Genomic DNA, 72,089 nt, shown 5'->3' with positions numbered 1-72,089 from the left:
AATGGTCATTTGATTATCCTAATATTTAAGACCTAAAATTCATTGTAATTTGTCGCAAATACTAATTGAAGTAAATAAATTTCTTCTAAAAAAAATACTCATTTTCCAATTGCCATATAGAAATTACTTCAAAAGAACGGCTACAAAATTTGTACGCATGTAGTCAAATAATTGACTTCTTAATTATTTATTTAAGGTAAAATTTTAATTGCTTTTAAAGTCTTACATTTTAGGTACCTAGTTTAAATAAGTAAAGATTTAATAACTAAATTTTAATGAATTTTTAGGTCCTAAATATTAGGATAATCAAATGACTATTTTGTCTAATGTGAATTATATTTTAAAGGAGTAAAAAATGCGAACGATATTTAGTTAAAGGCCTTCGTGCTTTTAATATAGTTTAGATAGATATAGATAGATATATAATTTGAATATGACATGTTGTAATTAGTGACAACGATCAATTGTGCGTTTCATAAAATGATAACTATCCAAAGATTTTCTCAAAATAATACTTTATAAATTTTGTATATTTAGCCAAAAAATTTCTCAAAGTATTACAAATCGATTCACACAATTTAAAAGTGCTACATAAAATACAAAAAAGAAAATTAGCAAAATTATATTTTGAATCCATCATGGAAAGTTCTGAAAATCAAATTACTATATAGCTAAAGTTCTGAAAAAGTTCATGATGACACTTTGACTTTGAAGTAAAACATATTATAATAAAATGTTTTACTAAAACGTTGTATTATAATGCGTTTTATATTAAAAAATAATTTATTCATTAAAACATAATATTATACTACGTTTTTCTTTAACGATTAACTTTCCGTTAAACTAAAATGCAGTATAATATTACGTTTTAGTTAGAAATATAATTTTTTTTAATTGTATAAAGGTATTTTGAGTCCAAAATACTAATATTATTTAGGTTTCGGACTCAAAGTCAAAGCTAGTGGTTTGTGTTAGGTTAAATTAGTGGAAAGGGAAAGGGGGGGTGTTGTTTTGTCACTTAAATTGGTGAGTGACAACTATAGCTGCAAAAATACAACATAGGGACATGATCCCATGATTCGGTCAAACTTGCATTCACATTAATGATTTTGTTCTAGGAAAACAAGATCTAAGATTTGTGCTAGGAAAACGTGATACTAGGTGCGTCCTAGGTTTCAGCTAGTCTCATTTCTTTTCTTTTATGTTTACTTAGGGACGAATCTAGAATTTGAGCTTTATGAGTTCGTATTTTTAGGAGATTTTTTCATATAAATTTATGTGATGCGTTGAAAATACCGAGTTCAGTTGAATTCGGCACTTCATCCGCCCCATGTACGCAGCTTGAAAGACAAAATATAATACGTTATGCCACCTACAGCTTTGCAAATGTAGCAGAGAAAGCACAACTATAGTTTATTAAATACCATAAAATTCATACATCATCCATCCATCAGCAGATTACAAACACGAATAAAAACAAATAAATAAATATATTAATTTAACTTTATTAGAATGATCGTCCATGTGGTCATTCCAAAATAGTCACAGTTTTAAAAGTAATCGAAATTTAACTCTTTTTCATGTAAAAATAAATTTGAACGAAAATACTATTCAAAATCCGGAAAAATACTCCAGTATATTATGCCAGAATTCCAGCATAAGTATACTGGAACTCCAGTATATTATACTAGAGTTCCAGTATAATATACCGGTCCAACATAATATACTGAAACTTTGCGCATGTTGGAGTTCCAGCATAATATACTGGAAGTTCATACATAGTGCACCGATCTCCAGAATATTATGCTGGAACTTTCCGTGTTACAGAAAAATAGTGGTTATTTTTCAATGACTTTGCAAATGCTGGCTATTTTTAAATGACTAATCCGAAAACTAGCTAACTCGTGCTATTTTTACGCAAATAAGACATAGTGACAATCCAGGAAAAACAAAATTAATTTTTCTAGCTTCAAGATTGTAAGTTCCCATCTCTTCCGTCACCGTCACCGTCACCGCCACCGCCACTTTCACATTCCTTATATTCATCAACCATATCATCCGTAAAATATATATGGTTAGACTTGACCCCTTTAAACCTAGACGAGTTAATAGAACTTGCTCTATTGCGGCCCAAGAAAATTGCTGAATTTCCCAAAGTGTGCATGTATCTCGTTCGCTTTAGCTTTGATTACATCTAATTCATAAATTTTAAATTTAACAGTGTGATAACATCCAACACCATCAGGATCCTCCATGGTGAAAATTCGAGTAACAATAAATAGTGCTCGGATATCTCAACTAGGTAGAAGTGAACTGGTTGGCAAAAGATATACGTAAAACATTTTTCTTGGAAAGAGAGTAAAATTCGCGATAATCGTCAACATCAGCATATATATATATATATCAGTAGAGGCAGATCTAGGATTTTAATTTTATGGGTTCAATATTTAAAAAATTTAGGATTGAATTCATTATATTTTTAAAGTTATGGTTCATTCTACTATTTATTACAATTTTAATATTTTTTACGTATAAATTTATGCTCCGCACTAAAAGTATTAGGTTTAGTTGAACCCGATAACTCTATATTGCACCCGCCCCTCTTTAAGAATAGAGGATGGTAGAGAAGGCTTATAAGAAATAAGCAATTCGAGGGCATTTAATTATAGTATGTACCAAATCCTATATTACAAGGATTTAGAGGGAGAAATTAAAAAATAGCCATATTTATAATTGGTTGTTCAAAAATAGCGCAGTTTCAAAAGTAATTGAAATTTAGCCACTTTTCATGTAAAGATAAATCTGAGCGAAAATACTGTTCAAAACCCGAAAAATACGCCAATATATATACTGGAGTTCCAGCATAAGTACACTAGAACTCCAACATAATATACTGGAGTTCCAATAAGTATAATTGTCCAGTATAATATACTGGAGTTTGGAGCACTGGTGCTTCAGTCTCCAATATATTATACTGGAGTCAGCAAAGTATACCGGTCCAGCATAATATGCTGGAGTTCATACACAGGTGCACAGAACTCCAGTATATTATGCTGGACCGGTCTCTGTTGCAGCAAAATAGCGGCTATTTTTCACTGACTTCATAAATGCTGGCTATTTTTGATTGACCAGTCCGAAAACTGACTATACCGTGCTATTTTTACGGATTTAGAATAGGAATTTTTACATTGCTATACCACGTAGGAAACCTTTTTACCCTCAATATTTAAGGTTTGACTTAATTACACTTAGTATACCAAATTACCAATTCTATACCATAATTAATTAAGGGTATAATTAATGAGATGCTTTTTACTCCTTAATTAAAGGATTTCCGTTTAATTCCAGTATCTCCACTCATCCCACGTTTCTCTCTCCTAACCACTCAGCCCCACCCACGTTTTACCCATACCCACGTTCTTTTTACATGCTTCCACAATTGACAGCCATTAAAAAGTTTGAAAGCTTTGAATTCATATTTAGGTTTTCAAAAATCATTATTTGTTTTGATTGGGTGTTGTTGTAAATAATTAAAAATATGTTTTGGAGTTTATATCTCAATTTTGAGGGGGTTTTGGTGAAGATTTAGACTTGGTTTGGCTGAATTTCAGATTGAAACTCGAAGAAGAAGAAGAAGAAGACATATTGCAGAAATTGTAGATAAATTGTAGATTGTTTTTGCAGAAGATTTGTAGAAGTTTTAGTCGTTTTTGATTTGTGAAATCAGAAAATAAAGCATCTACAACCAGAATACAAATAATCTACGATTCATCTACAAAATATCTACAAACTGAGTATATTGAATTTTAATATCCCAATTCCCATTTGATTGTAGTTTAATTGGGATTTTTGATATAATTGCATTTTTTGCAGAAGATTTGTAGAAATTTTAGTCGCTTTTGATTTGTGAAAACAGAAAATATAGCATCTACAATTAGAATACAAATAATCTATAATTTATCTACAAAATATCTACAAACTGGGTACATTGAATTTTTATATCCCAATTCCCATTCAATTGTAGCATAATTGTGATTTTTGACATAATTGCGGTTTTTCAGAAGATTTGTAGAAGTTTTAGCCGTTTTTTATTTGTGAAAACAGAAAATAAAGCATCTACAATCAAAATACAAATAATCTACAACTTATCTACAATTAATTTCTGCAATATGTCTTCTTCTTCTTCTTCTTCTTCTTCTTCTTCTTCTTCTTCTTCTTCTTCTTCTTCTTCTTCTTCTTCTTCGAGTTTCAATCTGAAATTCAGTCAAAACCAAGTCTAATCTTCACCAAAATCCCTCAAAACTGAGATATAAACTCCAAACCATATTCCCGATTATTTTCAACAACACCCAATCCAAACAAATAATGATTTTTGAAAACCCAAATTTGAATTCAAAGCTTTCAAGCTTTTTAATAGCTGTCAATGGTGGAATTGCTGCTCTCTTTTCATTTGCTTTGTATTACTGAAATTTGCGATTGAGAAATAGATAGAGATATAGAGAGAATGTTGACGAACAGAGCTTTTGCAGAACTAATTTCTATAATTTGAAATTGAGCTTCTGATTTCGACGAACTGAGCTTTTGATTTGTGGCTTAAGCGAAAATATCTCAGAACAGAACTAAGCTTTTGAACAAATTTGATTTCGACGAATTGAGCTTTTGAACAGATTTGATTTGTGGCTAAATCAATTAGAAGATTCTGTTCCTGAATTTTAGCACGCCTAATTAGGAAGATTCAACTACTAATAATTAATATTTAATGAATGGTATAATAATTGTAAAAAAAGTATGGACAGGACGGGTAAATTAAAAACTATGCACTTATTTGATAATAAATTTTCATAGGAAAGAAAAAATTTCTTTAGAATATCAGTGACAAGCCCAATATTTTTTGCTCTTCAGTGGGAGTTAAATCGTAAAAATAGAAATCAATAACAAAACAAATTAGAACGTGAAACTAATTAGCAGAACAAATAAAAGAAAGAGAAATTCAGAGAATAAATATCTAAATGTGTATGTTTGAGGTTCAGATTTGCTTGCACAAGTAATAGAGTACTAAATTTCAGATAAAAATTGTAACTTCAAATAACTTATTTTTGCAATATTAGTGGCATATATCTGAAATTGATTTTGAAATAGTTAAACTTATTATATAAAAAAATTAAACTTCCATTAAGCCGTATTTAACGAGCCCAAAATTGACTATTTGTGCACTTGGCCCTTCCTTTAACATTTAAACCACATATTTTCGTACCTAGACAATCGTCGAATTTACCTCGAAACCCACAGGCCGTCTTAGTTATTGAGTTCGCAATTAAATATTTATACTTATTTAATAAATTTTTTAATATAAATAGTATTTAACCAAAAGTGAACCTAATAGGCTAGCTCCACCTCTACTTCGTGTTGTTAATAGGATTACTTAGCAAAAAGTTTCACTTTGGTTCTTAAATGAAGGATCAAAGCGACCAATAGTCAATCAAAATAAATTCAATAATGCAACAAAAAGTTACACTGAATAAATAGCATAAAATTCATACATCATCAATCAGCAGGCATAGTACAACATGAACCAAAACAAATAAATCAACTTAAATAATTTGCAAAAATAATAAATAACCAAACTTGAGAAGAAACAATATAACTCCTCATGAATTATCAGATTGATGGTTTGACCCAATTTGATGTAACAATCTAAGATTTAAAAATTCAATCCTTCCATCTTCAAGAATGTAAACCCTCATATTTATTACAAAACCATCTTCCTCGTCATTAAACTCAAGAGAAACTTTCAGAAACCACTATGTTTTAGCGGTTATTAGTTAGTTGTAGCTACCATTTACTATATTACTTTCTATAGCTATGTTTTCAGGTTTTTTAAAGTGTATTCGATGTATTTAAGCTACTGTATTCATAAATACAGTAGCATTTCTAGGCGTGAAATAGGGGACTACAACTAGATAGATTTTTGTATTTGACTGTATTCACAGCGTGAAACAAGAGATTACAGCTAGACAGATTATTGTATTTGACTGTATTCGACTGTATTCACGATATGTATTTGTGAATACAGTAATGTAAATAACGAAATTCATGGTCTATTCAGCTGTTTTTAAACGGAAAGTGAATCAATTAACATAATATGCTCCTAATATAACTCAACAAACTCAATTATAACACACAAAATTTGTATTTTCAGTTATAAAAAAGATTCTCAACCGAAAAACACCCCAAAAACATAGCAATCTTCAGAAACAATATGCTGAATATTTTTCCCAGCTGATAAATACAACAAAAAAACAGAGCAATTTAAATACATATATACATCTGAATACATAAATTATATTAATTTAAAAAATATATGAATACAGTCATGGAATATAACGAGACAGTGGATAAATGGAATACAACGAGATACATTGAAATACAATGAAAAAAAAGACAATGAATACAATGAAATAGATGGAAATACAGCGAGGTACATTAAAATATATTAATATAAAATTCAAGTTGCTCAGCTCCAAACTCCGTCGTCTTCGTTCAAGAACAACTCTAATGTCGTCTCGTCGAGAAGGCCGCGATTCTAACTTGAAACGCCATTGTTCCTGTTGCCATAATACCCCCACGTGCGTTTCAAAAAACCTACTCTTTACAATTGAAGCCGCCAGAGCCACCGTTAGCAGTCCACAGTCTCGACGGCGGCGGTGAGGTTGAAGCAACATCAGTATCAACGGTGACTTCGACTCTGTTTCTCCATCTTTGAAATCTCACTTGTGTCGATGCTCTCTTTTCTTTCGTTCCTCTTTTTTTGCAGCTGCTGTTCGTTGCCTTTTCTTGGGGTGGCGACTGAAGGTTGTTAATGGAGTGAGTTTCTATCAGCTTTGTTTTCGGAATTCAAGGATGATGATCCTCTCTTAGGAAGGTGGGCGGATGATCAGGTTTATGAGAGGTGGAGTGCTGGGCATTCTTGGAGAAGGGGAATGGGAAGGACGACTGCTGCTCTCTCAAGAAGGAGGAGATCTATCCTCCATTGAAGAGAATGAGAACGAGATGAGGCTGCTGGTGGGTGAGAGATTGGGGGTGGGCAGCTTTTTTAGGGGTCCTCGGCTGAAGCTTTTGGTTAGGGATAGGAGAAATTTGAGTGGAGAGAGAAAAATAATACAAAGCTTATTTTATGGCTTAAGGATAAGAGGTAACCATAAACAGATATTTGGCTATAAAAAAATCAAAAGGTAGTTATGAAATATAATTTTTTAAAAGGGTATTTATTTAAAATAAATAAGGTATCAACCTTTGCTATAGGAGGTAACTAATTCTAAGCTGAATCAACTCATTGATAAAATATATATGTGATTAGGCTTGACTCATGTAAACTTAGAGGAGTCAATAGAACTCGCTCCACCGCGGCCCAAAAAAATGGTTGAATCTCCCAAGTTGTTAATTTCCTTCAATTGATCACCTTTGATTACATCTAGTTCGTAAACTTTTAATTCTAGAGGTCTGACCCCTATGTGCATGCCTATATCGGGCAACAAATAATAGTGCACCGAATACCTCGACTAGATCGAAGTAATCGAAATATTGATGAAACATATCATCCATAGCACATAGAAAGAAAGAGAATATAAGGTTAGCTTTTTGGGCAAGAATAGCAAAATGGAGGATTGATTATAAGGCGGACCTATGTTAGGGAAGAGGGGCCCCAGGAGCCATTAACCTCGGTAATTTTTTTTTAAAGTAGCTATATATTTTGCCTGGAACCCTTAAGATCTGCTTAGCTCCTCGTAGCGTTTAGAAAGAAAGAGAATGTAAGGCTGGCTTCTAAGGCAAGAATAGCAAAAGCGAGGATAAATTGTAAGGCTTCTAGGTTAAAGAATAGCAAGAGGAGGATTTTAGAGAAGAAAAAACAATTTAAACTTTATTATTTGTCAACTTAAAAAATTAGTAGTATCTTATAACCGACAACAATTCTACCAATTTCCAAAATTCTATTGTGACTTAGCCCTATCAGAAATTCAAGTCCAAAAGTCATCAAAGATTCTACTGTGAACCAACCCAAACCCAAAGTTATGTCGTAACCCAACCACCCTCTTCTCATCACGTCTCCCTCCCCCTATATCTCTCATCGAGTTAAGAGTATAAAGGCATACACCATCAATGAGAAAAGCTTAACAATCCCATTATTTAAGTTTGAAAGATGAGATTTTGAAGTTTGTAATTCAAAAAGTGTTGTAAAATCGAATGGGTATTGTTGCAATAGCTTAGAAAAATCTTTGAGAATCTAAATTTGAGGCAGATTTGAGTTGACTTTCAGATTGAAAACTCGAGTTTCAAGAAGGCTCCAGATGTGTAGTATCCCCATTTGTATTTCATGTATATATGCATGTATATCAATGTTATCTCATGTATATCACGAGTATCTATGTATATCTATGAAAATTTGTTTATGATATACACGATATACAATATGATATACACAGACATCAATAAAAATCTCCGTGATATACATTGTTGTACGTACGTCTAATTGTTTACTTGAAACAAGTCTAACTCACTTCTAATCTTGCTCAAATTTTGTACATTGCATCGTCTAGGTGATTTCAACCATTTCCAACCACACTCACTCGTGTGAGCACATGATTTTTGCCTCACATGAATTACTCCTACAGAATTCCAAAAATTAGATTTTTTCTTTAAATTGTTTGTTATTTTAGGGATTATTGTAGAATTTTTGCTGATTGTTTGCCTTTTTGTGTGCATGTTTAATTTTATTTAATTCATGAAAAATACAAAAATATATTGCATTTTAATTTAGGACTTAATTTTACATTTTTAGATTAATTAGTAAATTAGTTTGTTTTACAAAAATGGAAAAAATCACAAAAAATCATTTTTTGCCTTTTTATTTTTTTTTAGATTGGAATTTTGTAGTTTTCTTTTAATTTGGTAATTAATTAGTTGGTGAAAATTTTATTTTTAGTAATTAATCTAATTTGGTAGGATAATTTAGTTTTAAGATTTAATTTAGGTTTTATTTTAATTTGGAAAAAGAAAAGGAAAGTTTGAAATTGAAAAAGAAAAGAAAAAGGAATACAAAATCTGATTTTTTGGGCCACTCTAATCAAATTCCTCAGGCCCAAATGGTTGTTGCCATTGCCCGGTCAAAATTGGCCCAAAACCCACGTTATATCCGGTCCAAACCGCATCAGTGACCAAAACGACCCCGTTTCGATTCCTCAATCAGGACCGTCGATCTCATTTGATCGAACGGTCCGAAACTGGGGCCCTAAATAATATATAACTGTCCGATAACCCCTACCCCCTATTCCATCTCTCTACATTCACTTCATCTCCCTCAGAAAACCATCTAACCCTAATCCGCCGCCCCAAAATCCCTGCCACCACCGGTGGTGGCGCCACCCCTAATCGACTCCAAATTAACACTATAAAACCCTCATGGATTCCTCTTTCCCAATCCTTAACTGATTTCTCTCGAATCACCCTAGGATTCTTCGAATCTTGAATCAAAGTTTCGAACCCTAAAATCCCAAAACCCCCCAAATCGAGATTTCAGTGATCGATTATGGTCAAAATTGATGTTAGTCATGTGTTTTTGACAAGAACACACGATTAATGTCAATCTCGGCCAAAATTTGAAAGTGTGAGGATTGTTCAATTTCTACTATCCAGACCGTCCCTTTAGGTACTTTTTCTTTTTATTCTTCATTTTTTCATTTTTTATTTCTCGTCTCCATCTCCTTCTATTTTATCCTTTATTTTCCTTATTATTTTTCATTTTTTCTGTTTGTTTTGTTCGAACCAATTTCTGTTTGCATGCTTGAAGTTAAAAGAAAAGAAAACTTGTTAAGTGCATATTGCCTTTAATTTTCGTGTTAGTCCTTGCTTTTGTTTATTTCATTTTTTTTCAAAGAAAAAGAATGTTGATTTTGGCAATTCTGTTTAGTCTATTATTCTGCAGGTTTTTTAGTTTGATTTGAGTTTTGGGCTTTAAAAATCAGAAGCCAAGAAAGGGATTAGCCTGGGTTTTTGAAGGCCCATGTCTGGTTTGCCTTGGGTCAATTTGACCCGTTTGGTTTTAGGGGTAAAAACAGGGGTCTTAAGGGTTAGTTTTAGAATTTTAGGCTAGGGAATCTTTAATAACTGATTGGGAAAACTTCTAGGAAGGTGGGTTTGGAGCTGTTTTAGAAAGCTGATTTTTAAACTAAGGGTATAAGAGCAAAAACGAAAATTGCAAAAGGACTAATGGGCAAAATTTGAATTATTTTATGCTGCCCTAAAACTTCCTTATAAAAGGGTAGTTTCTTCACTAACAAGTCAGATTGGAGGGATTTTAGAAAGCTAAAAACACTGAAAATTTGAGAGACGGCTGAAGTCCCTAAAAAAACTCAACAACACTGAAAAATTGCGGAAAATTGGCCTTGTTTTGGTTTTTTGGTTTCCTCTGTTTAATCAGAGTTTCTCAAAATCTGAAATCGTGCATCTGGTTTGAATAGTTTGGAGCTGGTTTTGAAGTTTAGGTTTGTTTTGCTGTGTTAACACTATTACATTGTTGCTGATACACTTTTGTTGCTGCTGATCCCTCATTCTTCTTACTTTCTTTGATTTCCAGGTATTTTTGGAACCATAGACAACATGTGAAATGTAAATATGCAATTTGAATGCGAAACATGTTGAATACAAGCTGCTATTGAGTTTATTTCCCGTTTCCTCTATTTCTTTAGCACTGTATAATAGTTTAATTTTAAGCATGTAACCTTTTCTCTTGATTGTAAAAACATTATAAGCTGAATTACTGTTGTCCCTTTGTTTTAGCTTGCTGAGGGTTTGATGTAGTTTCTTATAGTCAAGTTACTTATATGTTAATCCTATAGGTGAGTTCAATATTTGGTTAGTAATTCTGATTTTTTTAAATATATATGGTTTGGTTGTTTCCTTGAGCTTGAGAGATTTTGTTATAGTCTAAGCTAGAATTTTATGGTAAATTTTTATTTGGCTTTGATTGATATTAAGAGTCAAATATGCTATGGGCAGCAGAATGTATGTATTTGGAAGTTAACTAGTTGTTTAAGGTCATCTGAAATGGGATTTAATGTGGGGAATGGGACAGAGGTGAACACATACTAATATATGTATTCTGCATCTGGGATCATGCTAGTGTTTAGAATATTTGCTAAAATAACTATGTATGGGATTTATAATAGTAGTTCTAAGGTTCAAATGAATGGTGTTCAAACTTTCTGCATTTTGTACTTCGGTTAACTAATGGGCTTCTTGCTTACAATACTGAAACCGTGTAAATTTATTTTGAGTTTGGATCCTAGAAGGGCCATTCGGAGCCCAGGGCTTTAGGTGCCCAAGTTGATTTGGCCCCGCAGAGACTCGATCTTGAGTCCATGTCTCTAGGTGTTCATTTTTTCACTAAATTTGGACTCATTTTGGGCCCAAGCCTGAAGGCATTTGTGAATAGGAGGATTGTATGCTTTTATCATGTGTGGGCCTGTTCTTCTTTTCGAACCAGTCACCTAAATTGAGGACTATTGCTAGCCCAAACTATCTTCGAGGTAATTGGAGCAGTTTTACTAATGCAAATTCGTTGATTATTAATTTATCTTAAACATTTGCTTTAAATAAAGTAAAAATTTTCTTAGTCTTTTAATCATTGACTAGGCCCTTTAATTAGCTTGCGGTGTGCCATATTAGCCAAACATATAATTTATGGCCCTCAAAAGTAAATTTAGAAACCTTTTTGTTAGAATAATTTGAGGCGTTCCATGCCAAATAAAATCTCAAAACACATGGCCCTCACTCAATTGATTTTAATCCTTTAGAAATCGAGGTATGCCATTTAGTTGAATTTTTCATGGCTCTCGCCAACTTGAAAGTGCGTAGTTGCTTTAGGCACATAATTTAAATTAATTTCCTTAAATTCGGGTGTGCATTTCATGTGACCCAAATCCAAATCTCTACAACGTTAAATAAAATGTATCGTGGACCGCAGGTGAATTTCATGTGGCGTGCTTCAAGACGTGTTTTAGATAACGTTGAATCTTCCTAAAATTAATTAAAAGCGACTAATAAGTTAAAAATTTACCATAGGCTAAAACATGTATTAAAATCAGATAATAGGCCAATTATATTAGATTAAGTGACCATGCTAGAACCACGGAATCCGGAAATGCCTAACACCTTCTCCCGGGTTAACAGAATTCCTTAATTAGAATTTCTGGTTTGCAGACTTCAAAAGGAAAGTCGATCTTCCTCGATTTGGGATTTTAAAATAAACCAGTGACTTGGAACACCAATTAAAATATTCCAAGTGGTGACTCTGAAGAATAATAAAATAATCCCATTTCGAATAATGTCACTTAAATTGGAAAAACTCCCTCATATCCCCCTCGGGTGTGTAAAAAGGAGGTGTGACAGCTCTGGCGACTTTGTTGGGGACCGAACCCAGAATCTCTGGTTCAGGGTTCAAGAATTCGAGCTTAGTATAATTGTTATAGTTGGATTGTTTTATCTGATTTTTACATATTAAGCCTAATGTGCTAAATGTCGCTTTTACCGCTTTGATATTGTTTGGATTGCATATAAATTGTTACGAAACCCTCTTCTCTCTGAGTCTTCTAAATCATCTGGGAAGTGTGCACTTCGTGTGACTTCTTTTCTATTAGAGTCTTATCCCAAATTTAGAACGAGGTTCGGACAAGTTGCAAAGTCGGTGAAGCTTCTGTATTTCCGGTACGCTGCCCCCTCGGCTCCCCCGCTCGAGCTGTCCGCTTGGGTAAGCCAGGTCTAGAAAAACACACCCAGGTTTAAAACCTAGTATAACAAAGCTTCATGCCGGATCCCTAGTAGGAACGCTTGTTTGCATCACATGCATTTGACTTTGGAGACTCAACAAAGGGGTTGGGTCTGTCTAGTACAGGTGTACCTGAAATGAAAAGACCATCCTAATGCATCCTACTTGCTACTTGTGCATTATTTGCTTCGGATTTGCATGTTGACCGGTTTATGAATAATAGGAGAAAAATGGGGAAAAAGAAAAATCAATGTGAGGTCCAAGAGAGATAATTACCTGTTTTTGAAAAAACCTATGTCCAAAAATACCGAAACTCTGCCGAAATTTTGAAAAAAAATCTTGTTTTGAAAATCTGTCCGAACTACGCCAGTTTGATTCTCACCGGATGTGGGATACATAGGCAACCCCCATCGTGTCCAACTATATTTTTGCAAAAATAGCCCAAAAGAACAAAAGATTTTATTGTTTTATTGTAAATAAGTAGGGTGATGCTATTCTTGTCTAAAATAGCCGAATGTCCCCAAAAGGGCGCCGGAAGGCTGTTTTTGCAAAAACAGCCACCCATGGTCTCTTTTTCAATGTTTTGACCGGTTAGCAAATATAGCCTTAAAATCTTCTTCCCCGTAGTGCTGAAAGGCCGTATTTGCAAAGCCGGGTTTTTATTTTTTGAAATAAAATTTTGAAAAAATGGTGATAACTTTTTCTTGAGTCAAAATGAGTCATGATCTTTTTAACTAAATCACCCTAATATGTGCAGGATGAGCACAAACAAAAGTGAACCTTTCGCAACTCTTGAGGAAATCCCTTTACAGCTCCATATATGGTGGAACGACTTAGGAAAAGTCAGCCGAGAGACTGTGCTAAAAGTTTTGGGTGGTCTTGTATGACTTCTAAAAATCAAGCCAAGTTTAGATGTGATTGAAGCCTTGATACCTTAGTGTAAATCTTAGAAATCGGTACCCGGTGTCACTAAGAACAATGTCTCCTCACAAGTTCCTAAATATGTTGAGTATAAGCCGGGAGGTTCAGGAAGGGAATTTATCTGAATGGTTTTGCACTTTCCAGTTCTTGTACCATTGTTATGGCAATCCCCAAGGTTTTGAAACATCGAATACTGGCCTGACCCATGCAGGAAACAAAGATAAATGGGAGGCACGGCAGGGCTTAGCCTTTATAGTAACATTCTTGGGTGTCCTAATTTGTCTGAGAAAAGGCGGCAACATAGAATTGGGTCTTGTGGGAATGGTTGATGTCATGATCAAGAAAGCTAATGGCACCATGATTCCAATGATCTTATCTGAAATTTACCGAGCTTTGACAATATGCTAAGAGGGGGGAAGATTCTTCCAAGGTTGTAACCTACTCCTACAACTGTGGATACAAGAACATCTCTGTCACCGTATCGGGTATATGAACTACGATATGACTGGTTTGAATTGCATCGAAGAGTTCGAAAACCGAGTGGTGGGTGTTGAATTTCTAGAGGGTACGGAGGCTTGGTTTGCACACTTAAGTTCGTTAACCTCGGACAAAATTGAGTGGACTTTCGGATGGCTCCCCGTCACTAAAGTCATATACATGTCAGCCAAAGTGTGCTATCTTCTCCTAATGGGTCTACAGAGCATTCAACCATATGCTCCTCAACGGGTTTTGTGCCAACTGGGCAGGTTTCAAACTATTCCCCATGACAAAGATCTGAGTCCATAAGTCGTCGAATTGGGCCCAAAGGCTGTATTCCCAAAAGGAAGAGTTCATCAAGTTTGGAATGAATGTAGATTTTTAGAACTAAGACTCTGGTGCGGGATTTAGCTAAGGGAGAAGTAGACCCCAATTACATGAATTGGTTCGGTAAAAGGTTTCAGATCCCTCGAGAGCCCGAAAGGCCTGCCAAAAGACTCCATGTCCAACAATTCACTAACAACTCGCAGGAGCAGTGGGACTGGTTGACAAAAGAAGCAAGCTATAGGGCCAAGATAAGTAAATTATAGGGACAAATTAGGGACCTCAAATTTGACAATAATGTCCAAGTTGCCGCATATGAAGGGGAAAAGAAGAAGCCAGCTCAGGAAAACGAAGCCCTCAAGGCTCAGATCCAGAAAATGAGAATGGCTGTTAGAATCCAGGAAAAAAGCCGAGCAGATGAAAGGCTTATAAATGGTATGAGAAAGAATGTACTCGAGTGTCAAGATGACTTAGAGAAATCTGAGGCTAGTCTAGCAAGAGTCCGAGCACAATTGGCAAAGAATACAGAAGGGCGGACAGAGTTTGTGCGACAAATGAAAAGAAATATGAGGGGACAATCACCAATTTGAAGAGAAAGCTAACTACCTTTGAAAATGAGGCGGCCAAATAGGCTAAGAACTTTAAAGCTGATAGGGAACATTGTTATGCTTTGATGGCCCAAATGGAGGAAGATATGCAACAATTGCAGAATGAAAGCCATCATGACACCCAAGTGTTAGAAGCTCGGAATCAGCAAATCGGGCGTTTGCTTCAGGAAAAGGGTATTATGCGGGAGAAGGTTAGAGCCAGTGCCGACTACATCGTCATGAAATGGCACGCATGTGAGGACATGACTCAGATCACTTTCTTTGCTGCAGTAATGACATTTGTCCGCCAAATAATGAGTGATATGGAGCGGCTTCAAGGGGATCTTGCACATAGGCCCGTGGCAAGACCGAATGATGTCCCACGAGCTTCAGGAGTCGAAGCACTTATGTATTCATGATTTTCATTTATCGAGTCTGTATTTCAGTTTTAGCTTAAAATTTGTTTTGAGTCTGTTTGCAGTTTTTAAAAGTCCAAGAAATGAGTATGTTGGAGTCTTTTGTAGTAGAAAAGTTTAGCAGTTTTGTTAACGAAAATTGAAAATTCCCTAAAAATTGTTTCTTTATTTTCACATTTATTTTCTTGAACTACGCAATGATCTGTTTCGCGCGGCGTCGTGATATGTAGGCAATCCTCATCGGATCCGGTCATAATTTTACATATAACTCAAATAAGAGAGGAATGTGAAAGGAAAGAACCGAAAGAAAAACCAAAAAGAAAGAAAAAGAGAGCCGAAGAAAACCAAAAGAAAAAAAAGCAAGGAAAGAGATGAAAGAAAATAGTGGAAAATGGAATGAGAGGGGAATCATCAAAGGGCCAAAGTGGAAAGAAAAGAAAATTGGGGAAATAATCAAAGCCGGGATGGAACACGCAACTGTTGCGAAACATGTAGAAACACATTCAACTGTATAGGTGCATCACACCCCCAACGTGCGATTACCTATGTGTTAACTACTCGAAACTGACCAGTTTGTTGTCTACTATTAAGTTCAGGTTCTATAGTAAGGTGATTGGTTTTGTGGTAGTCTGGCTTCACATCCATACTTCACGAGGTCAAAAGGAAGTGTTGAAATGTCTTCGAAAGAAAATAGGATTCCGCGTCTCCGCATGATGAAAATGTGGGACGCCTGGGCCAACGGAAAAGAACCACCAAGTGCGATACCCGGATTCCCTGAACGTTTTCCCATGGCAAGTGGGACCTCCAACATCCCCATAATTTATCCAAATACCCCACTGGGATATCCTACCATTTCAGCCCACTTTGCTGGAACACCTTCTGACGCTCGCCCCCATGCGTTAACTTCAGGTGCGGCTTTAAACATACTCACTGCACCACCTTATTCAGATACGGTACAACCTATTCTACCCAGGCCTAGCTTCAAACCATCTTCCTTCACCTTTCAAGCGCCATCTTTCTTACTAGAACCTACCCAATTTACTACCAATCCTTACCCTCAGCCGCCTCGATACGAGTTTACCACAGGGCAGGAGAAAACCGCGAAAACCCCTGAATAAGAGGAGATTACCAGAAAGATGAAAAACATGGAGCAAAGTCTCAAAAATATACAGGGTCTGAGTGGGCAAAAAAACGAATCTTAGCTGACCAGTGCATGTTCCCGCACGTACATCTACCTTTAGGTTTCATAACCCCGAAGTTTGAAAAATATGATGAGCATGAGGATCCCATAACCCACCTCAAAAGGTACTGCAACAAGCAGCTAGAGCCAAACCTCCAATGGACGAAACAGAGATGGTTAGTGTATTTCTTCAAGCCCAAGAGGCTAATTATTATCAAAACATGATGTCAGCAATGGGGAAATCGTTTGCTGAAGCCATCAAAATTGGTAAAATGGTTGAGAATGGGTTAAAAACAGGGCGAATCTTTAGTCAATCAGCTACAAGGGCTACCTCCCAAGCAATTCAAGGAGGGTCTGGAGGTGTAGCAAACTGTAAGAAGAAGGAAGGAGCGGCAATGGAAACTTTAAGTGTAAGAAAACCTCGTCCACCTAGACCTTATTTCCCTGAAATAACCCCACAATATTACTATCCCCATCAGGATGTGGCCTACGCTATGGTTCCTAAGCCATACGCAGTGATGAATGCCCAACCTTACGTTAGGCACAACAACAATTTATACAAAACCGAGCTCCATTTCCCATAAATCAACCTCCTCACCAAGCTTAGTATAATCCTCGATCTCCACAGAACAACTTTCGTGCCCGGGAACCACCCAAGATGCCAAATTTCAGACCCATTGGTGAGCCTTTTCCCCAAACTTATCCAGATGGGTTTGTTGCACCCTGTACCCCAAACCAAGCAGAACCCAGCATCACCCGCTTACAAAGCCGGTACTTGATGTGCTTACCATTCAGGGGCAGAAGGGCGTGATACAAATGATTGTTGGACCTTGAAGAGGGCTGTGGAAAATTTGACAGAACAAAAGAGAATAGTGCTAAAGGACGAAGACATTCCTAATGTAACCAACAATCCATTATCGGCTCATAACAACGAGCCAGTTATTGGAATGATCTGCGAATATAGAGAGTTTAACCCAACCCTAAAAGCCATCATTTCCATAGCTGATGTGGAAAAGATGCCAAAAGTTGTCGCAAAACAAGACGAGGGGGAGAAGAAAAGTAAAACCACCCCTCAGAAGATAGAAAAGAAAATGGAAGCCAAAACTGGGGCAGCACCCTCAAAGGATGCCATTCTCTATATTCCCTGAGGTCACAAGAAAGAACTGATGTCACTAAGCCTTCCTAGAAGGTTTGAGCTAAACAAGGGAGCTAAAATGTATGTGACCAAAGGTACCTACGTGGTGCGGGGGCCAGTAATTTCACCAAGGCTGAATGAGCCCGTGGTTATTGGCCGCACACCGCAAAGGCCCATGACAGATCCCACTACCGTTCCATAGAACTAAAACAAAGCGTTAGTAACTTACATAGGTAAAGAGATCTTGGGAGAAGTTAAGGAAAATAACCCGACTGAGAAATACCTCAATCTGGAGGAAGTGAATCATGCCACAAAGAAGCGTTTCCCACCTAAAAAGCCAGTGAGTGCTGAAGAAGCAGAAGAGTTCTTCCAAAAAATGAAAACGGTGGACTACGAGATAATTGACCAACTCCGGAAGTCTCCCGCTCAAGGGGCCACCCACAACAAAGCCTTTCACCTGACAGTTAAATGCGAGAGGTATTATGTGAAAAGGGTTATGCTAGATGGTGGTTCTGGGGTAGATATTTGCCCTCTCTCAACTCTGCAACGAATGGAAATCGGTACTGAGAGAATCAGGCCCAACAACATCTATGTGCGTGCTTTTGATGGCATTAAGAGAGATACAATAGGCGAGATTGATTTGATTCTGACTATCGGCCCGGTAGATTTCAAGGTGACCTTTCAAGTCTTGGACATGGATACTTCCTATAATTTCCTCTTGGGAAGACCTTGGATTCATGCAGCAGGGGTTGTACCTTCTACTCTCCACCAGATGGTAAAATTCAAACATGAATATCACGAGATTGTAGTTCACATAGAGGATGAGCAATCGATTTACCAGGACCTGTCAGTCCCTTGTCTTGAAGCTAGAGAAGGAAGTGAACATATAGTCTATCAAGCTTTTGAGGTTGTGGTCGCGGACCAAGGTGAAGAAGGAAACTCGTTCCCTCAATCCTTTCTCTCAAATGCATCAATTATGGTTTCCAAAGAGATGATCAGGCATGGTTACAAACCCGGGAAGGGGCTCGGGACTTCATTGCAAGGAATTACTGAACCTATCACCCTGGCTGCTAGTGAAAAGCTCTTTGGGGTAGGTTTCCAACCCACGCCAGCTGATGGAAAATGGGCAGATGAAAGAAAGAACAATGGTTGGATCTTGCCTCAGCCGATTCCGTATCTTTATAGGATATTTGTCAAGTCTAAATACAATGAGGAAGAGGAAGATGAGGCCTTCACGGCCGAGGAAATTGAAGAAATCTGTGGGGCTATGAGGCAGATGCTATATGAAACCCACGTGGTTCAGCAGGGAGAAGGCTCAAGCACCACTGAGGTGCTATACATGGGACCCAGTGCCAAACTGCAAAATTGGAAGGCTACTCTATTCCCAATCAGGCGAGAATCCCGGTAGTCCAGTGCTGCCACTTTTTCTGCATCACGAGTTATTTCAGGGTGTAACTCAGATGTTTTCTTTAGTTTCCTTTCATTAATTTCTAATGTAAACCCTGTTATCTTCAAATTCAATGAAATGAACTCAATATTTCATCGTTCATCTCTCTTTATTCTTTCTGATTTTTGTTACCTTTTCTTATTTCTTCTTTCAGTTCTAATAATGTGGCTTTAAATAACATGACATGCTTGTGGACTTCATGTCCAGATCCAGACACGCTGTCTAATTGTGAAATAATGAGCCAAGAATCAGAATATGATGAAGAAGAGGCTTTAAGGGAAATAAATCGAGAATTGGAACAATTTGAGAATAAACCTAAGACGAACTTAAATGATACCGAGCCATTTAATTTGGGTAGTTCTAAAGAGGTCAAGGAAACCAAGATAAGCATTGACGCAGATAAAAAACCCAGGATGCATTGATCCAGCTCTTGTTTGAATTCAAAGATGTGTTTGCTTGATCATACGATGACATGCCAGGACTAAGTGTCGATTTAGTGGTTCCCAAGTTACCAACTTACCCCGATTATCCCCCTGTCCAGCAAAATAAAAGCAAGTTTAAAACTGATATCAGTGACAAGATTAAAGAAGAGGTCACAAAACAGTTGAAAGCGGGGGTGATCCGAGTGGTTCGATCCCTAGTTGAGATTTTTAGAAATAGGGCTCCAATCCCTAATTGGGATATTTTTAGACATAGGGCCTCCATTCCTTAGTCGCTTTTTTTTCCAACATAGGGTCTCCAACTCCTAGTTGAGATTTTAGACATAGGGCCTCCATTCCCTAGTCGCCTTTTGCCAACATAGGGCTCCAATCCCTAGTTGAGATTTTTAGACATAAGGCCTCCAATCCCTAGTCGCCTTTGCCAACATAGGGCTCCAATCCCTAATTGAGATTTTTAGACATATTGCCTACATTCCCTAGTCGCCTTTTGCCAACATAGGGCCTCCAATCCCTAGTTGAGATTTTCAGACATAGGGCCTTCATTCCCTAGTCGCCTTTTTGCCAACATAGGGCTCTAATCCCTAGTTGAGATTTTAGACATATGGCCTCCATTACCTACTCGCCTTTTGCCAACATAGGGTTCCAATCCCTAGTTGAGATTTTATAAATAGGGCCTCCATTCCCTAGTCGCCTTTTGCCAATATAGGGTCTCCAATCCCTAGTTGAGATTATTTTTAAACATAATGCCTTCATTCCCTAATCACCTTTTGCCAACATTGGGCTCCAATCCCTAGTTGAGATTTTTAGACATAGGGCCTCCATTCCCTAGTCGCCTTTTGCCAACATAGGGCTCCAATCCCTAGTTGAGATTATTTTTAGACATAGGGCTTCCATTCTCTAGTCGCATTTTTTGCCAACATAGGGCTCGAATCCCTAGTTGAGATTTTTAGACATAGGGCCTCCATTCCTTAGTTGTCTTTGCCAACATAGGACTCCAATCCCTAGTTGAGATTTTTAGACATAGGGTCTTCATTCCCTAGTCGCCTTTTGCCAACATAGGGCTCAAATCCCTAGTTTAGATTTTTAGACATAGGGCCTTCATTCCCTAGTCGCCTTTTTGCCAACATAGGGCTCCAACCCCTAGTTGAGATTTTAGACATAGGGTCTTCATCCCCTAGTCACCTTTTGCCAACATAGGGTATCCACTCCCTAGTTGAAGTTTTTATAGATATAGGGCTCCACTCCCTAATCTCTTTATTCTAAAGACACACAATCCTTATGTTATCGCTTTCAATAGAGAAATAATGTAGGTTTTAGTTACAAATCACTCACGAAATTTTCCTAGTGAAAACTGGGGCAGGAAAATTTCGTTTGTTGATTTGTTTTGGTGTTTGAGCATGTTTTACCTCGAGGCACATGGTTCGAGGCGACCAAAAGAATGAGTCTCAATCCAAAATAAAGAAAAAGAAAAAGAGCCAAAGAAATGAACTCAAAGTGCTGAAGTGGAGAAGGATGTGGACTGCTCAAGATATGATTGAAGTCACAGGCTTCGCGTGTCCCACCTTGATCCAAAGCTGGAGAGTGAACCAATGGTCACAGCCGACGAGCATCAAGATTCAGATCAGAGTCTGCAGTAAGAACCAGCCAAGACTCTAGATTAAGCTTCAAGAGATTAGTAGATAGGAATCTTGTAACTTGTAGCTAATAGGCTTAACTACTTTAGCTTTTTATTTTTCATTTTGGTGTAATAAGGAGTTCAGCAAGCAGTAGCAGCAGCAGCAATAGTGAAATCACAGCTTCCCGGTAGTCCCAACTACCGAAACTTTCAGAACTACATTGACCTGATTCTTTTATAGCCAAGGATATATAGGCAACCTTTGAAGCAGGGTTCGGCCAGGCTCTTTTCAAAAATGCTTCTCATGGAGTTTCAAATGGGCAAAAATCCCTCATAATTGCTCATTTTATCTTTGCCCGAAAACCCTTCGGTGTTTCTAAGCAAAGTGGGGAAGCTGTGAGCACGCGATTTTTGCCTCAACTGAATTACTCCTACAGAATTCCAAAAATTAGATTTTTTCTTTTAATTGTTTGTTATTTTAGGGATTATTGTAGAATTTTTGCTGATTGTTTGCCTTTTTGTGTGCATGTTTAATTTTATTTAATTCTTGAAAAATACAAAAATGTATTGCATTTGCATTTAGGACTTAATTTTATATTTTTAGATTAATTAGTAAATTAGTTTGTTTTACAAAAATGGAAAAAATCAAAAAAAAAAAATTCATTTTTGCATTTTTAATTTTTTTTAGTTTCAAATTTTGTAGTTTTCTTTTAATTTGGTAATTAATTAGTTGGTGAAAATTTTATTTTTAGTAATTAGTCTAATTTGGTAGGATAATTTGATTTTAAGATTTAATTTAGTTTTATTTTAATTTGAAAAAAGAAAAAGAAAGTTTGAAATTGAAAAAGAAAAGAAAAAGGAATACAAAATATGATTTTTTGGGCCATTCTAATCAAATTCCCCAGGCCCAAACGGTTGTTGCCGTTGCCCGGTTAAAATTGGCCCAAAACCAACGCTATACCCGGTCCAAACCCCATCACTAACTAAAACGACCCCGTTTTGATTCCTCAATCAGGTCCGTCAAACTCATTTGATCGAACGGTCCGGAACTGGGGCCCCAAATAATATATAACTGTCCGATAACCCCTGCCCCCTTTCCATCTCTCTGCATTCACTTCATCTCCCTCAGAAAAACATCTAACCCTAATCCGCCACCCCAAAATTCCTGCCACCGCCGGTGGTGGTGCCACCCCTAATCGACTCCAAATTAACACCACAAAACCCTCATGGCTTCCTCTTTCTTAATCCTTAATTGATTTCCATCGAATCACCCTAGGATTCTTCGAATCATGAATTAAAGTTTCGAACCCTAAAATCCCAAAACCCCCAAATCGAGATTTCAGTGAAGGATTAGGGTCAAAATTGATGTTATTCGTGTGTTTTTGACAAGAACACACTTTTAATGTCAATCTCAACCAAAATTCGAAAGTGTGAAGATTGTTCAATTTCTACTGTCCAGACTGTCCCCTTAGGTAATTTTTCTTTCTATTCTTCATTTTTTCATTTTTTATTTCTCGTCTCCATCTCCTTCTGTTTCATCCTTTATTTTCCTTATTATTTTTCATTTTTTCTATTTGTTTTGTTCGAACCAATTTCTGTTTGCATGCTTGAAGTTAAAAGAAAAGAAAACTTGTTAAGTGCATATTGTCTTTAATTTTCGTGTTAGTCCTTGCTTTTGTTTATTTCATTTTTTTTAAAAGAAAAAGAATGCTGATTTTGGCAATTCTGTTTACTCTATTATTCTGTAGGTTTTTTTAGTTTGATTTGAGTTTTAGGCTTTGAAAATCAGAAGCCAAAGAAGGGATTAGCTCGGGTTTTTGAAGGCCCATGTCTGGTTTGCCTTGGGTCAATTTGACCCGTTTGGTGTCAGGGGTAAAAACAGGGGCCTTAAGGGTTAGTTTCGGAATTTTAGGCAAGGGAATCTTTAATAGCTGACTGGGAAAACTTCCAGGAAGGTGGGTTTGGGGTTGTTTTAGAAACCTGATTTTTAAACTAAGGGTATAGGAGCAAAAACGAAAATTGCAAAAGGACTAATGGGCAAAGTTTGAATTATTTTATGTTGCCCTAAAACTTCCTTATAAAAGGGTAGTTTCTTCACTAACAAGTTAGATTGGAGGGATTTTAGAAAGCTAAAAATACTGAAAATTTGAGAGACGGCTGAAGTCCCTAAAAAAACTCAACAATACTGAACAATTGCGGAAAATTGGCCTAGTTTTGGTTCTTTGGTTTCCTCTGGTTAATTAGAGTTTCTCAAAATCCCAAATCATGCATCTGGTTTGAATCGTTTGGAGCTGATTTTGAAGTTTGGGTTTGTTTTGCTGTGTTAACACTGTTACATTGTTGCTGATACACTTTTGCTACTGCTGATCCCTCATTCTTCTTACTTTCTTTGATTTCCAGGTATTTTTGGAACCATAGACAACATGTGAAATGCAAATCTGCAATTTGAATGCGAAACATGTTGAATACAAGCTGCTAGTGAGTTTTATTTTCATGTTTCCTCTATTTCTTTAGCACTATATAATAGTTTAATTTTAAGCATGTTATACTAGTCTTTTCTCTTGATTGTAAAAATAGTTTAAGCTGAACTACTGATGTCCCTTTGTTTTAGCTTGCTGAGGGTTTGATGTAGTTTCTTATAGTCAAGTTACTTATATGTTAATCCTACAGGTGAGTTCAATATTTAGTTAGTAATTCTGATTTTTTTAAACATATATGGTTTGGTTGTTTCCTTGAGCTTGAGAGATTCTGTTATAGTCTAAGCTAGAATTTTATATCCCTTAATATTTGGCTTTGATTGATATTAAGGGTCAAATGTGTTATGGGCAGCAGAATGTATGTATTTGGAAGTTAACTAGTTGTTTAAGGTCATCTGAAATGGAATTTAATGTGGGGAATGGGACAGAGGTGAACATATACTAATATATGTATTCTGCATCTGGGAATATGCTAGGGTTTAGAATATCCGCTAAAATAACTGTGTATGGGATTTATAATAACAGTTCTAAGGTTCAAATGAATGGTGTTCAAACTTTCTGCATTTTGTACTTCGGTTAACTAATAGGCTTCTTGCTTACAATACTGAAATCGTGTAAATTTATTTTGAATTTGGACCCTAGAAGGGCCATTCGGAGCCCAGGGCTTTAGGTGCCCAAGTTGATTTGGCCCCGCAGAGACTCGATCTTGAGTCCATGTCTCTAGGTGTTCATTTTTCACTAAATTTTTGCTCATTTTGGGCCCAAGCCTGAAGGCATTTGTGAATAGGAGGATTGTATGCTTTTATCATGTGTGGGCATGTTCTTCTTTTCGAACCAGTCACCTCAATTGAGGACTATTGCTAGCCCAAACTGTCTTCGAGATAATTGGAGCAGTTTTACTAATGCAAATTCGTTGATTATTAATTTAGCTTAAACATTTGCTTTAAATAAAGTAGAAATTCCCTTAGTCTTTTAATCATTGACTAGACCCTTTAATTAGCTTGGGGTGTGTCATATTAGCCGAACATATAATTTATGGCCCTCAAAATTAAATTTAGAAACTCTTTTACTAGAATAATTTGAGGCGTGTCATGCCAAATAAAATCTCAAAATACATGGCCCTCACTCAATTAATTTTAATCCTTTATAAATCGAGGTGTGCCATTTAGTTGAATTTTCCATGGCCCTCGCCAACTTGAAAGTGCGTAGTTGCTTTAGGGGCGTAATTTAAATTAACTTCCTTAAACTCGGGTGTGCATTTCATGTGGCGTGGTTCAAGACGTGTTTTAGATAACGTTGAATCTTCCTAAAATTAATTAAAAGCGGCTAATAAGTTAAAAATGTACCATAGGCTAAAACATGTATTAAAATCAGATAATAGGCCAATTATATTAGATTAAGCGACCGTGCTAGAACCACGGAACCCGGGAATGCCTAACACCTTCTCCCGGGTTAACATAATTCCTTACTTAGAATTTCTGGTTCGCAGACTTCAAAAGGAAAGTCGGTCTTCCTCGATTTGGGATTTTAAAATAAACCGGTGACTTGGAACACCAATTAAAATATTCCAAGTGGCGACTTTGAAGAATAAATGAAATAATCCTATTTCGAATAATGTCACTTAAATTGGAAAAACTCCCCCATATCCTCCTCGAGAATGTAAAAAGGAGGTGTAACAGCTCGCTCAATCCAACCAAAAAAATAAGAAGTGAGAAGAAAAAGAAAGTTGAAACCTATTTTTTCCTAGTTTCTCTCTTAATTTTTTCTTATATTTTTTTCTGATTTGGGATCAATATGGCTACCTTACCTTTTTATTCCGCTGACTTTTGTGCATAATTTAAATTAATCTTCGCTAAACCATGAGAGAGAGTAGAGATAGAAGAAGAAATATGGGAAGAGAGACAAAGAGAGATAGAGAGAATAAATAAGGAAGTAGGTTTTTAGGATTTGGCTATATTGCCAAATCTAATATAAGGCTAAAAATTTGTCAATTCTCTCTTATGTGTTGTTACCTGATGTCTTTTTGAATATATATAAGTTAGTTTAACAGCATAAATCTTCTATTTTTCATAAACGTAAGTATTTATTTCTGTAGTTTTATCGGGAAGCTCAGTACTTCAACTGAGACAATGAGAAATTATTTCATCCTTTTAGTTCTTTTTAGTTGGAGTTATACATGAGTCTAATTCGGATTATAATAGTCAATTTGCTGTAGTGTTGTTTACTTTAATATCTTATTTCCTACCAAAGTTGGTAAGCACAGAAACGAATCACTATGATTAATGCCTGAATTATAGAATTATTGAAACTATTTAAGCGGAACAAAAAAAGTTTAATGGCGTATCAAAATTGTCATCTCCTATTGTTTTAAAATCCCAAAATTTGACCAAAGTACGTACGGACCTCTCTATAACATCCCTATATAACAATACTTCACTATAAAAGCTAAGCTTTTCCGGAACCAATTTTTATGTTATAATATATACTCTGTAACAGCACTTCACTATAACATCCAAAAATATTCGAAACAAGCGAGACTGTTATAGAGAGGTTTGACTGCACACGTATTTTGTTGAAAGGCTTACCTCTATTTATCTCAGAAATGAATTATGCGTCATTTAAAAAGACTAAAATGTTAAAGACGAGACACTATTACTTATTTTAAACGGACATGCAAAGGAAAGCAACCTTCATTTTCACTTCTTTTGAGCCGAAGATTTTTCGGAAACAGACTCTCTACCTTCATTAGGTAGGGATAAGATCTGCGTTCACTGGGCTTGTTGTTGTTGTAGGCAAAGGAAAGCAACCTAGTAGAGAAATTACAAATAATGCAAGAAGATGGTTTACATCCTTGGTTCGGGCATAAATTATGTTGGTATTGGGAAATTTTTACAATGTACAACCTATGCACCACAGAAAAACAGAGGGGAGTGGAGAAGAGAAAAACTAATAAGAAATACAATGAAATAAATTTACTTGAGAAAAAAAAAACATCATTCTACTCTTCATCTTCTTCATCGTCACCATCATCAGCACCAATATCATCCCCTATATCTTCCAGCAATTTATCTACATCTTCACCTAGCTCTCTTAGCCTATTGCCAAGTTTGTCCACTTTGCTCTGTTCTTGTCCGAGGCAGACGAGCAAATCATTCAGTTCAGCTTCACTCTCCTTCAGAGCTTCTTCCCTTGCTTCTTCCTTTAACGCTTCGATGTCTCCATTCTTTAGAGCTTTTACTTCTTTTTCTAGTCGGAAGTTGGCCTGTTCCAGACTGTTGTATGCATCAGACAAGCTTTTAAGATCAGATTCCGTTTTCCCAGCTAAGTTTTTATACGTTGAAGCTTCTGATTCAGCTTTGGCCTTTTCTGCCTTTAGCATCTCTATACGTTGAGAAGCTTCTTGAAGATCTCTACGCATAGTCTCCAGTTGAACTCTATCTGAGCCCCCACTGACTTTACGCTCAAGAGGGGATGAGTTGTTCCCACCAGTTTTCGCCAGATCCTCAGCCAAAGTGGCATTCCGACTCAAAAGGTCCTTTTTTTGCAGAAAGCAGAGCAGTTGAATATTGTCAGAAAACAAAGGTATGAAGCAAAATGGAAGTACTGCATACACGAATCCCAACTATACAAAAAACAAAAAGAAGAAAGCTGCTTGAAGTATGAAATGTTAGTATTTGTACGGTCTCCCAGGTTGCATTGGAGGATAGGTGCACACATGACTAGTATAATCCTATGAATTACCTTACCTTTCTTAAGTTGTCGTCTTTACATGATGCAGTAATTTTTAATCATAAAGAATAAAGATGGCTAAATTAGTGAAAAAGTGCCATGATAGTTTTTCTCAAGTAAATTAAATATCAGCAGTTTTGATTTTCCTAGGAACTTTGTCGTGCAACTGAGACCCCAACTGTGCAGACAAAACCATATGCAGATATACAAATAGTGAGAAGCAAATAAATCAATGTTTGTGTTTCATGGAAAAGTACATTTATTCAGAACATAGGTTACCCCTAAGGTCCTTACCTGTATCTCATGGCATTGCTTCTCAACAAAAGTCTTCAGCCGCTTGATGTAGTCAACATCATTTTCCCCACTCTTTTGTTCAAGTTCTGCTGGTACAACTGTCACCTGGGTCTTTGGGCTGCTGTAAGCTTCTACTATCTTTTCTCTAATATCAGCCTCCAAGCGCTTCATAAAATAGACGAATGGAGAATCAAATACTGATGTAAGCATAGGATGGTTCTCATTCTTCTGATCAGATGATTCATTTCCGACATCTTCAATCTCAGCCATACTAGCAGCAGTAGATCTTGTCAGTGGCTTACGTGGCAAAAATGGCTTAGCAGATGTGAAAAGAGAGCTTTTCTGCATTTCATCAAACTTCAAGAAATACGATGTAAGCCCAACTTTTTGGCTTATGGCATCAACTATGCTAAAGGCATCCCTTCCACTAGCATTGCTTTTGTTGTAGATTACACATTCTCCTAATAGTACTGCAGCCAATCCCCTTACACATACAGTTGTGGTAGGATTTGAGACCAGCTCCAGCAAATACGTCAGGTGAGGGCGTGAATCAAGGAAGCATTGCACCGCATTCGGACAATCAGAAAGCCAAATAATTAGCAGTTTCAGGATAATGGGCTGAACAAACACATTCTCAGATGTGCTTGTGCTTGATTTTCCATCTTTGCTTTTCATAGAAGAGGCAAGAGCCAGATACTTCACCATACGGTGTAACAAAGGCTCCGGGCCTCCGAGAGTGGGCATAGGTGCTTCAAGTTGAATTTGCAGAACCTGCAATTCACTTATATGTTTAAACCAAAGAATAAGGTAGACAAACTTCTATATCTTATAGTATTTCTTATAACAGAAACAGCAGCACAGTCCAGCGTGACTGTTCTCCTAAATACAAGGTGTATCTTGCTATATCTATAAAACATAAATGAATTCTAGCTCCACAATACATAATGGTGCAGAGCACGCTCGACTAGAACTGATAGTAACAATAACAATAATATAGGTGCAGAAAAACACTTTGACAACATCGCTCAACGATGAAAATATCTTTTTCCTTTTTGTTCATGTGTAAAAAACTTATTTTAGTCAGATAAAGGAAAACATCTCTGGATGGTGGGAGGAACTTTGCATACCTTTTCCTTGCATTGGTTATTACCCTTGATGACATGCGAAAGAACACTGGCAGCTCTAGAACAAGTCTGCATATTTGAAAGTTAACATGCTGAATCTATGACAAAATGACAATTAATGCTCCGAGTATACATATCAACTCCTGAACCAATAGATATGTGCTAACAGAAGGAGAAACACCAAGATTCAAAATCTTTTGAGACAATCATTTGACACGCTTTATAAACCAGGATTTTCCTTTCTTTGACATATTTTAGGTATTTCATGATTCACTTGCTGGTGGGAAGTGGGTTTACGGGTTCTGGCGCTCTGCCAAGAAAAGATGATCGGAAGCATGGAGAACAACAAAAATGTGTAATCCTCTTGTGCACAGCAGATACAAAAATCAAGCCCAGAAATAATGATAATTGTTAGTAAAATGATAATATATTCAAGAAAAATAACAGGTCAATTTTCACCCCTAATTACGAAAAACACACACAATCTTCTAATTCTTGGATAACAAAATCAAAACTGAAAGAAGTGGGTGTTTTGAAACAGGACAAGCAATGTATAAACTTTAACTACACATGAGCCTTTTAAATTACTAGCTCCATTTTGATTAGTAAGAAGATTAAGAGCAAATATGTTTGGATAGCGTATTACATTAAGTTAGGTAAATAAGCATCACAAATGATGGTTTAAATTTTGAGAAAATGAATTTGTTTCCTTAGAGCACATTATATCAAGATTGAAACAAAGTATATTGCCTAACAAAATTTATGGACCAAATTATATCCTTTTGTTTTACAATTTGATATAATCTTTTTTTTTCCTCCTAATAAGTAATCTGATATCGTTTTTCTTCCGCATTCAACTCAGTAAAACTGATATCTACAATATTTATTAGTTTACTATTTTAACCTTCTAAAACTTAAGTATTATAGTTGTCGTTCTTATGGTTTTTCTACTTATACAAATGATATATTCTAAAGAAGTATTAAAAAAAAGGGCAGCCCGGTGCACTAAGCTCCCGCTATGCGCGGGTCCTGGGAAGGGCCGGACCACAATAGTATATCGTACGCAACCCTACCCTGCATTTTTGCAAGAGGTTGTTTCCACGGCTCGAACCTGTGACCTGCTGGTCACATGGCAGAAACTTTACCAGTTACGCCAAGGCTTATGCCAGGTATGGATCGTCAATTGTTTCTACTCCATGAACCGAAGGATTATGTATCATGTATCATGGGAACTGGATGAGTCTAGTGACCTAAATCAAACAATAGTCTTGCAGATGTGAAAACAAACCAACAACGATCAAGCACAAAAGTGTCTATTTTGTCTTTTTTTTTATAAAAGTGTCTATTTTGAAAATTATCAGAGAACCATTGAGAAAGTGTATAAACCCATGAAATTACCTCAAGATCACCTTCGTTTTCACCTGTGGTAAGACCATGTAGAAGCATGCTGCCCCCAAAAAAGGAAAAAGAAAAAAAAAAGAAGAGAAAAATAGAGATGAGGGTTTGAGATGTGAAGTCATCTGAAGCATATTAAGTGTTCCTTTCCTTTATCTTTTTGCTTTTTTATTTTGAACTTCGAATTAGTTGTGTATTTATGGGATGAGAGGGGGTGTTTAATGGATACTTTATTCAGTGAGAAGACGTTGCAAATACTCTAAAAAGAAGAACTAGGAAGTAAAAGTTTCAGCAGCATAGATTACCTTCCAAATGACATGTTAATATCCTCCTCAAAAGGGGCATAAATCATTGATTGTGGCTGAAGAATTAGAGTAGATGCCAACATTGTCTGGCCATCTGGATTTTGCTGCACACATCACACAGAACATGTACATTTCAAGAAAGCATAATGCACAACTAAAGTCCAAAAAAAGAGATAGTAAAGGAAGGGTTGTTTATCAATATCTGACATCATTCTAAAATTGTAACAACCAACTCCTTGAAATATCTAACCTAATTAAGCAAGAACTCAGTTAAGATACCAACCTGACAGAAGTTCTTAAAAAGATAGTCAGCTGCCATGAATTCTTGCTTACTAGAAGTACGCAAAAGTATCCGGAGGACAGAATTCAAAGCAGGCTCTAAATCTGGTTCCTCTCCGAGCCTTTTGCTTGCAAGTTCTTCAAGATTCTTAGGGTGATTTGCAATCAGATCACCAATGGAATGAAGTGCCTGACAGTGATGAAAACCGTGCTGAGGATAAAGTTTCAAGAATCCACTAGCTATAGCAGCAATTATACTGAACAATGTTCACTCTGTTATAGTGTAAATGGAATTCGCAGAAGAGAAGTCTTAGTAACCGTCATATCACCTCAACCCCTTACACTCTTTTCTTGATTTTGCCTATCCTACTATTGAAAGTGCAAGAAAGAAACCATGAAAGTTGATTAACTAGAAAGAAGCCATCGATTTGAAGGCATCAAGAACTAGTCAACTCACCGTACAACGCACTGGAACTGGAGCCCATTGGCTTTCAACTCCCAACATGAAGAGATGGTCCAAGACCTTTTTCTACAATATCAATCAAATAGGTCAGGAAGATGATGCGGCAATCCAAACGTAAGCAGTCTCACATTAAAGAACAAACCTGAACCAAGACTGTTTTATTAGTCAGCTTATTTGCATCTCTGCCAAGATCAGTTTCTGGGCCACCCATGATTAGCAAATTCATGGTTTCTAGCACACTGAGTAGATTAATTGTCTACTGGCAATCAAGTGAGGCACAAGAAAATGAGAAGAGACCAGTAAGGCTTACGTACAGGAGTAAATCATATTAGCAGCCCATTTAATATATAAAAAGAATGAAAGAAAAACAAATGGATTTTGGGTTTAACCTTCTGTTGTGTAAATCTGTAGGTGGTCCCTCTGAGCTTCAGAATTGATAACAACTGATCAAAGCCCATCGTCTCCCTAAGTAATACCTGTAATAGAGTCATAGTAAATACTAGGAACATAAAAATTATATGAGTAATGAACACTAGGGACGCACTCAAGCAGAAACCTGATTTGACGCACTATTGCGGAGGAGATTGTTCAGCAGTTCAAGACAGTCCTGAAGAATTCCACAAAGAAAGCAACAAAAGGTTTCCGTTAAATGTTCAACAACAAAGCAGTGATCAGGACCAAGTTAATATTACTGTCACACATTTTCTAAGAAACCAGATGCAAGTGTACTGTAACACATGTAGGCAATTTCTGGAAACCATGAACTACTAAGATTTACAACAAAGAATGAAGGTGTTTGAATACCTGAAATAAGTAAGAACATGACGAAAATTCTACCCAAATAATAAATTGAAAAAGTAAAAAGGCAAGAGAATGACAGACGACACAAGTTCAAAACTTTTGAACAAACTCCAGCATCATTAGCCATTCTTTAGGTGTATTGCTTTAGCTTGAGTGCTTCCATGCCCGGTAATGAATTGAAATCTTTTTGCTTGGTTGAAGGGGAAGGGTAAAAAAACAAAGCCGAACTATTGAAAGAGATTCAAGATAGTTCAACAAAAAGCAGCTGCTTCACCTAAAGATACGGGTCCTAGGACATTAAGGGAAAAAATGGAGAAACCAAATTAGGAAAGATTCAAAGGAGTGCTGTATCATAGATATGGTTCAGACTAAGTATGCCTAATGAAGTGGAAAAAGCCTATTATGTTTCCAGCAGCAAGCTATGGTCTCAAGACCTGGACTAGGCATCTCATAGAAAACATCGGCCCCCTCTCCCCTCTTTCACTTAAAATATATTTATCATGTGAAGCTATTTGGATAAAGAGCAGTGAGCAAGCTCCAAAGCTCAACACAGGCCAATTCTCATTTCTCAGTTTAGAGATAGATTAAAAGCTCTCCCCACTACCCGGGGGGAGGGGGGGGGAGGGGGAGAAGAGGAAGAAATTTTAAAGGATGATAATAACAACGAAAAGAAAGACTAGCAATTTATCAACAAAGCAAAACTGCTTCTCATCACCATTAAGTCAATAGGTAAAAAAAATAAGTCATTGAGTTCCCTTTACCCAAAAAGTAAAGAAAAAAGGAGGTAAATCATGTGAGTCTCAAATAAGAAAACAACAAAAATTTGTATATTTTGATTTTGTCTTGAAATGTTGACTGATAACCAATATCAAGAGTTGCTCAGTTACCAAAAAAAAATTACTCAAATCAGCAAGAATTTTGAGTGAAGAAACCCTAAATATTTCAATGACAGTTTAAGCGAATTGAGCGCATGATCACTGAAAAATCATTTAAGGCCCCCTCCAGAAAGAGGGGGAATGGAACATCAGAGTCATCTCAGTTCTCCTACTTTTATTACTCCACAAAAAAACATTTTAGACTTAAGCGTAAGATCACTTATCCAAACCTGCACAACAACACCTCCTTCTGAACCTCCCTCCTCTTTTATAATGCTGAATATCTTTTCGAAAGCACCTTCAAAGACCACAATTTTTTGAATTTGCTGTAGATTGTAAAGGAATTAGCCATGTTAGGCCACAAACTAAAATCTAAATATTTTTAAAACATGGGGGAGGGCAGCCACCAAGGAAAGGAAGTAGTACTTACTTCAGCTTCACGCGTCAAGTAAGTTAGAAGTAACAGTGCCTCATTTCGAATGACCTTCAAGACATGCCAAAGGTTAGAATCCCACAAAGACAACGAGCATAAACAGTTTTAACATTTCCCAGTTCATACCTCACGATCCATAAGCATATCCATCAGCCGTGTGATACCACGGGGAATGCTCAGAATAGCTTCCTGTAACCTGAACAGTATTTCAGCATGCCGTCCCCTCAAAATGGGTTTAAAAAGGACAAATACTTGTAATAATATGCAGAGAAAGTACTAAAGATACCTTTGTGGAGAATTAGTTAGGAGGGCTGTCAAAAGTTGAAGTGTATAGTATCGTACATAGAAATCCTCCTCTGACTGCAGGGTATTAGTTCAGCCAATCGCAAAGAGATTATTCACTATACAAATTCAAACAAAGCAAGAACAATAGCAAAGAACATCCTTACCAACAAACTTAAGAGAAGAGAGATATTATCTACTTCTCTCGAAAGCAAGTCACTATTCATCAAAGCTGGTTGAACCTCATTCATAGGCCCTTTTGCATGATCAAGTGGAGTTAAGGCACCAACAAGAGTTTCCAGAGCCCCCCTGACCTTCAAGCACCAAATATGAGTAACTTTTAGTACTAAGTGAGATGAGCAAGGTAACAATGTTGCATAAAACGTGCATCAATTGGCAAAAAAAGGAAGATTTTGCCATTCGCCATCAATGGAAATAACGGACCACTTCAGTTAAAATTTGTTGTTGTGTATATATTTTTTCATAAAGTAAGAAAGTAGTAGACTTTTTTATGCAAGGATCAACCAGAAGAATCACGAATTGCACTAAATCTTTCAAAAGTAAATACCTTGTAATCCCTGAATAAAATAAAATAAAAAGTAGTAAATACCTTGTTGTTTCCAACATGAAAAAAAGGTTCCACTAACATTGCTGAGAAAGTAGCACAAAGTTTTAAGTCGGAGATAGTGTCTAACAAGAATAGTTCTTTACAGCAGAAGACCAAACAGTTTGATGCACAAACAACAGAAAAATAGTCCAACGCATGAAATTATTGTGTATAAGAAAATCTGAAAATGTAGTTCTCAAAGTGTTCTTTCCTTCTAGCAAGTCTCCTTAGGATAAAATCTTAATATTAGTAATAATTCTTAAAACAAAAACAAAAACAAAAAATTGAAGGAGAAAAAGGAAAAATCTGAAATAACAGCCAGCATATAATAACTAATAAGACATGTTTTTCTTTTCTTTTTAGAATCAGTAAAGACAACATGAGTCCACAAGAAATCATCACCCGCAGAGTGGGTGATATCAAACTCAGTCACTGACAACATTGACAACATTAGTTTTTAACATATACATCTACAATAAGTAACAGCTATACTTTTCAAGAATTAGCCCTGACTTCATTATGGATGTCAATAAATTCGCTCAAGTCAAGTTTACCTTTTGTAGCACTCGAGGAATAAAGCACCCAATTACCTAGCACTATAGCTTGATTTCAGGCCAATAATACACAGAATGCAGAAACTCCACTAAAATAACATTAACATATCTTTCATATTTAAAACAGGCAACAAAGCAATTGTACCATCTCAACATCATCGCGCTCCTCCTTTAAGACACTCAATATCACTGGGAACCCTGCAAGAAACATAAGATATAAATAAACATCATTACATACTCACTGGTAAAGAAAAATAGGGCAGGAATTCCCTTGTCCAGATAACAAGAGACACTAACCCATTGCTCCAAAGGCCATCTGTCCAGCACGACTTTCAGTGACAACAGACTGAAGATCAAGCATAGCTGCTCTCCTGTCCTCAGCCAGCACACCGTTGCTAATCCGGTCAAGCAAGCGTTCGACATAGCTATTGGTCAAAAGAACAAACTAGATGAATAAACATGCTAAACTAGTTGGACTACTCTGCAAGGTGGAAATAATGTTTTTGATCTGCTTAAAAACAGCAAAAAGTAGCACAACATAATCAGCTGGACAATCTAAGGGACAAATTCAATTTCCAGGGTCATGTCATCATATCCCGAACGTCTCCCTCATTCTAGCAAGAAGTCATTTCTTCTAACCATATTGGAAATATAAGTACTGCAGCAATATCTACCAAGGTTCACATTCCATGGATATAACACCTAATTAACCCATCAAGATATATGATTAAAGAAAGTATTTATCTGAATTCAAAGTGAATAAATACAGACCTGAGTCTATTTTCCTTGCCAGGAAGTGGATCATTTATCTTACTGTCTTTCCTTCATAATGTTATTTATTTTATAAGGCTTTTTATTTTTATTCTTTTGATAACCAAGGAATCCCCGAGAGCAAGTGGTGCAAGTTTCGAAACTCGGTATATAATGGTCCTGCCTCCACCCTTCTCCACTTAAATACTAGGTTCTGCATGCAGCAGGGTTCTAGTGCGACGTGCACCTAGCTCACAAATCACTTGCTATGGTCTTACCACCAGACCAAAGGGCAATCGGTGAAATGGATATTGAGGATTCATATAGTCAACTCCGACTAAATAGAGATTCTGTGCATAGTTGTTTTCGTTTTCAGTTGTATATAAATGTAGCTCGCATAAACCACCACAATTCATAAATGCACGTCGGAATTGAACCCTTTAGAGATATCAATAAAGGAATTGATGAAACAAAAAACATACCTATCTTCACTTGAACCGGAGTTCTCATTACCAAACACCCTTCCAACTACACCCTGAAACACATTTCAATCAATTAAATCACAACTAATGCTACAAATTATCACAATATTTGTTCATCAGAAAGTGCCCATTTTAGGAAACAAAATAAGTACCTGGTACTTTGCAACTAAATCCATCTGGTCAATAAACTGATCACGTCACTTTAAATTCTGGAATACATTACGAGAAAAAAAACCTCAATTAACAATCCAGAACACAACAGGATCAAACCCGAATTGAAAAGCAGAAAAATATCAAAACTTGATCAGAAATTGAGAATAGTTTCGATCAAAGGAAGGTGATTATAGTATTCCATAAGTAAAATTAAAAACAATAAAGAGCTTTTGTGGTGTGTGAGCTTACCTGAGACAACAATCAGATCGCAGGAGAAGGACGGAAGAAGAAGGAAGGAGAGAGGGAGAGGGTCGGGTCAAAACGTCAAATGGATGTTCGATTGGATTCAAAACCAACGTGACGTGTGTTCCGCTAATTTGTACTAGGCCCCATATCTAATTGGATTGGATTTACTTATTTACGCGGGCTGGATTTCTCGACCCAAATTGCTATTTATTACCCCCTTTATTTTTTGCAAAATAAAATTGACCGGTTGACCTAAACTAATTATATTTACTAGCTAAAAGTACATATAATACCAATATTATATGTATATAATACACATATATATAACAAATATTTTTTTCAACTATTATTTTTCACAACGGCTTAAAATATACATTTCTTTTTATTGTTTAGGTTCAAGTGTAAAATTCTTACATTATTGGAATAATAGATCCGATAATTAGTTATATTATAATAACAGCAATAACATACCATGTATTATCCCACACCGTTGGATCTGGGAAGGGTAGTGTGCACGCAGACCTTACCCCTGCCTTGTAAGGATAGAGAGGTTTTTCCAATAGACCCTCGGCTCACGAAAGCAGAAGCACCACATTAATGAAAATATAGACAAGAAGGGAGAGTACCAAAAAGTCATACAAAATCAGAATAAAAATAACAAGATAGTTAGGTGATCAACAATGAAAGAAAATAACAGTTAGTCATATAAACCTATTACCAACAGAAAGCGAGACTGCGTGTCAATACTACTGTTATGAACACTCTAGACTACTTACTCTACTACCCTAATTCTCGACCCCATACCTTCCTATCAAAGGTCATGTCCTCGGTCAGTAGAAGTTGTGCCATGTCTTGTCTAATCACATCTCCTCACATCTTCTTTGATCTACCTCTACCTCTTTGTAGGCCCTCCAATGTCAACCTCTCACACCTCCTCACCGGGGCGTCTGTGCTCCTCCTCCTCACCTGACCAAACCACTTAAATTGCGCTTCTCGCATCTTGTCCTTAATAGGGGCTACAACCACCTTGTCGCGAATAACCTCATTTCTGATCTTATCTAACCCGATATGCCCGCACATCAATCTCAGCATCCTCATCTCTGCTACCTTCATCTTCTGGACATGAGCGACCTTGACTGGCTAACACTCATCCCCATACAACATCGTTGGTCTGACCACCACTATGTTGAAATTACCCTTAAATTTTGGTAGCACCTTCTTGTCATACAAAATACCGAAAACGAGTCTCTATTTCATCTATCATGCCCCAATATGATGTGTGACATCTTCATTAATCTCCTCATCCCCCTGAATAATAGACCCAATTTACTTAAAACCTCCTCTCTTAGGGATGACCTGCAAGTCCATCCTCACCCCCCCTTCCCCTCCTTGAGTCTCGTCACTGAACTTATACTCCAAGTATTCTGTCTTGGTCCTACTCAACTTGAAACCTTTAGATTTCAGGATCTGCCTCTATACCTCTAATTGTGCGTTCACACTATCTCACATCTCGCCAATCAATACAATATCATCTGCAAATAACATGTACCACGACACCTCCCCTTGGATGTGGCGCATCAGTACGCTCATCGCCAGAGCAAACAAAAAAGGGTTGAGTGCGGACCCCTAATGTAACCCCATCATAACCGGAAAATGGTCCGAGTTCCCACCGTCCTCACTCGGGTCTTTACTCTATCATACATGTCCTTAATCAATCTAACATAGGCAACAGTTACACCTTTAGACTCCAAACATCTCCACAAAACCTCCTATAGAACTTTATCGTACGACTTTTCTAAGTCGATGAACACCATATGCAAGTCATTCTTTCTCTCTCTATACTGCTCCATCAATCTCCTAACAAGGTGGATGGCTTCTGTCGTCAAACGTACCAGCATAAACCCAAATTGGTTCTCGAAAATAGATACATTCATCCTCACCCATAGCTCTATCACTCTTTCCCAAACTTCCATAGTATATCTAAGCAGCTTGATACCCCGATAGTTATTGCAATTTTGGATATCACCCTTGTTCTTATATACAGGAACCATCGTGCTCCACCTCCACTCTTCGGGCATCTTTTTCATTCTAATAACATTAAATAATCTAGTGAGCAACTCCAAGCCTTCCTTGCCCACAATCTTCCAAAACTCTACCAGAATTTCATCTGGCCCGGTCACTTTGCCCCTGCTCATCTTAGGCATAGTCCCCTCAGCTTCATCAACTCTAATTCGCCTACAATACTCAAAGTCACAACGACTCTCGGAGAATTCCAAATCACCTAGTACAATGCTCATGTCCCCCTCTTCGTTCAAGAGACTATGGAAGTAGGTCTGCCATCTCCGACGGATAAGCCCATTATCCAACAAAACTCTATCTTCTTCGTCTTTGATGCACTTCACTTGGTCCAAGTCATGCGCCTTCCTTTCTCGCACTTTGGCTAACCTGAACAACCTCTTATCCCCACCTCGACTCTCGAGTTCCTCATACAAACGATTAAAAGTTGCAGTCTTGGCCGCGGTAACTGCTAGCTTTGCCTCTTTCTTAGCCAACTTATAATGCTCCCTATTCGCCCTCTCATCCTCGTCTACATTTTCCACTAGCTTCAGATACACTGCTTTCTTGGTTTCCACTTTTCCTTGCACCTCTCCATTCAACCACCAGTCTCTATTGTGACCATCAGAGTAACCTTTTGAGGCCCATAACTCCTCAAGGCCACCATAGTCAACAACTTAACCCCTAACTCCTGCGTTTTAGCTTCCTGTGATGACCCAAAAGGTCATCTTATATTTTAGAACTCAATTCTTCGCTCTTAAGCCTTAAAAGTCTCCTTTACCCTCCTCGATTTGCGTGCTTAGTTCGAACGTATTTTCAAAAAGCTTTTATGTTGAAAGTTGATAAAAATAAGAATTTTTGCCTTAAAAGTTAATTTTAGTTGACTTCGGTCAACGTTTTGAGTAAACGGATCTGGAACCGTATTTTGACGCTCCTGGTGGGTCCGTAATAAAATATGGGACCTAGATGCATGCCCGAAATCAAATTCCGAGGTCCCTAGCTCGAGTTATGATTTTTTGTTGAAAATTAAAAATATGAAAATCTAATGTTTTTAAAGAATTGATTGATGTTTGGCCTTGTTGATACCAAGTCTGTATTTTGGTTCTGGAGCCTAATACAAGTCTAATATAATATCTATAACTTATCTGTGAAATTTGGTGAGAAACGGAGTTGGTTTGACGTGATTCAGACGTCCGATTAAGAAAATAAAATTTTTAAAGTGTTCTTGAGAATTTCATTTGATTTGGTGCTAAATTCATAGTTCTAGGTATTATTTTGGTGATTTGATCGCGCGAGCAAGTTCATATGATATTTTAAGACTTGTGTGCATGTTTAGTTTGGAGCCTCGAGGGCTCGGGTGAGTTTCGGATAGGCTACGGAGTGAAAATAGGACTTAGAACACTGTTGGTGCATCAGATTTTTGTTGCAGGCCTCAGACCTCGCAAATGCGAGGTCAATCATCGCATTTGCGATCTCTAAAGAGTTCGCATTTGCGAACTTTCCTCCGCATCTGCGATGGGGACAAGAGGAGGCAGTCTTCGCATTTGCGATCATTGGATCGCATTTGCGAGCATTTCTTTGCTTTTGCGAAGGAAGCAGAAGTGTGGGGGACCTTGCAAATGCAGTGGATTTCTTGCATTTGCGGGCTTCGCATTTGCGAAGCCCAGGTCGCATTTGTGACATCTGCAGCTGATGAAAAGAGACTTAGACGAGAGTTTTCTCCCATTCTTCAAATTTTCAAAACCTAAAACACAAGAGGCGATTTTCTAAAGAGCTTTTCTTCCCCAAATCATAGGTAAGTGATTCTAAACTAGTTTCTTTAAATCTTTCACTTTATTTTACAATATTTCAACCTAGAATCTAAGGTTTTCATGGTGGAATTGAGGATTTTTGGGTAGAGACTAGGAATTTCAAAATTTGGGAATTTAGACCTCAAATTTAGGTCGGATTCCAAAACTAATTATATATCCGGGCTCGGGGGTGAATGGGTAATCGGGTTTTGGTCCAAATTTCGGGTTTGGACCAAGCGGGCCCAGGTGTTGACTTTTGTTGACTTTTTCAAACATGGCCTAAATTAAATCCCTTGCAATCGTGGGTAGTAGGCTTAAATTGAATTGTTTGGTTGGTAATTTGCTAGATTCTATTGGTCCGGAGGCTTGTGTGAAGGAAAAAGCGGTGGTTGAGCTTTGAGTTGGCCGTTGGAGCGAAGTAAGTGTCGTGGTTAATTTTGGCTTGAGGGATTAAGTCTTAATTGTCTATTTGCTATGTCTTTGAATATTAGGTACAACGTATAGGTGAAGTGACGAGTATTTATGCGTTGTTGTCAAGTTATAGCACGAGAGTGAGTCCTATTCTTGTGATTATTACTTTCTTTGATCATATTATTCTTGTTTAGACTAGCTACTTATTATGTTGAGCACTCCTATCATGTTTATGGACTTTGGCATTGATTGAGTATTGACTCAAAGATGAGGTTGATATTGTGGAATCAAATATTGAAATAAAATTTGTTATTGTCATTTCTATATCTCTCTTATTATTGTTACTTGTTTTGGTGAGTGAGAGTGTAAAATCACGAAGAGTGATGTCGTGCCATATTTTGTGAGTGATAATGCAAGAATGGTGATGTCGTACCATATTGTGATTGTTAACGCACGAAGGGTGATGTCATGCCATGTTATGAGAGAGTTAATGCACGAAGGGCGATGCTGTGTTGTTTCTATTATTTCATATGGTGAGATTGAGAGTAAAAACACGAAGGGTGATGCCATGCAGTTTCTTTTACTATTTTTACTTGTTCTATCTGTTGAGGCATATTGATTGATCAAGTCTTTATCACTGCTTTGTTTGTTTACCTTGTGATCCCCAGTATGTCCCCCTCCCAACATTGCTTGTTTTGTTCTTCCTTTACTGTTGTTATTGATATATGTATTGTTATATTACACAGGTTGCTTGTGAGTGTTTTGTCTTAGCCTCGTCACTACTTCGCCGAGGTTAGGTTCGACACTTACCAGTACATGGGGTCGATTGTACTGATATTGCATTATGCACTTCCTGTGCAGATTTTGGTGTCGGTCCAAGCTGATATTAAGACGAGCTGCTAACTTCATTCCACAGGAGATCCAAGGTAGACCTGTCGGCGTCCACAGGCCTTGGCGTCCCCTTCTATACCCCATACTTTACTATTTTCTCTATTTTGCAGACAATTGTATTTTCTTTCGGACAAATACTTATAGTAAAAATATTAGAATGTTCGTGAATTGTGACTCCGGATTCTGGGTAGTTGTGTATAATTATTAAGAATGTTATGGATTTCCGCACTACTTTTTAGTTTGTTATGGTTTTATTGTTGTTATTCACTGAAAGGTTTAAAAATGGGCTTAATAAATCTCTAACATTGGCTTGCCTAGCAAGTGTAATGTTAGGTGCCATCACGGTCTCGATGGTGGGGATTCCGGGTCGTGACACTTCTGTCAAGGCTCCCCCTTGATCCTATGTAGGCTATACATCGCCCTCTTCCTCGTGATCTCAAGGTCTATGACCAGGAGCCTATGAAGGGTCGAGAGGTTCTCACTGGGGATGACCTTGCAATCCGTGCAAAGACCTCTATCGGACTTCCTGCAAAATAAATAATCAATCTGAGTCACGGCCACCGAACTCCAGAAGGTGACCAAGTGCTCCTTCTTCTTCTGAAAACTCGAATTTGCTATCCCAAATCAAATGCTCTAGCAAAGTCCAACATAGATATTCGTCCTCCGTTTCTATCTCCAAAAGCAAAGCTACCATGCACATCATCATACCCTCCAGAAGTCGCTCCAATGTGGCTGTTGAAATCTCCTCCTATGAAAAGCTTCTCGGTATGCGGGATACCACGCACCATCTCATCCAAATCCTCCCAGAAACACTTCTTGACTTCCTTATCCAAGCATGCTTGGGATGCATACACACTGATTAATTAATTATATTAATGATATAAAAGTTCTTTATATACTATAAATATATATGATTTAAATCTTTTTCTAATCCAGATAGTTTATGCGATCAACTGTGGAACTGTATTACTTAAATCCACCTAGCCGCAACTCGAAGGTTGACTTGTAACTAAACTAATTTTTCGTTATAGTTTCGACACATTCTCTTTCGTAATTTTAAATTTTAAGCAAATCATTGTTCTATATATAATGTAAATTAAACAAAACTATATTATACTCTCTGTTAATATACTTTTAGTTTCTGAATAAGCTAATAATGGGTTTATTTGTTGAAATTGATCTTAGGAATCACTCCTTGAAAGTTAATAGTTATCCTCTTTTTGTCCAACAATTTGAGTTTTCTTTTTCTTCCCGTTGTTGGGAGTCAATAAAGTAATGTTTCATCAAATTTTGTAAAGGCCTTGTGTCATATTGTTGAAAATGGAAAAGTTTTCATCTTAGAGTGCTTTTCACTTTGTCATGAAATAGCTAGGCTTTACGCTCAAATAAGTAAAAATAGAGTAACTGATTGATTTATGAAGTATTAACGATTAATTAACCTTCACCTTTTGGCATTGCTGTAATTGAAAAGAAAATGACATTACTAGTATATTTTTTCCTTTACATCAATTTTGGAGTTAAATTTTTTTGACGTGGAAGCCTTCAAATTTACTTCCTCAACAATTCTAGTAGCGGAGCCAGAAATTTCGCAATGGGTATTCAAGATATAATATATACATAGTATATATGTACAAAAAGTATTTTTTAATTTATATATGATGTATAATATTTTACGTATAATTTTTTGATAAAGGACGTTCAACCGACCATCCTTCTTTATGCTTTTTTGTTTTCTCAAAGGAAATAACTTAACACTTTACTTTTACTTCGAGTACTCCTCTAACTTTCAAAGATAAATATTGTTGTTTTCATTTTTAAGCAAAGAGACGATATATATATCACGAAAGAGGATTAGTATTTAGTATTTAAAAAAATCGTTGAAACAGAAAAAAGCAATAAACATAAAGTTTCTAAAAATAGAATACCTTACATGTATCTAAACTCCAACTGCCAGCCATTACTACCTTATTCTGCTGCGGACACAAAATAGCAAAATACATACTTTACCTATCGACCTTGTCCCCAAATTCCTCTTACATACTTCTTAAATACGGGAATAATATTACACACCAAATTTTTTAAAGGTGTGTCAATTACACACCACTTCGATGTTTGACCACATCGGCTTAAATGTTGCTCTTACACGCACTAATCAGCATCTGACATGTGTCAAATCGAGAAAAAAAAGAAAAACTGAAGAGAAAAAAACCTCTACCCCCCCCCCCCGCCGCCAAACCCCCTCTTCTCATCTTCCCAAAGAAAAAAAAAAAAAGAACCCCATCCCTCCCCTCCTCATCTTCCCCAACCCCATCATCTTCTCCACCACCTCCAATCCTTCCACCACAAGAACCTTCTTCCCTAACTATAGATTCAATTCTTAGACGATTTTTAATAAGTTTTAACAACATCCATCACAAATCCTTATACCAATTTCAAATTCAAGTTCAAACCCAAAGCTTCAAACTTGCTAATGGCGTTTTTTAAATTTTATCAAAATTAATTACCTAAGTAAATTTTTACTCAACAATAATCACGAATTCAAACTAATTTTCTAGGTCATGAAATACCAAAATCAATAAGACCCAATTAAATTTTCAAGCTTTTTCAAAAAGTCAATAATGGTGATTTCTATAAAATCCAATAGCTCCTATGTTCTTTTTTTCTTCTTTTTAGTTATGGGGGTTGAAGAGACGAAACACGAAGGCTAAATAAAACTAGAATGGGGGTTGGGGAAGAAGACGAAACGGGAGGGGGGGAGGGGGAGGAAACACTAGGGTTTGGAGTTGGGGAAGAAGACATGGATTATATTATGTTTCTTTAATTTGAAAGAAAATGGTTAAAAAAGGGGAAAATAAAAAAAACTTAATTCCAAGTGAACTTTTTAGTTTTACGCGCTTCCTTTATGTGTAATATACGCGTATGATACATGGCAAAAGAGGTGTGTAATTGACACACTTTTAAAAGTTTTGATGTGTAATATTATTCCCGTATTTAACAAGTGCGTAAGAGGAATTTGAGTACAAGGTCGATGGCTAAAGTATATATATAACAAGCATGTAAGAGAATTTTTGTGTAATTGCCACACAAAATATCACAAAAGAAGAAAACAAAATGTCATAGAGTAACTAAAAGGAAAAACATATTCTTTCTTCATTGAATATAATTAATATTATATGGATGGTTAAACTTTGATCTTGACTAGTAAGCACTTCATACTTCATCTTTCACACGGGGAATGATTTACCAATAAACATTATAACAATCATTATAATTATAGTAGACAAGAGTTTAAATCTCAATAAAGACTAAAAAATATTAGGTGATTTCTTCTCATTTTATTTGTTTAAGCCTTGCCAGACATATAGTTACCGTACGTGTGCTAGTGAAATGTTAGTAGCATATATCTAACGAAATAATTAAGGTGCACGTAAACTAGCTCAATCCCTTAAATTTTTTTTTAGAAATTTCCTCTTCAATACCAGTGCTACCTATGAGCTATATATCAAACCTTAAAAGATATTAAATCTAGTTACTCTCCAGCCTCGGTCTATTACAGCTTGTTTGGATTGTTGTTACATGTAGTTCCATAATATATCGTATTGTATTGTACTGTACTGTATTATATTGTTTGATGAATACAACGTTTAGATAGATGGTATCATTTGTCGTCGTTTTACGATGTCACGTACCAACAATATGAAGAATAAATTTGCAACATTACTAAGAAAAAATAGGATACGGAGTAGAATTATTATATAAAAAGTAGAATAAAGGATAAAATATGATTATTTAATAATAAGGAAGAACAAGATGAGAGGAAAAAATCAAGAAAATGGCGCCACTACACCAAATCCGTCATTCCATAAAGTGGCACTTTTCGTCGTTACGTAATGATGGATTTAACGATACGATACAATAAAATTTAATTAACAATCAAACAGACATTGTATTTCAAGTAACAATATGATACAATATAATATGCAACAACCATCCAAACAAGCTGTTAGTGAACCGTCTCTTTAGGGATTTAAAAGATATTCTACTAGAAATATTCTTGTTATTGCTTCGACTCATATTTCCCAAAAAATAGTTCCCACTCTAATAACTCCAAATAAATTAAATATGTGCATTAAGATACAAATAAACATTGAATAAAATAGTATCTGAAGGTTCACAAGTAGTTGAATACTTATTCCAGAAGGGTTTATTTGACCTAATTGTACCATATAATCTCTTAAAAAGCATTCCGAGTAAAGGTTATTTAAGCTCCACACCTTTTTTTCCTTTGAATCAAAAGTCAAGCAAAATCAATTAGAAGAATATTACTCTTTCTACCTAGTCCAAATTTTTTTGTTGATAAAATATATATTTATATAACTTACTAATATTACATAATTAAAGAAATTTCTCTTTTCTGAGCAACTTTGGTATAAAAAGAAAAAAGAATACTCCTTGATGATTGGAGAAATTTGGAGAAAGTTTCTGAGGGGCATGAAATGAAGGTTTTTTTTGGAGTGATCATATCAATGGAATAAGTACAATTATATAATAATGATATTTTTTCCAGTTTCTGTTGAGTGGTCTTAATCTTGATAATTGAGTGCCTAGCTAATTTTGCAGCTTAATTTAATTCTCCTTGTACCAATCCCACAAAACAAAACATCCTCACAAAATTGAATTTTTATGATTTGAATTATTAGAGCCACATATGATTCCATCACTTGTGCTAGCAGATAATCTCAAAACAAGAGAGAGAGAGATTTACTAATAGTACTTTTTTCCTTTTTAATTTTTTTTTTGGTCAAATTACAACTGCAGAATCTGTATATACTGAAATTTGCTTCAATTACTGGCAATTTTGGATGCATAGCCACACTTACCAATATTTCTTCCAATGTCACAAAAAGCAAGCATCCCAAACAATTACCAGCTACAGAAACAAATTCATGCATGTCATCAAAATACCCTAAAACCAAAATGTAGAGATTTTAATTGTATGATTTCAAATCATTTCTTTAATCTATACCCCATATAACTACTAGCTAGTACTAAACTACTAATTCAAGAACCATTTCTTCTTCCTTTTCAACCAGCCAAATCATGAAGCAGCTGTGCACCCATCAAATTTCTATAAGGCAAATTCTGATTTTCACTGTCCAAAAGTGAATATGGAACTTGTTGACAATCTTGATCAATATGATCATCTCTAGGATAAAACAGTGAACTTTGAGATGCTTGTGAAAATGTACTTAACCCCATTCCACTTCCACCATTTTGGTTTAAACCCAATGTCAAAGACACACCCCCTCCAACATTATGTTGTACATTTTCATTTCCATAAGCAATAGCTCCAGTTGAGTTATGATTGTATGATGAAAAATCCAGCTCTATCGCGCCAAAAGAATGATCCCCACCTCTTCCAAAACTATGAAAGTTATGAGCTTGATGATGATCTTGAAGACAATTCTTGTTATTGTTGTTGGTGGTGTCATTTTTCTCAGGGTGATTTATGATAGAAGAAATGCATTCAGAGTCTATTCTTATAAGATTTGGCTTTTGATCTTCAATGTGTAACTGAGGATTTTGATTAATTTGCCTGCCTACACTTATACCATTCATGTCATGATCAAGGCCTTTAGATCCATCTGGAGATTCAAGATTCTCTTGTTGATCTTTGGTTTCTTCTAAATACATTTCTTCTACCATTGGCTTCCATAGCCTTACCCTTGCATTAATGAACCAATTAGACACCTGCCCAAAAGAAAAATGCATTGGAACTTACATGCTGACACTTGGCAAACGATAACGAGTTTAAGTTCTACGTACCGACTAACATAAGAAATATTTACACGGGTCACTTAAATGGTAAGTGTAGCTAACTCTATTAACAAGTATGCATTGGTACTCCAATTTGTTATAAATGGTAAGTGACATGCTATAAGAGATTAAATTACGCGGATGGTGTTATATGATTTACGAGTGTATAAAAGGCAGCCAGATGCACTAAGCTCCCGCTATGCGCGAGGTTCGGGGAAAGACCGGATCACAGGGGTCTATTGTATGCAGTCTTACCCCACATTTTTGCAAGAGGTTGTTTCCACGGCTCGAACCCGTGATCTACTGATCACATGACACAATGGCGGATCTATGCAATAATTTTAGGTGCTTTAGCACCCATTGACCTCCACATAAATTGTGTATAGTTATATAAAAAAAATATAAGATGCTAGCAAGCACGCAGGAACCAAAAAGACTAATGGGTGTTGTGATGTTGAGATTGAAGTAAAGGTGTGTCTGAAGTTAGAGGCGTGGGTTCGATTCCTGCTTGACGTGTGACTAGAAGTCATTTTTGATAATGATAATATTAACCATATTTTTCTTATTAATTTTTTTCTCCGTTGCATTCGAATAGTTGTACACTTATACTATATGGTTGGTAGCAACTTTATGTTAAAGGAAGTAAGCACCCACAACCTTAAAATCTTGGATCCGCCACTAACATGACAATAACTTTACCAATTATCCCAAGGATCCCCTTCGGTGTCAATTTACGAGTGTATATAACTTTAATTCAAAGACAATAAAAGGAAATATTTACAAAATATTGATTATGTAATAATTTTATATATTATGAAATGGAGTATTCTAAGAAGATATGCTTCCATTGATAACATAATTTTTTTTGTTCATATATGGAGTAAAATAATGTATTGGTGAGAAAGGGACATGCCTGGCTTCTTGAAAGACCAGTTTGGCGAGCTAAAATGTGTTTATCAACATCACTTGGGTACCTGCAATTTTTACCATAAAGAAGAAAGTAAATATAGTTTGTACTTATAAAGTCTATTACTACAACTACTTCTGACTATCAGTTTAAAAACATTTGTACTTCTACTATGTGATAACAAAATGAATATTAACAAAGATTCTTATGCATGCAGATTTCTGGGGTAGTGGGGGTGTAAAGCTGGTAGTTAAAACCGACAAAGGAAAAAGAGTTACTATTGTAACAGATAGAGAGTAACTCCCAAAATATTTAGCTATATTTGTGAACAATGATTGATGGCCCAAAGAAAGATCCTTGGTACTAGAACTACAAGTGGGGTTGTGATGTTTCCTTTTGGTTTTATATAAAAACTTTGATTCTCTCTCTCTGTAAATATATATAGTTTGTATTAATAAAGAGTCAAAAATTGTAGCTTATAACAGTATTTTCTAAACAGAATACACATACATATGCGTGAGAAAAATCATTAAACTTTCAATAAATATTAAACTTTAAACCATAATTCAAAAAGTACGATGAGTACACTAGTAAAACGTTAAAGAAGTGAACTCATAAAGTTCAAATTTTGAATTCGTCTTTGAATATTATTTGGAGGGTAAGTCGTCAAATACTCGATTTTGATCATAATATAAAAAGCAAGATGAGTTTACCACTAAAAATCTTAAAAGTTAAACTCATCAAGAGGGTAAGTCATATAAAAAATTGTAGCTTGTAATAGTATTTTCTAAACATAATACACATGTGTGAGAAAAATCGCTAAATTTCAGCAAATATTAGACTTTGCACCATAATTTAAAAAGTACAATGAGTACACTAGTAAAAACGTTAAAGAAGTCATAAACTCATAAAGTTCAAATCTTGAATCTTGAATCTTGAATCCATCTTTGAATATTATAAGGAGGGTAAGTCATCAAATACTCGATTTTGATCTTAACATAAAACGCAGGATGAGTTCAGCGCTAAAAACTTTAAAAGTTAAAAATGATGATTGCAGTGGTAAAAATCTTAACGAAGTGAACATAAAGTTCAAATCTTTTAAATAATCTCTGAATATTATAAGGAGGGTAAGTCATCAAATATTAAATTTTGATCCTAATAGAAAAAATACAATGAGTTCAGTGTTAAAAATCTTATAAGTTGAACTCATCAAAATTAAATCTTAGAACTGCATAAAGAGAAACTAGTGAAGAGAAAAGAGATATTTACGGGTGAAGAAAGTGTTCAAAAAGCCAAGCACGTAGAACAGAAACTGATCTTTCAGGTAAACCACGTTGAGGTCGCCAAGGATGAGTTTCCATCATATTCATTTGTTGAAAAGCTTTTTGTTGCCTTAATGTTTGATCAAGAAGTCTAAGTCTTGGTGTTTCTCCTCTTGTTGTACCAGGAACAATAACACTGTCTTTTTCTCCCATTGCTTTTTTTGTGGCCTTAATTTGTCCTACAATTCCATCTCTTAAACATCTAAAATGTCTTGACATTGCCTTTGATGCTAAGGTTGAGTAAACTCTTGCTGCTCCATTTCCAGCCACTGCTTCAAATGTTGATACAACTGCTTTCATTTGATCACAATAATGCTTGTATCTTCTATCCACCTATATACATAAATAAACAAACAAACCCCATGTAAATAATCAGTCCAAAAATAACCAAGAAAAGCAAAAAAAATGAATCTTTTTATTTTTATCTTTTTGTATATAGTGAAAGAAAGTGAGTAGCTAGCATGAGTAATGAACAGGAATAAAGGGTTCTAAAAATTAATGGAATAGTGAAATTTTGACCATGTGAGCATTAATTGAGAGGGCCTTTCAGTCTCTCAATTAGTTCAAGATTTGATTTTACAACAGTTAAAAATCTTTAACCTCAACTATTCCATGTAAAAGATTCAAAGAAACCTATGTTGCATGAACTCACCAAAAATGCTACCGCACTAGTGTCGGATTCTTCAAAAATATATTATTTTTGGAGGATCCGATACGTATTTGGTGATATTTTTGCAGAGTCCGAGCAACATAGAAAGAAACAATAAAAAGAATATATTTGTTCTGCAGGCTAGAATTAATAAAGTGTATGAGAATAAAGTATATACCTCTTCAAGCATTTGAAGCAGCTTTGATTTTCTTTTCTGAAGTTCTAATAGGTCAAGAGAATGTAAAGTTTGCTTTTTTGAAGAACTAGCATTCTCATCTTCCCATTGGTTGGACTTTTGTTGCTTTAATACTTTTGTTGAATGATCATTTTGCTTTGTACCAAGACTACAGAATTCAATCAAGAGCTCCTGAGCAGGACCTAAATATTTTGAGTCCTTAATCTGATGATAATACCCTTGAATATTTGCTGCTGCTTTTCCCAAAAAACCATCTTGAATTATTTGTTGTTGTTGATGTCTTAGTTCAAAAGATTGTAAACCAATACTAGATGGATTTGATGAACAAAGAGAAAGTGAAAGTCCTTGACTTGGTCTTTCATTTCCTTCACAAGGAAATACACATCTTAAAGATGGATCATCAACAAGTAATCTATTATTCTCATTCCAACCTTGATCTTCTGTTGGTGAAACTAACATATTTTCACTTGTAGTAAAATTACCATGTTGGTAAAACAGTTCATTTGTTGATTTGGAAGAGGAAGATGAAGGACCAACAATGGTATTACTACTATTTTTGTTAAAGAAATTACCTTTCCACATAACTTGAGGGTTGTTTGATGGAAACCCTATCATTTCCATACCAGAAGTCAAGTTGTAAATCTCTGGATTAGTTTCAAAGCTTTGTAACTGATGATTTACTAGATTTGGAATATTATTACTTGGTGTTGAAGTATGATCTGAATACCAATAACCAGTAGTTGTAACCATTGACCTTGGTTTAATCTCTTCACTTTCTTGACCAGCCATCATAACATATAACATATACAAATCTTGTTTCTTGTTACTTGTTACAGCTTTCTGCTTTGTTCCAAGATCTGCATCTTTTATTAAAACAACCCAAAAAGGAAAGAAATGAGAAGAACATCAAAAAGCAAAGATCAAGTGAACTAAAAAAGGGTTTTTTTCTTCCTTTTTTGACTAAAAAGATTGGATTTTTAGTCACTCAAGTGCTTGTACCAACTTGTGTTTGATGATGATAAAGAATAAAAAAAGAAGTATAGACGGTTGTTGAGAAGCTGAAGAAGAAGAAGAAATGGACCTTAGTTTTCTCAGACATGTTCTATCAAAATCCAAACAAGATCAAACATCATTAAAAACACAACAAGATGATCAGAAAATTCAATGGTGTAGTACTGTGGAAAGGAGAAAATTACATGGAGTTCCAGGGGTTAAGGAGAGAGAGATGTGGCCCGAGGGGGTGGGGGTGGGCGTGGGGGTGAGGGTGGGGTGATGATGACTTCTAAGCCATGTTTTTCATTGATATATGCTTTTTTGCACTCTCTCACTTTCTCTCTCATGCAAACAAGATATCAATATACGTACAAAATAGACTTCCCAGAAAGAAAATCAATGACACCTTCAATAATTAATCTTTAACCAATTAAAAGACGATGTAAATTGAATTCAATCGACAACCTTTAAAACAAAAGAATTTAAAGTTTATGAGTTCGAGATTTTAATCCTTTTAAGTTAGTGTATTCTAAATTAGAATAATTTATACCTATTCAATGAATTTTTAAAACAAAAACAAAATTTGAATCAAAGCTACTGAGTTCGACCAAGATTGCTCCCGGCACTCTAGTTCCGCCTCTGCTTTAAAATATGATTTAAGTTATACAACAATTTTTTTTCTAAGTCATTAATCATGATAATTATAAAGTAACATGTAATCGGCTTTTAATTGACCTGGTTTTATAGAAACATCTTTTACTATATTGTGCATGGAACATAGACTTTAAAATATTGCCACACTAATCATTCATCAAACTGTCTAATTCCTTTATTTTATTATATGTGATATTTTCTCTTTTTAATTTGTTCAAAGAGAAATAACACTTTTCTATATTGAAATTAATTTAGCTTTAATTTTCTTATTATACTTTTAATGATATACTTTTACAAGTACACAAATATTACGACATGTTCAAGATTCAAGGGCAGCTCGGATGCACTAAGCTCCCGCGATGCGCGAGGTCCAGGGAAGGACTAAACCAACAACTAAGAGACCCATTCGAGGAACATGGAGACTAGTTGAAGTACAACTCGTACTTCAACTGAAATGATGAAAAATTATATCACCTTCTCCGTTCTTTTTAGTTGGAGCTTTAGGCGGTTCTCCAAAAAAATAGCGAAAAAATTATCCCTAGAGTCAAGACTAAGAGGAGTGTATAAACCAATGCTTCCATAGATTCGATCGTGGTTTACAATTATAGCTTGAGTCTATCGTACGCAGCATTACCCTGTATTTCTGCAAAGGATGTTTCCACGGCTCAAATCCGTAATCTCTTTATCACATGGCAATAACTTTACCAATTATGTCAAAAGCTCCCCTCCTACATGTTCAACAAAGTTCTAAAAGATTTTTGTTCTTTCTTAAACTCTAATTTCAAATTAGCATAAAATGAATAGGAAGGAGTATTAGATAAAATTCCAAGATCAACTTTGCTTGGTGAAGTAAACATCAAATACTGGAACCATGAGTCAGAAAAAGATCATAATCCTATATATATTATCCCTGGTACACATCCTACAAGCTGCCAAGACTACATTTTTGTGGTTCTTGATTACTACCATATATTATACTTATATTATATTGAAACCCTAAACTCATTATGTCATTATTGGTTAATTGTTATATGCCCATATATCATTATCATCACAGGGGGGAAAGTCCCAAAAAGAAAAGATACAAATCCCCAGAACTGAAGCTAAGCTATAGTTGTAACCAGGCTTTTTCAGATGGTTTTTTTCCCCCTAGCCTGTTTTCTTCCTTCATTGTGGGGCTAACCATCTGATCAAAAATTCCAAAACTAGACCTTTTAGAACATGAATTTGGATGGGTGGGGGTTGGGGGGTTGGGGGTGGGGAGAGGTAAAGACAGAAAGAGTGAGAAGAGTCAGCCTACTACTGAGAATTAGATGCCATTAAACATTGTGCAGTGCAAAATATTCCCAAAACTATGGCCCTATTGTCATCAGATGAGGTGGTCCAGTTTTTCCAACTAATTCTAATTAAACACACCCCCTTCTATTAAAGCCACCCACCAATCTTTTCTCTCTCCAAATTTTGGGACCATCAATTTTTTTTTCTATTGGTCTTAATTTCTCTTTTATTTTTTTTATTATATTTTTATTTTTTACTCGGTGTTTAATACTCGAAATGGGGTGGATACTAATCTGAATTTGCACCGTGTGAGTCAGTTAAAAGAGAAAATGCTCCATAACTAAATTTTGTTTTCATTCCTAGACTCTAATTTGAGATGTCTGATTAAGGGCGAATGAATTCTATTCATGCCACCGCATCTTTAGGGGTCGTTTTGTATGAGGTATAAGTAGAAATAGTGCTGGGATAAAAATTTAATATCACCTTAATACTTTGTTTGGTTAGAAAACCTGGGATAAGTTATCTCGGGATTAAAATTAGTAGTGGGATAACTTATACCTTGCAGGGGGTAGAATAATTAGTGCGAGAATAACTTATACCTTCTTCTTAGAAATTATGCAAACATCATTTTTAATACGACAGACCAAACAGTGGATAAAAAACAATACCAGAATAACTAATCCCAGCATAACTTATCCCAGCATAGCCTGTATTCAAACCAAACGACCCGTAGTTTAAGATTAGAGGTAGCACATTAAATAAGCAGCATCTTGCGAGATAGATGAGCTAGTAAGAAGAGGACTCTAACTTGTTAAAATGTTTAATATAACATCAAATATTCCACACAACTCAGAAAAGAACTTGTAAAATATTGTCAAAATAATGTCACAAAACCTAATTATTATTGATTAAACTAGCTCTTCGAACATGTCTCATTTTCAATGTGTGGACACTAGAAATATCTCCATATATAAGACAAGAGAACTCAAAGGAATCGAAGGGGGGAAAGGCCACATGAGAATAATAGTATTCTCCATAACATAAAAAATAAATATCGGAAAATTAAAAAAAAAAAAAAAGGTAGCGGACATTAGATAGGAAGCCAATAATCATTCTTTCTTAACAAGAATTTTGTGTTCGGGCCTTGAAAATAAAGTTGTCTTTGATAAGGAGCCTTTACTCTTAAAATGAAATTTTGTGGCGCAAATTCAGATTAATTAAGCCCCAAAACAGACACGGAATAAAAACAAAAAAAAATATTAACATAAAAAATAACTTTAGAGAAAGGAAATAAATTTGTGATTGATTTTTTTTGTGGGGGCCAAAAATCAAAAAGACAAAAGTAACACTTGTTGAAGAAAATCACATGATGAATTTGGTTATATTTGGCTTAGTGACTACACCATTGCAAATAGTTGCTAGAATCACACCAGTGGGGGATGTGCCCACGCTCAAATCACGTGCGTGGACCTCCCTCTTTTTTATTCCTAACTTTAATTTTTGTCTGTTAAAGGCAAAGGTGGTCCTGTAACTAAGCTTTCTTCGTCGTTTGTCATTTCTTCTATTCCTTAAACCACCCACCCCACGGGCTCCACCCATGCCAGATGCAGCTTTTTAGATAGAAATTGATTTATTATTTTCGACTCGAATTTTATATATAAATAAATAATTGAATTTTTTTCCTTCCAAAAATGAGTTTTTGGTCTGGCTGTATTTGATGTTTGATATATATGTGCAGAGAAATAATTAGTTTCAAAATTCATTCTCTTAACTCGAAATTAAACTCACATCAGATTAAATTCTATATCCATTACTGTGCTGCTGGACTCTACTCACTCTCCTCGAGCCGGGGTGGATGCAGCATAAAACTACCGGGTTCAATTGAATCCAGTACTTTTGATCCGAAGTTAGGTGTAAACAATCACTAAAATTATAATAAATAGTATATATGAACCCATAACTTTAAATGTTGATCCATAGAACTAAAATTCTAGATCCGCCTCTGCATTGGATCCTTTGTGTACCAAGGGGTGCATAGTGCATATTCCATAGGTGGTACATTTTATACATATAGGTACAAGAATGATTGCACAAATGACGTCATGCTATATGTATACTGGTTGGTACTAATTTTTAGGTTAAGGAACAATATGCGCTAGCATGGGCGGATCTAGCACTATTGATGTAAAACCCATAATTTTTATCCTATATATTTGAATTTATCTTGGTAAATTTTATTAAATTAAAACTGCTAAAAATATAGAACTATGAACCTAGAACTTAAATAAAGTGATCAGAAACTTGAGTTCTGAACCTATAAAAATTCAATCCTGAATTCGCCTCTGTGCACTAGCGCTTGTTGACAACCTTTAATTGCAGTGGGCGTGGTATTGTGTTGTGTACTGTGTTAACAAGTCCCTTTGCCTCACGCAATTTTTTATTATATTATTTTTTGGTTTTTATTTTTTATTTTTTGTGATTTTATGTGTTAGGTCCCCTCTCCTCTTCGATTTTTTATGTAGGTCCATATTATTGCAAGGTTTGTTAGCTATTGCATGTACTGTTTTCCAACATGTGCTTAATTACTTTTTGTTCATTTCTCAATATATATAAGATCTTGATAGTGTAGGATAATGTTTATCTGGTTTGCTTTGTGGATCTGGTTGAATCTATAGCTTTATATGGATATGTGGATTGTTTCTACATTCCTCTCACAATCTAATAACACTATTTCTAGTTTGTTTTAATGTACAGCTAGAAATTAATTCATCTGATCCTACCATTAACATAACATGTTATTTGATGGACAAGTTATATAACTTCAACAACATATTTCATACACCCGAAAATAAAAGCTAATTATGATGTTACCAAACATCAAAGTTGCTCTAAATTTAAATTATTTATAAGTAATTTGGATAGGAAAAGAGAGAAATGGTCACAAAAGAATCTAATATAGCATACTACAGGTAATAATTATATAGTATATATAACTTGAGCAGAAGCCGAAAATAACTTTTATATGTGGATGGTGTAAAACAAATTTCACACGACTAGATCATATAAAAAATAACTACATGTAATACTTCATGAAAAATAAGATTAATACGTATAAGCTAAACAAAATTATAACATGTTAAAATAAGCTAATAATGTAAACAAAATAATATTTTAAATGCATATAAGTTAAATTCTAGGGACATCTACGTAAAAAACTAGAAAGTGTAGTCCAGTGCACCAAGTATGTCGCGTTCATGCAGGGTCTGGGAAGGGCCGCACCCTAGGGGATGGGATGTAGGCAGCTTACGATAATGCAAGTATTAGTGATTGCTTTCACGGTTCATATTCAAGACCCACAGGTCACACAAAAATAACTTTACCGTTGCTTCAAGGCTTGTAAAACCAGAATGGATCACCCAAAAATGTCGGAGATGGTTTGAGAAATTGATTTTTCTCAAGTAGCAACAGTATACAGGATTCAGCTATATTTTTAGAAATTTTGTTGAGCAAAGTTATTTGTACAGTCGACAGCACTGCACTAGCTTTGCCTATAGGCTATAACTTTATCTTTTCTGGGTTAGAGTGGTCCATAGCACTTTATATATATGGACCATCCTACGTGCCCTATGTTGTTTAAAAAATCCCACACTGAAATAGTAACTTAATTCTGGTCATTTTACCTTTCGTTGACTCTGTAATAAATATTTTTATAAATAGTACTGCAGTAATGATTGTAGGCTTCTGACCCTATTGATTCTCAAGTGTTAGGTTTACATCTTGTGATTAAGACAAATAAAGATAGTTACTGCTTAGTAATTTTTGTTGTACGTGTAATTAATAATATAGTGTTTACAACATTTCCTAACGAGGTGCAAGTGCTTTTGAGTAGTGCCTTTTAATCATCCAAATAAATTCTCAGTATGGTTTTAGTGTTGAGATATATACTATTAACCATAAGTTTGGTTTAGATATATAGTATTTATTATGAAATAATTACTTATTCAATTTTAATAAAGTTTTAAATAGATCATATATTAGTCTGTGTCCTTTGCTTATATAATAAATGATTTAGTGTATAGAGTTTAGCTGATAAACGGAAGATTAAATCATCGGTTTTTATAAGTATAAAGTTTGAGTTCACAATCTAATGATGGAATTGGACAAACCATCAGGAATGATTGTAGCACAAGATTAAATGTAATTTATCTTGATTATGTGAATGGTTTAATTCCAACTTCATGTGCTAGTACATTTTGTATGTATTGAACGCACCAAGTAGAGATAAGTATTTTATACTGACTTAATAAAATAAACTCTCTAGCCATTAAATGTACTTATACTCTTAATCTTAATATAATTATTATTAGCTGTGAACATTATTATTATTTTGATTTATTAAAAGGCGAGATTCTTTCGTGGGTCAATATGCCTGGTAAATTGGATAATAATAATCTACATTGGCGAAGTAATAGTTAGTTGATGGAATCCATGTCTCGGTTTAGAGATTGATGATACACCTTTATGAAAGCTTATAAGTTTTCATATGTAAACCCGGCCGGTGGATTTTGTATCCGACACATGAAATAAGTTAAGCGAAAGTCTAAAGAAAATAATCAATAAATTAAATCGTCAGTAATTTAATTTAATTGATTAGTATCTGAATCTTAACATGGGGAGTTAAATAAGATTTAATGGATGAATTTCGAAATTGAATAAGGAGTGCAATTACGAATTTTTAGTGGAATAATTCGTAATTAATTATGGTGGATATTAATTTCAAAAATTAGAAATTAATTTCATAATTGGAGCCTTGTTAATTAAATTATATGGTCCCTACTGTGCCTAAATAATAAGAAATAAATGAATCCTTTTTCTGGTGGAAAAGAAAACCAATAGGTTTTGGAAAAGGGTTTTAACCCTTAAAACTTGTGCTATAAATATATAAGGTTTTCCACCTAGAGGAGTAGTCATGGTGGCCGAAATTTTTCAGCCTATTTTCCTAGAAATTTCGCCCACACGAAATTACTATTTTCGAATATTATTTGGGTAACACAGTAGAAGACCGTGAAACGTTCGGAGATCGTGAACGTTCGGGTGGTGGAAAATTCAGTTGCTGTGGAATTGGAGGCTCACGTGATAAAGGAGCTTTGTTCACGCTTCAAGAGGTAATCCGTAAATCCCGTTTATACTAGTTATCTAGATTACATGTGATTTTGATGCTGGGATTGCTTCATATAATAATCCATCAATTGGTTCTCTCGGATGTATTTCTAGGGGCAAAAATATAGTAGTAAATAACATTGCATATTTCCTTCTTTTAAGTTCCCCAACCATTTCGTGCTATTTGTACATCATGCATGCCTCTTTACAATTTTAAAATTAAGAAAATAGTCTCTTTAGATATCTTATATGTGTAAAAGACGGATCTCTTACGTGTGAAAATAAATCTTCCATGTGTAAAAACAAAAATAGAGTCGTAAAACTAAAAACATGTTTGAGGAAGGGAATTTTAAAAGCTAGCTGACAAAGAATAAGGCACAACCTAAGTCAACCAACCAACATGTTTTTATTTTTATTTTTTATTTCTCACCCTGTATCCAATACATGCATAGGGCTCCCGAATAATTCGGATTCTTGCACTGTCAAGCACATTAAAGAATGAAGCGTTCCTTAGCTACCAGATTTTTTTTAATTCTTGGGATTTAAAACTCGCGAAGTCTCTAATTAAGGGTGGAGTGATCCTATGTATCCACAACCCACAACAACTCTTGGTGGTACAATTTTCAATACCACAACAAGTTGTATGATTCATATTAAATCGTAAAACAAGTCATTTTCATCACTACCAGGAAAAATGTTTTTCCTACCAACCCTTTGGCATATTATCAATTAAATAAGCACTAGATTTCGAAAACTTAATTTAAGTTATTTAAAAATTCAATCCCATGGATTGGTTCGAAGATATAAATTAATTGTTACGTTTTGTATATGTCTTATTATTTGACTTAATCTTTCAATGAAAAGTTCACGTCAATCATGAGTTAATAATGGTTACAGTTGTTTGAGGAAATCCTTGCCTATATTATTCCCTACCATTATTTTTTAAAAGAGTTTTTCGTACGTTAGAAGATCCACATAGTTATTTTCTATGCCTTCCTCTTCCTGGGCAAAACCTTGAAAACCCTAAAGCTTTATAAGCTTAGGGTCGCAATCAATTAATCCATCTTTTTTAGCTGATCATGAAAAGAAAAGGATAGCAAAACCAAAATTTTAATTTATAGTAAAGTCTTAAGACTATCTTTTTTCACGCTAAAGTAATTGAAGGATTGTTCAGAAAATATAAATGATTGAAGATCAAGTCTTCGACTCTGGGTTATGATTGTTGGATGTGCGAATAAAATCCCATTTTGGTAGCTGAAAAGACTGGGAGCCTACATATAAGGTGGGGATCTCTTAATAGTGTGAGACCTTTTGGAAAAATCGTGAGGGCTTGGCCCAAAACGGACAATATCGCACCATGTTAAGAGTGTATTCAGGCTAGTTTAGCCTAACAACTGGTATCAGAGCCCAGGTTCAACGCAAAGAGTATGGCGATGGCAGAGTAAAAGTGCGAGACTCGGTTTGGAGGCGCGCACTCAAAAAGAAGCTAGTTGTGGGCTTCGGTTGCCATAAATACTCTAACAATGTGGGTGACACACAGTGAATCTCATAAATTGATCCGTGGATCGTGGCAATGTGCCACATAGAACTTGCTTGGGGGGGGGGGGGAGAACCGTGGTAGTGAGCTACGTGAAACTTAGTTCGACGGGGAGATTATTGGATGTGCGAATAAAGTTTCACATTGGTAGCTGAAAAGACTGGGAGCCTAGATATAAGGTGTAAGGATTTCTTAATGGTGTGAGGTCTTTTGAAAAAACCGTAAGGGCTTGGCTTAAAGCGGACAATATTACACCAGGTGTATTCGGGCTAGTTTAGCCCAACAATGACCTCAATTCACTTGCCATGTCAGTGCTTTGTCACTATATAAAATTCAAGTCCGAACTAACAAAATTCGCCAGGTCAAATTTTAATTATACATTCATATCTTAAATGAATGATAATAAAAAATATTAAAATGAAACAAAAAAAAATAATAATTTTAGTATAGATGTGGTTCAGTTTCAGAAAGTTTCCAGCTAGATCATTAATCATTTTCTTACTAATACAATCCTTTTTGTTTCCCCTACGAATCATACATAAGTGAAGTTGGCAATTTGGCATAAGTGTGATTCATGATAAAACATATAAAGGCGGCCCACGTAGGAAGTTTTAATTTACATGTAAATAATGACATGGACGTGGTCGAATAAACTTATAAAAATAGCTTAGTTTTTATGTTTTGATGCCTAAACCAATGCTTGTTTCTTTATTATTACTTGACAAAGCTTCATACTTTTGTTCTTAAATGGATTGTCAAGATCCGGTTTGATAATTGATGCTTTCATACCCTAATATTGGCACATAAACCTAATCCTAGTAATCACTGCGTCTAACGGTCTAAGTAATATCAGCATCGAATCAATGGTCATGAAAAAGTTTGATATTGTTTTATATGGTATCATATAGTAGTAACAACCTATATGGTGGTCCGGTGGAGCGTATAGCCTGTAGTATTCCTTCATCCTGAATCAGAGATTTCGAGTTCGAGCTATGAGAATACAACTATACATGGAACCGGCTTTGTTAGGACGGGCGTTACTTTTGTTGCGGAAGTCAAATGTATATAGTGTGAATAAGTCACAACTACTATACCAAAAATTATGACAGCCACCAAATAATAAATAAGACAATAAAACAACAATAAAGGGAACACCAGAATTTACGAGGTTCGGCTAATTTTGCCTACTCCTCGGACACAACCAATATTTTATTTCACTCCAAAAATACAAGTGAAATAATACTAAAGAGAGAAGATACAAATGCCTTAAACAGATGAGAAGGCAAATGAGAGGTGTGTTTCAATCCTAAACATTAGGCCTTCTTTTATAGGGGAAAAATCCCCCCCAAACTTAACTCCCAACCAATGTGGGACAAACATTTCTGCCAAACTTAACAAATCTCCACCTTGGCAAAATTCCACATCTTCAATTTTCTCTCAATAACAAATTTTGATTGTGTCTTCATCTTCAATCTTCAGTTTTCAACAATGTTGATCAAATCCAAACAATGTTGAAACTTGACCGCAGTCACCACCTTTGTCAGCATATCAGCAGGATTCTCCGTAGTATGAATTTTCTTCACCGTGACTCCACCTTCTTCTATGATTTCTCGTACGAAATGATACCGAACATCAATGTGCTTCGTCCTTGCATGATAAACTTGGTTCTTCGCTAATTGAATAGCACTTTGACTATCACAAAAAATTGTGATACCTTTTTGTTCAACACCAAGCTCCTTTAGCAATCCTTGAAGCCAAATTGCCTCTTTCACAGCCTCTGTAATAGCCATGTACTCTGCCTCTGTTGTAGACAAAGCAACTGTTGACTGCAAAGTAGACTTCCAACTAACTGGTGCCTTTGCAAAAGTAAACACATAACCAGTAGTTGATCTTCGTTTGTCCATATCACCCGCAAAATCTGAGTCACAATATCCAACTACAGACTGATTGTCTTCCTGCTCAAAAACTAACCCGACATCTACAGTATTATGAATATACCGTAGAATCCACTTCACAGCTTGCCAATGCTCCTTCCCTGGATTGTGCATATATCTGCTAATAACTCCAACAGCTTGTGAAATGTCAGGCCTTGTGCAAACCATTGCATACATCAAGCTACCAACAGCATTTGCGTATGGTACCTTTGACATATACTCTCGTTCAGCTTCATCCATTGGCGACATAGTAGTACTTAGCTTAAAATGGGAAGCAAGTGGAGTACTAACTGGCTTAGTCTTGTCATCTATGCCAAAACGTTGAAGTACTCTCTTCAAATATTCCTTTTGAGATAAACAGAGTTTCTTTGAACGTCTATCTCTAATTATCTCCATGCCAAGAATTTTCTTTGCCTCACCCAAATCCTTCATCTCGAACTCCTTCTTCAGTTGAATCTTCAACTTATCAATTTCTTCCGAATTCTTGGAAGCTATCAACATATCATCAACATATAGGAGAAGATATACAAAGGAACCATCTTTAAGCTTGTGCAAATACACACAATGATCGTATTTGCTTCTCTTGTACCCTTGCCGCAACATAAACTCGTCAAATCGCTTGTACCATTGTCTAGAAGATTGTTTCAATCCGTACAACGATTTTTCAAGTTTGCACACCATATTTTCTTTTCCAGCAACTTTGAATCCTTCTGGCTGAGTCATGTAGATTTCCTCCTCCAAGTTTCCATGTAAAAACGCAGTTTTTACATCCATCTGAACTAGTTCCAAATCCAATTGTGCTACCAAAGCCAACATAATTCTAATGGAGGAATGTTTTACAACTGGAGAAAACACTTCATTGTAATCAATTCCCTCCTTTTGAGCATATCCTTTGGCCACCAATCTTGCTTTGTAGCGAACATTTACTTGGTTAGGAAATCCTTCTTTCTTTGCAAATACCCATTTGCACCCAATTGCTTTCTTTCCCTTCGGGAGATTGGCCAATCTCCATGTATGATTCTGATGAAGGGACTGTATTTCATCATTCATGGCAATCCTCCACTTATCTTCTTCTGAACTTTGGACAACATCTTTATAAGTGGTAGGAACATCATCAGCTACAATTGAGGTTGCACAAGCAACTGTCTCTATGAGACGAACAGGTTTCGTTATTGTTCTTTTTGGCCTGCTGGTTGCTATTGATTCAAGTTGTTGTTGAGGTTCCTGAGTTGGAATCTCCTCTACTGGCTCTCCTTCCAGAGGGTAATCTTCATTTGTTTCCTCCTCTGCTTCTTGTGTAGGAAAAATAAATTTTCCCTCAAACTCCACCTGCTTAGAAGCACCTTTATTTTGTTTGGTATCTTCTGTTACCTTATTTACCATAGCAGATTCATCAAAGGTAACATCCCTGCTGAATATTACTTTCTTTGTCATAGGACACCATAAGCGATATCCTTTGACTCCAGAAGTAATTCCCATAAAAATAGCCTTCTTTGCCCTTGGATCCAATTTTGACTCCGTCACATGATAATATGCAGTTGAGCCAAACACGTGCAAAGAGTTATAATCTACAACAGGTTTTCCATACCATTTTTCAAATGGTGTCTTGCCATCAATAGCAGCAGATGGTAGACGATTAATGAGGTGGCATGCATATGTAATTGCCTCAGCCCAAAATTCTTTGCCCAAGCCAGCATTGGACAACATACACCGTACCTTCTCCAGCAAGGTCCGGTTCATACGTTCTGCCACTCCATTTTGTTGTGGTGTATGTCTAACAGTGAAGTGTCGGACGATGCCATCATTTTCACAGACCTTATTGAAATGATCATTTTTGTATTCACCTCCATTGTCTGTGCGAATACACTTGATCCTCTTGCCTGTTTGATTCTCCACCATCGTCTTCCATTTGAGAAAAATTCCCAACACTTCATCTTTGCTCTTCATTGTATACACCCATACTCTTCGGGAAAAATCATCAACAAAGGTTACAAAATAGTGCTTCCCACCCAATGAAGGTGTTTTGGAAGGACCCCAAACATCTGAGTGTACATAATCCAAAATGCCTTTAGTATTATGGATCGCTGTACCAAATTTAACCCTTGTCTGTTTCCCTTTAACACAATGCTCACAAAACTCCAAGTTGCAAGCCTTTACTCCTTTTAACAATCCTTGATCTGATAGAGTTTTCAAGGATTTTCCTCCAGCATGTCCCAAGCGCATGTGCCATAGCTTGGTTGCTTCTGCTTCTTTGTCATCACTGGATGTCACTGTCGCTGTCCCAATAACTGTACTGCCACGATAGCGGTACATATTATTATTCTTCCGATTAGCCTTCATTACCACTAGTGCACCGGAGCATACTCTCATCACTCCATTTTCTGCAATGATTTTGAACCCTTTTGATTCTAGGGCTCCCACAGAGATGAGATTCTTCTTCAAATCCGGTACATATCGAACATCTATCAATGTTCTGATCATTCCATCATGGTTCCTTAATCGTATTGAACCAATGCCATATGAGGTAAGAGGGCTGTTATCCGCTGTGTGGACGACTCCATATTCTCCTTCTTGAAATTCCACGAACCAGTCCCTGTTGGGACACATATGATAGCTACAAGCCGAGTCCATCAACCATATGTCTGATGATGTTGATGACTCTGTTGTAACTAATGAGAAGTCTGAATCATCACAATCAGCTACATTTGAATCCATAATAGCCTTTCCATTGTTATGTTTGGCCTTATTCTTCAACTTCGGACAGTCTTTCTTCCAGTGCCCTTTTTCTCGACAAAAGGCACATTCATCTTTGCTGGGTCTGGATCTTGACTTGGATCTTCCCTTCTTTGTCCTCGTTTGATTTTGAGGACGACCCCTCACAAACAGTGCTTCTCCTTCTCCGCCCTTCTGTTTTTCTCGCTTTCTTTGTTCATAGCTGTACAAAGCCGAACAAACTTCTCTGAGAGAAATTTCGTCATTTCCATGGAGTAGAGTAGTTTCAAGGTGCTCGTACTCATCAGGAAGTGACGCCAACAACATTAAGGCCAAGTCACCATCATCATAAGTTGTATCCATATTTTGCAAATCTGTGACCAACTTATTGAAACTGGTGATATGTTCATTCATCGTGGTACCAGGAACATAGGTGAAGTGAAACAGTCTCTTCTTCATGTACAATTTATTTTGACTGTTTTTCTTCAAAAATTTATCCTCCAGTGCTTTCCATAATTTACTTGCAGAAGTTTCCTTTGTGTATGGATATTTCTGCTCTCTAGCAAGGTAGGATCGAATGGTACCGCAAGCAACACGGTTGATAATTCTCCAATCTTCTTCTCCAATAACATCTGGTTTCTTTTCTTCAATGGCCAGATCTAGCCCTTGTTGAAAAAGGACATCTAGAACCTCGCCTTGCCACATCCCAAAATGTCCGGACCCGTCAAAAATTTCTACCGCAAATTTCGCATTTGACACAATTCTTGTCATAAGCGAAGATGCCAATGATGACGTATTGTTGACACTTGATGTAGATTCTTCTTGTTTATTGTCTCCCATATTTGACACAAATATTATTTAATAGCTGACGACACAAATCAAGATTATTTCCTTTCTGATGTAGAAGATCAGACTAAGCTGCAACTACAGAGCATACTAAGACAGAATCTTGACATAGTTACCAAGATAAATCTTTTCTGATGTGGAAGATCAGACTATGCTGCAACCACAGAGCATACTTAGACAGTACCTTGGCTCTGATACCAATTGTTGCGGAAGTCAAATGTATATAGTGTGAATAAGTCACAACTACTATACCAAAAATTATGACAGCCACCAAATAATAAATAAGACAATAAAACAACAATAAAGGGAACACCAGAATTTACGAGGTTCGGCTAATTTTGCCTACTCCTCGGACACAACCAATATTTTATTTCACTCCAAAAATACAAGTGAAATAATACTAAAGAGAGAAGATACAAATGCCTTAAACAGATGAGAAGGCAAATGAGAGGTGTGTTTCAATCCTAAACATTAAGCCTTCTTTTATAGGGGGAAAATCCCCCCCAACTATTCATTTCCCACCGATGTGGGACAAACATTTCTGCCAACTATTTTAACAACTTTGAATATGTATTTAGTGGGGCCTAATGCAATCATCGGACACTGATTCAGACACACAAAAAACTATTTACTAAACAAATCATCAATGATCGTAAATGTGTTTATATATGTATGTATGTATTTGAGTTTTGTTCCTTTGTTTGGGGGGAGGGGGTTGCTTGGTTATAGTGATAGTTGTGATGCTTACCAGGGGCGGATTCAGTGCATTAGTTATGGGTTCCCGTGAATCCAGTAATTTTTGTCTACATTCGGTATTTTCATTGAAAAATTTATTAAATGTATAAAAATATATAGCTTGAAATCCCGTCCGTTAATTCAGTCATTATTGTATATTAACCTAAAATTTCTATAAGAACTCATAAACTTAAATTTTTGGATCCGCCTTTGATGCTTACATGCATATTGTATACACGTAGACAAAAGGAAGAGGAAACTGAGTTTTCTTCTTTAAAACTGTGAATGAGTATGATTTTAATATCTCAAAACAAGTCGGAACTTCAAATTAAGTGATTATTTCCTATTTGATAGGTGTTATATTCATGTAGTTATTTCTAGACATCAATACCCCACAATTTCTTTTTTTCGTCTCATCAAATTAACAGTGTTCGTCATCCTTATACTTTAAATAATATACCTTTTCTCTATCGAGACATAAGTAAGAAAGCAAAATATAAAGGTGATTTCGTTTTTCTTTTATCTACTTTATTCTTTTGTTTGGAACGGAGCATTGACGTAACTGGTAAAGTTATTGTTATGTGATCAGGAGGTCACGGGTTCAAGCTACGGAAACAATCTCTTGAAGAAATACAAGATAAAGTTGCGTACAATAGACCCTTGTGATCCGGCCCTTCCTCAAACCCGCACATAGCAAAAAATTTAGTGCACCGGGCTGCCGTTTTTTCTTTTTTCTTTTTTGTTTTTTGGGGGACAATTACTAAAAGTATTCAATTCCTTTTTCAATCTTGTCGTTACTAGGAATTACCTTGAGTTATGTAGCGAGCATGAAATTGACATTTGCTTTGCGCTCAATTTCAATTTTCAACATCTCTATTCATAGTTTCCTAATATAATTTCAAAAAATGGTTGTCGTTGCAATTTCGTCCCAAAAGTTTTACGATCAATTCAAGAAACAAATACACAATGTTTTCAGTGAGAAGTTCCAGTTATATTTAGGTTTTGCAAAGTCCACGACCCCGTTGATTTTAATTTCATCATAAAGTGACAAATTACTATAGGTTAAAATAGTTTACGAACCTCCTTATTTGTAAGCAATAATAAGCAAGAAATTACGATTAGGAGTCTAGGATAAATATTTATTTGGTTTTGTATTACTAAAATAATGTTACTTTATTCAAAATTACTATTATTGATTGAATATTTAAGGATTTCATTTGTTGAATCAGTACAAACTCTTATTTTTTTCGCATATTAATAGTTTTCCAATAAAATATTGGCCTAAATTTTACTAAAGAAAATACTTCCTCCGTCCGAATTATTTAGATTCGGCAAGTTAAACTGTTTATCAACTACATTATAATTAAAATTTATGTTGAAAAAGTTATGAGGTATTGCAACTTTAATTTAATTTTTGAATTATAAAATTTTATTTGAGCAAATTAAGAAACAATTAACTTAAAATTAGAAGAATTAACCATTCTACACTTTCTTTTTGGGGCGTGGCCAGTTTTGGGCCGGGAAAGGACTTGGAGGAGTACGACGGGTCTTTTTTGGTTGGACTTCCGCGTTTTGGTGGCCCACATTAAATGCCGGCGGGCCCAGCTTTAGAAGTGATATTTATGAAAAGAAAAAGGCAGAATACATAAACAGTCCCTAAACTAGTCCATATTTTTCATCTAGGCACTTCAACTGAGACAGTGACCAATTAAACCCCTAAACTCATGTGGAAGTGTACCTATTAGACACTCATTGCTTACATGTCATAGCACGTGTTTCACACCCAAAGTTAGGTGCGTGAATGGATGAAAAATTTAACGTTCCCAAACAAATCAAATATTTTGTGACCGCTAAAATCTGAAAAACGAAAGGAAAGTGAAGTGATAAAATAGATGATAAATGAGAAAAGATTTTTGGCTGGAACCCAATCTATCCCGCAAAATCCGTTTCTCTGCAAGCCACAATTAATGCAAACAGAGAAATTAAAAAAAAAAAAAAGGAACATAATAAACAACGAGAATCGGCCAAACACTCAGCCCCAGGTTCATAAGCATGTTTCACCGCACAACTTGACTCCAACAACGAGTGATTAGTTTTTAGGAGATGCATATTATGTTCTTGTCATTCATTAGAAAATAATTGAAGCAGTTGTTAAGAAAGACATCGATGGTGGATAAGTAATCAAATCTCTGGGAATTGTATTTTAATAATTTAAATTTTATAGTCGAAAAAAATGTGTTCGTCGGCGTGATAGTTTTTTCCGGCCAAAATCTTCTTCTATTTTTCTTTAACTCTTTGTCCTAGCCAACATATGATGGTCCTCCTGCTATATGGCTAATGGTTTTTTGAGATAAAAACACGAAAAGGATAAAAATTGAGACGAATTAGAGGGGATGAACAATGATGTATTTTATCTTAGAGAGAGTAGGGAACAGATGGGTAGATAGAGAGAAAAGTGAGGATGTATTGACATGTCATTTTTTTAATGGTCGCATTTACCACGTTAAATGCCTGTAATGCACGCCCTCTATTTTGTTCATAGAATGTTCAACTTGTGTTTAATTGGCACATTTTAAATAGAGTTTAGGTGTCCAATAGGTTATTGCCTTAGTTAAAGAAAAATATGAACTAGTTTTAGGGGCTGTCTATGTATTCCGCCAAAGAAAAAAGGAAACTTATATTTAATTTGTATGCGTATATTAACATGAATCTCTTAATTTTTCAAAAGGAAATTTATATAATTAGAAATTACACGAAGAGCAAAATAAATCATCTTTCTTAAGTTAAACCTATTTGTAACTAATATTAGATCCTGCTCAAAACTTACTACTTTTCACTAAATTAGACTTGCTAGAAAACTTTGAATTCTTGACTCCACTGGGCACCACGCTAGCTATCTTATAATCATCGTTTTTTAAATATGAGCTAAATTTCATACAATTCTCTTGTGCACAAGCTACTTCACTATTCTATTTTTTTTTATTACTGCTGAGTTTATGCTTTTCTTGAGCCGAAAGTCTAACGGAAACAATCTTTTTACTTGCACAAAATAGAGTAAACTTTATGTACACACTTATCTTTCTCAAATTCTACTTATGGGGATTACACTGAGTTTGTTATTAATGTTGTGCACAACTTTTCTTGACATAGTCTTCCGATATGACACTGGCAATCTAGACTAAGCGTTCTGGACAGAGACTCGATAGGCAAAACGTGAGTCGGATATTAATTACTTTGTTTTACGTCGCCCTTCCAAGACACTTCAAGAAAGCTCGTGACCATTGGTATTTGGTATATCCTTCTTTTTTCCGCCAATGGCTAATCCAAAAAATGTCTCTACGACAAAATTGCCTCTTTAATGCATAATCTTATCAGAATTTGTGGACCTCAAGAACCATCAAATGGCGAGATTGCCGTATAGAAACTTCAATACAATTAAGTCTAGTTAACAAATTAAAGCAATTTTTCCACACTCCTTTTTGTGTGTGAAAACCTCTACTTTTATGCTATGTGGGCTTCTTTTTTTTTTTTATGAAAGCCATTCTGTGGTCACATTTTCATTAACTAAGTATCTTCAATTAGATGAACATAAATACATACATGTCAATGCTATATTTTTAGGGGTTAATCTACACGGTATACCCATTGAAAATGCCAGTTAACTTCATATACATTTAAAATATTTGTTTTACATTCTACACCTACTTTATAAAACTTTATTTAGTTTTTACATCTTTAATATATTTATATGCCATTAAATAAATTTTACCTTTTAAGGGATTAGATTATCTCCCTCCAACTTTATAAATCTCTTAAAACACTCCATCATCCCCAAGAATTAGGATTAGACATTTCCACCAAACGTCTGAATTTCATGTTCCAAATAACACAAACTCTTGAAATCTTTCCTATGACATGTGGGTGCAAAAGGAAGAAGAATGTGCAAATGAAACATTTATTTTGTACAAGATAATACCTCTTTATCATTTATTTGTTAAATGAAGTGTTTCATCTTTTTTGTTTTTCTCTTAAATCTATGTAATCAAAAGAGAAGTTAAAATACGGTAAAAATATTTTAATTTGTGATACAATATCTAAACTACAGAAATATTAGAAGCTCGTCCTCTAACGAGTATAGAGACATAACTGAAGTGTCAACAAGATGAGAGTAACGCTCGGTATATCGTGCTCGGTCTCCTAAGTTGCCTCCTCGACTGGTTGACCTCTCCATTAAACCTTCACCAATACAATGTTATTTGACCTCAACTTTCGAATTTGCCTGTCCAATATAGTCACTGGTTCCTCAACGTACGTAGGTCAAATCCTTCTCCAATTACACTGAGTTTAAATCTAATACATGTGATGGATCACCACAATACTTTCAGAGCATGAAAACATAGAACACCGGATGAACTCCCGATAAGCTGGGCGGCAAGTCTGTAGGCCACCTCATCAACTCTTCCTCCGATTGGCATAACTCTTATGTCTGGACTGCACTGTACAAAGTCAATCCTGAATCAACTTCACTTTCAATACGATTAAGTCTAGTTCACAAATTAAAGCAATTTTTTCACACTCCTTTTTGTGTGTGAAACCTCTACTTTTAAGCTATGTGGGTCTCTTTTTTATGAAGTCATCCATTTCTCCCTTAATTGTTTCACATTTTCTTTAACTAGGTAAGTATCTTCATATTAGACAAACATTAATACATACATGTCAATGCTACTTTTAGCTGCATTGAAATTTTTTTGTTTGAACATGTTGCACTAAGTTTTTGCATGTAGTACGCGCCGCTAGTCGTGACATCATTAATCAAATAAGATTTCAAGTTTTATATAATGACGGTATAAAAATATTTACATAATTACACGTATAATGTAACTGAAAGATAATATCATAATAAACATTAATGGATAACCTACTAAAATGGTAATTACATCTTTAGATTGCTAGTACATCTTTACACGGCTAGTTTACAAAATTACTTTTTAAAAACTATAGAAATTTTTTATTTTAATTTTTACTTACCATAAAATATTGAATTTAATTTTCTCTTTGGCTAATAACTACGCCAGTGTACTTGTTGATGTTGTTCACCTTAAAAGTCCATATACCAGAAAAATGGAAATATCTCATCATGTGAAACATTGACTAAAATTCCTAAAGGAGAAAGGGGATTGGGGGGGGGGGGGTTGGTGGATTTATGGTAAGTCAAGTTTTCTTATCCTTTTCCTTGAAAATAATAATATCTTAGGTAACTTGCAACTTCAAATGCTATACGACATTCAATTCCCATCTTAATGGTCTAATTACTCATTAATTTATAGTGCTTATAAAAAAACAAACACTAAAAATAAATTTATATATACCATTATTTTATTGGATCAGAAGATCCAAATTTAATAGGTAGATTAATGCGTTATAGTATATATCTTGATACTTTCTTAACAAGGAAGAAAGAAGTCTCCGACAGGACTACGGTCAATGCAAATGACAAATACAAAATCATAAACTATTTAATATAAACACAAGATTTCAATATCAACAAAATTTAAAATTCTTTTCTAAAGAAGTTGTTTAAACTTGCACGA

The 72,089-nt window shown here is 35.7% G+C and overlaps 3 protein-coding genes across 4 annotated transcripts; all 3 read right to left on the bottom strand.

Annotated features, from left to right (window-relative positions):
• Positions 1-26,650: 26,650 nt before the first annotated feature.
• Positions 26,651-36,704, bottom strand: LOC104215205 (golgin candidate 6). The gene is made up of 20 exons (XM_009764959.2): positions 36,615-36,704; positions 36,365-36,421; positions 36,213-36,265; positions 35,278-35,405; positions 35,126-35,178; positions 33,987-34,133; positions 33,824-33,897; positions 33,664-33,733; positions 33,535-33,588; positions 33,335-33,430; positions 31,985-32,035; positions 31,818-31,904; positions 31,571-31,684; positions 31,423-31,494; positions 30,970-31,155; positions 30,687-30,790; positions 30,385-30,433; positions 28,990-29,055; positions 27,863-28,633; positions 26,651-27,374 (listed from the first exon to the last, which is right to left on the bottom strand). Exons 2-20 carry the CDS (start codon positions 36,386-36,388, stop codon positions 26,838-26,840), a joined length of 2,736 nt encoding a protein of 911 aa, XP_009763261.1. The 5' UTR covers positions 36,389-36,421; positions 36,615-36,704; the 3' UTR covers positions 26,651-26,837.
• Positions 36,705-38,380: 1,676 nt separating this feature from the next.
• LOC138876356 (uncharacterized) lies at positions 38,381-41,842 on the bottom strand. The gene is made up of 2 exons (XM_070155268.1): positions 41,678-41,842; positions 38,381-39,316 (listed from the first exon to the last, which is right to left on the bottom strand). The coding sequence occupies exons 1-2, from the start codon at positions 41,840-41,842 to the stop codon at positions 38,381-38,383; spliced, it is 1,101 nt and encodes a 366-aa protein (XP_070011369.1).
• Positions 41,843-46,582: 4,740 nt separating this feature from the next.
• Positions 46,583-51,866, bottom strand: LOC104246641 (homeobox protein BEL1 homolog). Of its 2 annotated transcripts, none has more exons than XM_009802503.2 (5): positions 51,731-51,866; positions 50,632-51,512; positions 49,752-50,137; positions 48,489-48,549; positions 46,583-47,509 (listed from the first exon to the last, which is right to left on the bottom strand). In XM_009802503.2, the coding sequence occupies exons 2-5, from the start codon at positions 51,451-51,453 to the stop codon at positions 46,844-46,846; spliced, it is 1,935 nt and encodes a 644-aa protein (XP_009800805.1). In that variant the 5' UTR covers positions 51,454-51,512; positions 51,731-51,866; the 3' UTR covers positions 46,583-46,843. The 2 variants fall into 2 exon arrangements, with proteins under 2 accessions (XP_009800805.1, XP_009800806.1); XM_009802504.2 differs by having other exon boundaries at positions 50,632-51,506; positions 51,731-51,839.
• Positions 51,867-72,089: the final 20,223 nt, after the last annotated feature.

Source organism: Nicotiana sylvestris, chromosome 8 (assembly GCF_000393655.2).
Source record: "Nicotiana sylvestris chromosome 8, ASM39365v2, whole genome shotgun sequence".
NCBI classification, from domain to species: Eukaryota; Viridiplantae; Streptophyta; class Magnoliopsida; order Solanales; family Solanaceae; genus Nicotiana; species Nicotiana sylvestris.
This window is presented reverse-complemented; position numbering and strand designations above follow the sequence as displayed.

Coding starts and splice junctions, on each gene's coding strand:
- LOC104215205 (XM_009764959.2), bottom strand. CDS start 36,388: ATGGATTTAGTTGCAAAGTACCAG. Junction 33,589..33,663: donor ATATGCTTATGGATCGTGAG/GTATGAACTGGG, acceptor CATGTCTTGAAG/GTCATTCGAAATGAGGCACT. Junction 31,495..31,570: donor ATAAAACAGTCTTGGTTCAG/GTTTGTTCTTTA, acceptor TTGATATTGTAG/AAAAAGGTCTTGGACCATCT.
- LOC104246641 (XM_009802503.2), bottom strand. CDS start 51,453: ATGTTATATGTTATGATGGCTGGTCAAGAAAGTGAAGAGATTAAACCA. Junction 50,138..50,631: donor TGCTTCAAATGCTTGAAGAG/GTATATACTTTA, acceptor TTATGTATATAG/GTGGATAGAAGATACAAGCA. Junction 47,510..48,488: donor CTGGTCTTTCAAGAAGCCAG/GCATGTCCCTTT, acceptor TCTTTTGGGCAG/GTGTCTAATTGGTTCATTAA.
- LOC138876356 (XM_070155268.1), bottom strand. CDS start 41,842: ATGGGGTATAGAAGGGGACGCCAAGGCCTGTGGACGCCGACAGGTCTA. Junction 39,317..41,677: donor ACAATCGACCCCATGTACTG/GTAAGTGTCGAA, acceptor GGCCTTGAGGAG/TTATGGGCCTCAAAAGGTTA.